This window comes from Cetorhinus maximus, unplaced genomic scaffold, assembly GCF_964194155.1.
Source record: "Cetorhinus maximus unplaced genomic scaffold, sCetMax3.hap1.1 HAP1_SCAFFOLD_1087, whole genome shotgun sequence".
Lineage (NCBI taxonomy): Eukaryota > Metazoa > Chordata > Chondrichthyes > Lamniformes > Cetorhinidae > Cetorhinus > Cetorhinus maximus.
Genome location: NW_027597029.1, coordinates 48,070 through 112,067, shown reverse-complemented (window position 1 = coordinate 112,067; position 63,998 = coordinate 48,070). Strand labels below are relative to the sequence as shown.

The following is a 63,998-nucleotide window of genomic DNA, read 5'->3' as shown; positions in this document are numbered from 1 at the left end:
GTGCTTTGGCCTGTCCTGTAGCTGTTAAGTGTACTTCCTTTCACTCCTCCCCTTCCCCATCTCCCCTTCTTGTCACCACACCTCCATCCCCTTGCCAGGACCCTCTTCCCCCCCTCTCTCCTCCCCCTCTTCCTCTCTCGAATAACCACCCCCCTCCCCAACAACCCCACACACCCGCCGCCCTCCAACCCCCAAACCTCCCCCTCTCTCTCCTTCGTCACCAGGCGATGAAGATTTCGCATCGTTGGCGAGTGTTCCACTGAGGGTCTGGACGAGCGGGAGTTTCTTTACACCGTGAGTCGCGGTGAGCGCGCGCGTGTGTGGGGCCTGGACGCGGGCTGAGTAGAATCGCGCAGGAACGGTCACCGCTTGGACAGGTCCACGCCAGACCTCGTGCTGCTGCCCACGAGCTCAATCCCCTCTTCATCTCACCCACCCCCCCCCACCCCCAACCCATCAACACATCCTCCCAGAACACCCTTCCTTCCTCCCCACCTTGCCCAGCTCCTCCCTCCCTCCCTCCCTCCATGCAACCCAGACTATGAACCTCCGATTGGGAGATACTCACCCTCTCCTGCCGTTTTTGTTTGTTTAGCAAGTAACTCTTTCAAGTTATCAACAGATCGCATGTAACTCTTTCGAGTTATCAACCGATCGCATGTAACTCTTTCGAGTACATGCACAGTTCTTGGTTTCCGGGAGTGGGACATGAACCCACAACCTTCTGATTCAAAGGCGAGGGTGCTATGAACACGAGCTGGCACAGGATGGGCCGAATGGTGGTCCTCCTGTCCCTTCTCCTCGTCAGATTGATCCCCCCGCCACATGGGGGAACGGCGCATGCTAATCTCAAGGCGCGGTGAGGGCCCTGGCGTCACGCCCCCACCCCCCCCACCCCCTCCCCGGGTTTGCCGATGCCCCCGTTCGGCCGCGCGCCCGCCCGGTGTGTGCGAGCGGCCATTCGAGAAGCCTGGCTGGAGGAATTCGGCCGGCCAGCGCCGCCCGCCCCAGCCTCACAGCCCTGCCGATCGGAGGTTCCCCCCCCCACCCCCTCCGAAGCTTTTATCGAACGGACGAAAGAGTTTTCTAGACCTATATATATATATAAAAACACACACACGGGTGTCCCCGGCTGGCGTGACTCAGTCGCAGGAGGAGGGGAGGTGTTTAAATACACGTCTCAACCTTCATTTCACCGCTCGAAGGTGGATTGAATCCCGCTCCGTGCCTCGGGGGGAGATTGAAGCTCCCTCTCGCGCACCCGAGCGAGAGAGAGAGAGAGAGCCGGTCCCAATTCTCCCTCATCCCCCCTCTCCTCCCCTCCTCTCCCCTCCCCTCCCCTCCACTCCCCTCCCCTCCCCTCCCCTCTCCTACCCTCCCCTCCCCTCTCCTCCTCTGTACTCCCCTCCCCTCCTCTACCCTCCCCTCCCCTCCTCTACCCTCCCCTCCCCTCCCCTCCACTACCCTCCCCTCCCATCCTCTACCCTCCCCTCCCCTCCCCTCCACTACCCTCCCCTCCCATCCTCTACCCTCCCCTCCCCTCCCCTCCACTACCCTCCCCTCCCCTCCTCTCCCCTCCCCTCCTCCCCCTCACCTCCCCTCCCCTCCTCTACCCTCCTCTCCCCTCCCCTCCCCTCCCCTCCTCTACCCCTCCCCTCCTCTACCCTCCCCTCCCCTCCTCTATCCTCCCCGCCCCTCCCCTCCTCTACCCTTCCCTCCCCTCCTCTGCCCTCCCCTCCCCTCCCCTCCTCTCCCCTCCCCTCCTCTCCTCTACCCTCCCCTCCCCTCCCCTCCTCTACCCTCCCCGCCCCTCCCCTCCCCTCCCCTGCCCTCCCCTCCCCCTTCCCTCCAATACCACCCCTCCCCTCCCTCCCCTCCCTCCCCCCCCTCCCCTCCCCTCCCCTCCCCTCCCCTCCCTCCCCTCCCCTCCCCTCCTCTCCTCCCCTCCCCTCCCTTCCCTCCCCTCCCTCCCCTCCCCTTCCCTCCCCTCCCCTCCACTACCCTCCCCTCCCTCCTCTACCCTCCCCTCCCCTCCCCTCCCCACCCCTCCCCTCCCCTCCCCCTCCCCTCCCCTCCTCCCTCACCTCCCCTCCCCTCCTCTCCCCTCCCCTCCCCTCCCCTCCTCTCCCCTCCCCTCCCCTCCCCTCCCCTCCTCTACCCTCCCCTCCCCTCCTCTACCCTCCCCTCCCCTCCTCTACCCTCCCCTCCCCTCCCCTCCTCTCCCCTCCCCTCCCCTCCCCTCCCCTCCTCTACCCTCCCCTCCCCTCCTCTGCCCTCCCCTCCCCTCCTCTCCCCTCCCCTCCCCTCCCCTCCTCTACCCTCCCCTCCCCTCCTCTGCCCTCCCCTCCCCTCCCCTCCTCTCCCCTCCCCTCCTCTACCCTCCCCTCCCCTCCCCTCCTCTATCCTCCCCTCCCCTCCCCTCCCCTCCCCTGCCCTCCCCTCCTCTCCCCTCCTATACCCTCCCCTCCCCTCCTCTACCCTCCCCTCCCCTCCTCTACCCTCCCCTCCCCTCCTCTACCCCTCCCCTCCCCTCCACTCCTCTACCCTCCCCTCCCCTCCCCTCCACTCCCCTCCCATCCCCTCCCCTGCCCTCCCCTCCCCTCCCCTCCTCTACCCTCCCCTCCCCTCCACTCCTCTACCCTCCCCTACCCTCCCCTCCCCTCCTCTCCCCTCCCCTCCTCTACCCTCCCCTCCCCTCCCCTCCCCTCCCGTCCCCTCCCCTCCACCCCCCCCTCCTCTACCCTCCCCTCCCCTCCTCTCCCCTCCCCTCCTCTACCCTCCCCTCCCCTCCCCTCCCCTCCCGTCCCCTCCCCTCCACCCCCCCCTCCTCTACCCTCCCCTCCCCTCCTCTCCCCTCCCCTCCCCTCCCCTCCCCCCGCCACCCGCACAGGTAGCGCTCAGAGCCATCGGCCTTCATTGGCCCGCCCGAGTCAAATGGCCGCTCGGGTGCCCACTCCCCCCTGCCCTCGGTCTTCACCCCTGGTTCTCTCTCTCTCTCTCTGTCTACCCCCCCCTCCCCTCTCTCTCTCCTTCTCCACTCTCTCTTCCCCCGCCACCTCTGTCTCTCTCTCTCCCTCTCTCTCCTTCTCTCTCTCTCTCTCTGCATGTAGGTATCTATCTTCCAATCTCTCTGTAAATTAGACCTAACCTGATAATGCGGCCGGGATGTCCCCACACCCTGTGAAAGGGGCACATCATTATCAGTCTGCATTGTGAACAGGGAGCAGAGGTCGGCGATTGCGGCGATTATAAAGGCAGGGAAGCGTTGCTTTTAGCCTCAGTGCCTCTCGCCGTGCGAGTGAACTCCAGGGTGGTGAGTATCCCGATGCTGCTTTTCCATTCCTCCTGGTTTGGGCGTTCGGCGCTGGTTCCGGGGTGGTAGTGGGGGGGAGAGAGAGAGAGAGGGAGGGAGGGAGAGGTGGGGGGCAAAAAAAAACACACGGCGGCGGGAGGCTCTGGATGACGCGAGGCCGGAGAGGCCGTGTAACGCACTCTGACCCCCCTCCCCATGCCCCCCGACAGGTTTAACGCACTTGCTGCCCGCGAGGGCCATGGGGTGGACGTCAGCAGCCCTGGGGCCGATGGGGGAGGGGGTTGGGGGAGGTGGGGAGGGGGTGCTGTCCGAAAGGAGGAGGAGGCGGATAACGAGGGGTAGCACGACGGAGAAGGGGTCGGAAGAAGGGTCAGGAGGGCTCAAAACGCTCACCCGGTTTCTCTCTCAGTCCTGCTGAGATTTCCCCTCCCTCCCCCCATTCCTCCCCCCGCCGCCGCCAGCATTTCCTGTTTTTATTTCAGGTTTAAGACCATAAGACCATAAGACATAGGAGCAGAAATTAGGCCATTCGGCCCATCAAGTCTGCTCCACCATTCAATCATGGCTGATAAGTTTCTCAACCCCCATTCTCCCCGCCTTCTCCCCGTAACCTTTGATCCCCTTACCAATCAAGAACCTATCTATCTCGGTCTTGAATACACTCAATGACCTGGCCTCCACAGCCTTCTGTGGCAATAAATTCCATAGATTCACCACTCTCTGGCTAAAGAAGTTTCTCCTCATCTCTGTTCTAAAAGGTCTTCCCTTTACTCTGAGGCTGTGCCCTCGGGTCCTAGTCTCTCCTACTAATGGAAATATCTTTCCCACATCGCACTCTATCCAGGCCTTTCAGTATTCTTTAAGTTTCAATCAGATCCCCCCCCTCTCATCCTTCTAAACTTCATTGAGTATAGACCCAGCGTCCTCAAACATTCCTCATATGTTAAGCCTTTCATTCCTGGGATCGTTCTCGTGAACCTCCTCTGGACCCTATCCAGGGCCAGCACATCCTTCCTGAGATACGGGGCCCAAAATTGCTCACAATATTCTAAATGTGGTCTGACCAGAGCCTTATAAAGCCTCAGCAGCACATCCCTGCTTTTATATTCTAGTCCTCTCGAAATAAATGCCAACATTGCATTTGCCTCCCTAACTACCGACTCAACCTGCAAGTTAACCTTAAGAGAATCCTGGACTAGGACTCACAAGTCCCTTTGCATTCCAGATTTCTGAATTCTCTCCCCATTTAGAAAATAGTCTATGCCTCTATTCTTCCTACCAAAGTGCATGGACCTCACACTTCCCCACGTTGTATTCCATCTGCCACTTCTTTGCCCATTCTCCTAACCTGTCCAAATCCTTCTGCAGCCTCCCCGCCTCCTCAATACTACCTGTTCCTCCACCTATCTTTGTATCATCTGCAAACTTAGCCAGGATGCCCTCAGTTCCTTCATCTAGATCATTAATGTATAAAGTGAAAAGTTGTGGTCCCAACACTGACCCCTGCGGAACTCCACTAGTCACCGGCCGCCATCCTGAGAAGGACCCCCTTATCCCCACTCTCTGCCTCCTGCCAGACAGCCAATCTTCTATCCATGCTAGTACCTTGCCTCTAACACCATGGGCTCTTATCTTACTGAGCAGCCTCCTTATCAAAGGCCTTCTGGAAGTCCAAGTAGATAACAACCATTGGCTCTCCTTTGTCTAACCTATTTGTTACCTCCTCAAAGAATTCTAACAGATTTGTCAGGCATGACCTCCCCTTGATGAAACCATGCGGACTTTGCCCTATTTTACCATGCACTTCCAAGTATTCTGAAATCTCATCCTTAATAACGGACTCTAAAATCTTACCAAAGACCGAGGTCAGGCTAATCAGCCTGTAATTTCCCGTCTTTTGCCTCACTCCCTTCTTAAACAGGGGAGTTACATTAGCGATTTTCCAGACCTCTGGGACCCTCCCTGACTCCAGTGATTCCTGAAAGATCACCACTAATGCCTCCACTATCTCTTCAGCTATCTCCTTCAGAACTCTGGGGTGTAATCCATCCGGTCCAAATGATTTATCCACCTTCAGACCTTTCAGTTTTCCTAGCACCTTCTCCTTGGTAATGGCCACCATACTCACCTCTGCCCCCTGACTCTCTTGAACTTTGGGGATGTTACTCGTGTCTTCCACCGTGAAGACTGACGCAAAGTACCTATTCAGTTCCTCCGCCATTTCTTTGTTCCCCACTACTACTTCTCCAGCGTCATTTTCCAGCGGCCCAATGTCCACTTTTGCCTCTCTCTTACCCTTTGTATATCTAAAAAAACTCTTGCAATTTTCTTTTATATTACTGGCTAGTTTACCTTCATATGTAATTTTCTCCCTCCTTATTTCTTTTTTAGTCGTCCTCTGTTGGTCTTTGCAGGCTTCCCAATCCCCTAGTTTCCCACTGCTCTTCGCCGCATTGTATGCTTTCAATTTAGCTTTTATGCTGTCCCTGACTTCCCTTGTCAGCCATGGTTGCCTCGTCCTCCCTTTAGTATGCTGCTGCTTCTTCCTAGGGATGAATTTTTACTGTGTCTCCCAAATTACTCCCAGAAACTCCTGCCATTGCTGTTCCACTGTCTTTCCTGCTAGGCTCATCTCCCAGTCAATTCTGGCCAGCTCCTCCCTCATGCCTCTGTAGTTGCCTTTATTCAACCGTAATACCGTTACATCTGATCCCAGCTTTTTCCTCTCAAATTGCAGGGTAAATTCTATCATATTATGGTCACTTCCTCCTAAGGTTTCCTTCACCTTAAGCTCCCTTATCAAATCTGCCTCATTACACATCACTAAATCTAGAATTGCCTGTTCCCTAGTGGGCTCCACCACAAGCTGCTCCAAAAAGCCATCTCGTAGACATTCCACAAATTCCTTTTCTTGGGATCCACAACCAACCTGATTTTCCCAGTCGACCTGCATATTGAAATCCCGCATGATCACTGTAACCTTGCCTTTCTTACACGCCTTTTCTATCTCCTGGTGTATCTTGTGCCCCACATCCTGACTACTGTTCGGAGGCCTGTACATAACTCCCGTTATGGTATTTTTTACCTTTGCGGTTCCTCAACTCTACCCACACAGATTCTACATCATCTGACCCTACGTCATTTCTTGCTATCGATTTAATTTCATTTCTTACTAACAAAGCAACCCCACCCCCTCTGCCAACCTGCCTATCTTTTCGATAGGATGTATATCCTTGGAGATTTAGCTCCCAGTCCTGATCCCCTTGCAGCCATGTCTCAGTGATGCCCACCACATCATACCTGCCGATTTCAATCTGCGCCACAAGCTCATTTACCTTATTTCGTATACTGCGTGCACTCAGATACAACACCTTCAGTCCCGTATTTCCCGTCCCATTTCTCATTGTCGTCCCTTTATCCGATGTGCTTGAAGTTAGATTCCTAGCCCTTTCCAAACACTCTGTCCTATTTTGTGTTCTGGAGACTTTAATAGCCTCTCCTGGGCTCTCCTTTCTTTTCAGTTTTTTCATAATTTTCCATGAAGTTGAATCCACCCCCAAACACACTAACCTGCTGCTTTGTTTCCCATTAGTCATACTTCTTGGAGTTTTACCCTTTCCCCCCACTTTCTAGTTTAAAGTCCTGTTGACCACCCTATTTACCCTTCTCGCTAGAACATCGGTCCCAGATCGGTTCAGGTGGAGACCGTCCCAACGGTACAGATCCCTCCTGTTCCAATACTGATGCCGGTGCCCCACGAAATGGAACCCCTCTTTCCCGCACCACTCCTTTAGCCACGTGTTTACTTCCCTTATTCTCGCCTCCCTATGCCAATTTGCACGTGGCTCGGGTAGTAATCCAGAGATTATAACCCTTGAGGACCTGTTCTTTAATTTAGTTCCTAGTTCCTGATAATCCCCAAACAGATCCTCTTTCCTAGTCTTACCTATGTTATTTGTCCCGACGTGGACCACAACAACTGGATCCTTCCCCCCGCCCCCTCTCTAATATCCTTTCAAGCCGGTCAGAGATGTCCCTCACCCTGGCACCGGGCAGGCAACAGACGATGCGGGACTCTCGATCCTGCTTACAAAGGATGCTATCAATTCCCCTAATTATAGAATCCCCTACAACTACCACTTGTCTTTTTGCTCCCCCCTCTTGAACGGTGCCGTGGTCAGCTGGCTCATCCTCCCTACAGCCCTCTTCCTCATCCACACAGGGAGCAAGTACCTTGTACCTGTTGGACAAGGTCAAGAGCTGAGGCTCCTCTGTTCCTGAACACTGGATCCCTCTACCTGCCTCACTTGCAGTCACACCCTGCTGACCAGATGTTTCTAGCATCTGCACAATTTTCTGTGTTTTATTTCAGGTTTCCAGCATCTGCAGCATTTTGCTTTTCCCTTAGGGAATTGTAATATGAGGCTCGTGGGTCGGGGAGAGGGGGGGTTCAATAATTAGTGGGTCAGAGAGCAGGATAAAGAGCCAGAAATGGCACATTTCTCAATGAGCGTCAAGGCGGAGGAGGCCTGAAATCGGCTTGAAAGGGCATTGGAGAGAGAGGGGGGTGTCATCCAGTCCTTGCGATCTGTTATGACACAGCTGATGGTCAATGCTGAGCTGTTCAAATCCCAGAGGGAAGCTTGAAACAACTGTCACAACTCATTTTTACTTTGTATAAATTTCAAGATGCGTGCCTTGAATTCAGTAGGAATAAGACCACCAAGTCTTATAGGTTTATATAAAACTAGATTAAACATTTATTAATAAGAGAACTGATTTTAAATATATACATAGATCTACAAATTAATACTGTGATAACTTCTAAATCCGCTAATCAATCTAACTCCCAGTTACACTTTCATTAAGGCAACAGTAAGACACACAGATTTTAATAGACCCAGGCAAAGAAACATGATACCTTGAGCACAAGTCGGATTCAAAGTGAGTTTCCTTAACTTCAGTCATTTGAAGACAGCAGCTTGAAGCATAGATGCTGAAGGCTTTTCATACACTTGTAAGACCTTAAAAATGCCTTCCCTCACACACAGCCCTTGTTCCTTCGTTGTACATAGCCTCCTCCTTGAATGCAAATACCCATTGTTTCACTATGTCTTTGGACTTTATCTCCCTGATAATAAAACCCTCTCATAGCACTAAGTTTTACCAGTAACCTTTGGGGAAAATCGACACACCGTTTCTAAACTTCACCCGGCTAGGTGACACATTTAACCCCCTCCTTTGAAAACAAGCTAGTCTGGTTAATTTCAAACTGCAAATGTTCCATTGACACCTATGTTTCTAAACTTCCCCAAGTTTACCTAGTTAACATTTCAAACCTACCCTCTCTCCTTACATCCAAGCGCCCAGGCTGGCTTCCTCTAATTCACACACACACACACACACACACACAGACACACACACAGACACACACACACACGCAGACACATATAGGCACATAGACACATCCCGCTATTACTCTATTTTACAATTAATTCCAACCACATTACGAGAATTATCACATCTTCTTGACAGATCCACGTGGGGCCAAAAAGGTAGGGAAAAGCCAGCGCGATGTCATGTTCGGGGAGTACCAGGGATTCGGAGCTAAGTCACAGAAGAGGACCTCAAGGGTCTTAATCTCTGGATTATCACTTGGGTCGTGTTCAAATTGGCTTTGGTGCAAAAAGATTAGGAAGCTGAACTCGGATGAAGTAACGGTGTGAGAAAGAGGGGTTCCATTTCCCAGGAACACATGTACCTGCTCTGGGATATGGGAGCGCTCTGCCGTTGGGACGGACCCTACCTGAGCTGGGCTTGGACCAAATTCCAAGCTGAAAGGATTAAGTAGGGCGGTCACACGTGCATTAACCTTGGCCGTACAGGACTTGAGTGTTGCGGAAAGAAAAGACATTGTTGAAGATTTTTGTCTTGCGCTCATCAGGACCGTCCACAAGAATGCCAAGCGTAAAGGAGCAACAATTTACACTGCATGGGAAGAGAGCGCAGATTGGTTAGCAAGTGGAAGGTCACCAATTGTCAGACATCACTTAACTGGCGCATTCTCCAATGGCGAAGCCTCTAGCAATCAGAGTCCGGTTGCCAACCAACCTCTCAGCGCTCTCTTCTCGTGCAGTATAAATTGTTGTCCTGTTTACACATGGAATTCTTGCAAATTGTCTTGACAAAAAAGCTTCAACAGCACATGTCCTTTCGCAGCAATACTTTAAGATTGTAAATGAGGGAGTAGGTGAGAAAGGCAGTATTCATTGCAGTTCAAGAGGCAGTCGAGGTGGAGGAGTGTAGAGTAAGTAACATTCAGAAACCGTGCTCCAGGCATTTCGGGCCAAGGCAAAGCGAAAAGAAATAAATTAGGTTAAACCGGGATAGAAAATAGGGAGCATAAAGGGTGAAGCATCAGCGGCAAAGGACAGTCCTGAATGGATGTCCTTTATGGAAACCTCCAAGGAACAAATTGGATAAATTACAGACGCAAATTCAACCGAGAGGACATGAGGAGGTTGCCGACATATGGATAGTTTGAGCGAGTGGGCAAAAATCTGGCAGATGGAGTAATAACGTAGAAAAATGTGAAGTGGTTCCCTTTGGCAGAAAGAATGAAGAAACAGAGCATCAGTAAAAAGGGAGAACAGCTACAGAATTCTGAGTTGCAGAGGGATCTGGGTGTTCTAGTGCATGAGTCGCAAAAGGTTAGTGTGCAGGCAAAGCAAGTGATTAAGAAGGATAATGGAATGCTATCCTTTATTATGAGAGGAATTGAACATAAAAGTAAAGATGTGATGCTCCAGTTATTCAGGGTATTGGTGAGACCACATCTCGAATACCGTGTGCAGTTTGGGTCTCCTTATGTAAGGAAGGATGTAAATGCGTTGGAGGTGGTTCAGAGGAGGTTCACTAGATCGATACCTGGAATGAGTGGGTTGTCTTATGAGGAAAGGGTTGGACAGACTGGGCTTGTTTCCACTGGAGTTTAGAAGAGCGAGAGGTGATTTGATTGAAACTCTTTCGAGTTATCAACAGTCACAGATTGCAACTCTTTCGAGTACAATCACAGTTCTTGGTTTCCGGGAGTGGGACATGAACCCACAACCCTCTGATTCAAAGGCGAGGGTGCTACGAACTGAGCCACAGCTGACACAAGATCCTGAACGGCCTGGACAAGGTGGACGTGGGAAGGATGTTTCCTCTTGTGGGTGAGTCCCGACCTAGGAGGGGGCACTGTTTTAAAACGAGGGGTCGCCCTTTTAGGTCAGAGATGAGGAGAAATTTTTTTCTCCCCGAGGGTTGTGCGACTTTGGAACTCTCTGCCTCAGGAGGAGGGGGGTCACTGAATATTTTTAAGGCGGAGGGAGATAGATTCTTGTCAGGCGAGGGGATCGAGGGTTAGCGGGGGTAGACGGGAATGCGAAACGCAAACAGACCAGCCGCGATTTTATTGAACGGCAGGGCAGTCTCGAGGGGCCGAATGGCCTACCCCCCTCGCCTTCAGATGACGTATAAGCCACGACTGAGACGTGACTGTCAACCAAACGCGCCGGGTTACAACATGGACAGGGCAGGCCGGGCAATAGGTGGAAGGGGGTAGAGTAGCCTCAGTGATCAAAGGCGACATTGGCTTCAATGATCATTGACGATACCTCGAGTGGTTAGCAGGCGGCGGGGAATTTAGAGATGAATTAGATATGAAAGCGATTAAGGCCGTGCTGAGGGTTGTATGTAGGCTCCCGGTTGGCAGCTGAGAAGTGATAGACCACATAAGCGAACAGGCTAGGCAAACATGCAACAAATTCAGACCGGTTTTAACAGGGGATGATAATTGACATCCGTATCGGGGATAAGCAGTCTAGAACATATCAGAAACCTAGCGACTGTGTCTGGGATAGTTTTCTGCAGCTATATCTCCCTGTAACGCTAGGCCGCTGCCTGGAATCGAAATTAGATAATATCCCCTTCAAGTTTTGGTGCTTATTACAGTGACCACCACCACCCCAACCTTGGAGCGGCCAAGTTGTTAATTCGGTTATGGGTTAGTTTAGCTCATCCGACTCTAGTCGAAAGAGTGTAACGAGAGTGAGAGGGAGAGAGGGAGAAGGAGAGAGAGAGAGAGAGAGAGGAAATGACAGAGAGTCAGAGAGGGAGAGAGGGAGAGAGGGAGGGAGGGAGAGAGAGAGAGGGAGGAAATGACAGAGAGTCAGAGAGGGAGACAGGAAGAGGGGCTGGTCGTTCATTTACTTTGTTTTAGTTTACTCAAACGGCGGGTGGTGGGGGTAAAGGTATTTTAAGGGTCAGATCGTTGGGCTGGTCGGTTTATGTTGTCCATTTGGTATCCTCCATCGGAGAACCGGGAATGGGACTGGTGCTCGGACTGGGGGTAGGCCGGGGGGTGGGGGGTGGGGGGTGGGAAACACGGAGTCGCTCCCGGGTCCCGTCATCAATCCCGAGGCCAGGAAGCCCCCTCGGAAGCCCCGGCCTGCTCCCTCTTCCCGTTACCTTCCCATCGCAGGGGGCCGTCCCCCGCCCCCTTTCCAACCGGGCGCTTGGCGCGGGGATGGCTTTCACAAGCGGCCTAGTATTGGGACGGGGTGAGAGGGCGCGTGTCGGCGCGGGGGTGAGTGGTTTGAACGCGCCACCCCCCCCCTCTCTCCCGTCGGTCGACGTGATGCCCGGGGGGAGCGGGGGTGGGGGGTGGTGTGGTGGAGCAGAGCGAAGGGGCTGGGCTGGCATGTCCCGGAGGCGCACGTCTGGGAAGATCATCCCTCCCAAACGAAAGCCTATAGGGGGCCAGGCGAAATGGGGGGCAGAAGCGCAAGCCATTCGGGCCAGCTCGGGCCGTCAGTAAGACCCACGGCTGACCCGCTCGCGTTTCGAGTTCCACGTGCCCATCTATCTACCCCACCGCCACCCCCCCCCTCTTCGATTTCCCCGGCCTAACGCGAATCTATCGACCCCCCTCTTTTTCCAGCTCTTGTGAAGAGTCACACGGACTCGAAACGTTAACTCTGCCTTTCTCTCCCCAGGTGCCATCAGACCCGTTGAGTTTTTCCGCGGTGTTTTGCCATTTACAAAGCTATCTACCCCCGCCTGGAAGATATTCAGTGACCCCCCTCCCCCCCACCTCCCCCCAATCTCCTTCCCTGCCCTCGGAGAGTTACGCGGTTAAAGATTGGACTCCAGTTCTGTCTGAGAGGGCTCCGAGGAGATTGTTTTTTCACATTCCCGGCTAGAGGGCGGGTGGCGGGGACCTGGAGCCCAGGATGGTAGTGACGGGAAACCCTCAGAACATTGAAGAAGCGTTTGGGATGTGCACTTGCGGTGCCGCGTGGCATACGAGGCTTTGGGCCTAGCGCTGGGAAATGGGATTGGAGTAGTTAGGCCCCTGTTTGACCGGCGCAGACGCGATGGGCCGAAGGGCCTTTTTCTGTGCCCTAGAGACCTCTATGACTCTATGACTCCTCTATAAAAAAAACCACACACTTGAAGAACAGTAAAATCCAGGGAGGAACGGAGAGCCAGAGAGCGTGTTTGGCACGATTGGCTCCTCATCAAGGCTGTGGTTTCGGTGCTGAGGGAGCGCTGCGCAGTCGGAGGTGCAGTACTGAGGGAGCGCTGCGCAGTCGGAGGTGCAGTACTGAGGGAGCGCTACGCTGTGGAGGTGAGGGGGGGTGGGGGTGGGTGGGTGGGGGGGAAAGCAGCGCTGAGGGAATGCAGCACTGCCGCAGGGTCAGCTCTGAGGGAGTGCTGTACCGACAGAGGCTCCACGTCTCGGGGTGAGGGGTTGAAACCCTCCGACCGCCCTATCGTGTGGGGCTATTGGAAGAAGATGAGGGGCCGCTTTCCCCCCCCCAGTACCCTAGGCCCAATATTAACCCCCTCCATCCCCACCCCGCCCAAAAAAATCTGTTTCTTTCAGGTTGATGAAGACGGGGGACATTGACGGGGGAGTTTTCCACAGGCCGGGAGAGATGCGAGTGGGGCCGCTGAGCGAGAGGGTGAAGCGGGCTTTGACCTTCACCAGCGGGCTGTTCGAGTGCGTGGGCTTCGCAGGCGTCATCTTCGGCTGGGCCTCGCTGGTCTTCGTGCTGAAGGAAGAGGGGTACTTCTCCGACCTCTGTCTCCCGCTGCGCAACGCCAGCGAGTCCGGAGAGAGGAACGGCACCGGTAAGTGTCGGGGTGACGTAATTATCTTTAGCAATGCTGAACCAAACCCTTTCCCCCCCCACCCCACCCCTGATATCCAATAGCATTACCATAGCCGAATCCCCCCCCATCGTCATCATCATAGGGGTTGCCATTGAGCGGCCACTTAACTGGACCAGCCATACAAACGCTGTAAACTCGAAGAGCAGGTCAGAGGCTAGGGCCTCTGCGGTGAGTAACTCAACCCCCCTGACTCCCCAAACCCTACCCGCCATCTACAAGGCACAAGTCAGGAGCGTGATGGAGTACTGTCCAATTGGCCGGATATTTGGAGCTTCATTGTTACTTAAGGAGCTCAGTGCTCTCAGGACCAAGGACCCCACTCGATCAGCTCCCCATCCCCCACCTTAAACATTCAGATTCTCGTCCCCCCCCAACCCCCACCAGTCACACATGGTGGCAGCGGTGTGTACCCACCCCCACCGAGAGGTACAGCAGCAACTTGACATCGCTCCCTCACCCGCGAACCCACGACCTCTACCACCAGAAGGGCAAATGCATGGGAAGATCCCACCTTCAAGGTTCCCCCCCACCCCCGACCCAACTCCCCCCAGGACACACACCAGGCTGACTTGAAACGGCATTGCTGTTTTTGCCAGTGTCGCCGGGTTCCAATCCTGAAATTAGTGGCTCTAGGGGCCTGTAGGCCTCAGGCCTCCGCTTAATATCGCTGCGTAAGTGCATTGTGGGGACTCCGGCGGTCCCAGCAGGTGGCTTGCCACCAGTAAGGGCAACAAGGGATTGGATTTGCGTTGTGTGCATGAGCAAAACAAAACAAAATAAGGAACAAGCATCTCTCGGGCACGGTGAGGTGGCCCGGCACAGAGGCATCACTGTCGTAACCTGCATTTAGCCATTGGTCTCATTCTCATCACCTCTGTCCTGTTCTTGGGCCCAAGCCCTACTCTACGTGCTACGCGAACGTTAGGATCCAGAGCTGGGGCGTTCCCAGGTACCACTCCTTCAGAGGGAGAGTGCTAAGGGAGAGCTGTGCTGCCCTGTCGGAGAGGCAGCGCTGAGGGGGGTGCTGCACTGTCGCTGGTACAGCCTTCCAAAGAATGGGCCAGCGTTTACTGCCCCTCGAGAGCTGAATGGCTCTGCTGTGGGTCTGGAGTCACGTGTAGGCCACACAAGGTCGGCAGATTTCTTTCCCTCAAAGGGACCAGGTTTTTGGGTTTTTACAACAATGGTTTCATGGTCGTCATTAGACTTTTGATTCCGGTTTTTTCGTTTATTGAATCCAAATTCCATCGCTCGCTGTGGTGGGATTTGAACCCAGTTTGTTATCAGAGCATTACTCTGGGTGCTTGGAGAGCTAGCCCAGTGACACTGCTACTCTGAATGAAACTGAGGCAACCCCCCCAAATCTTCCCTCTTAGGGGAATGTAAATAATCCCATGACCAGGACACTGGGGGAGACACATGGGGAACACCCACCACCTGGAAGTTCCCCTCCGAGCCACTCACCATCCCGACTTAGGAATATATCGGCCGTTCCTTCACCGCGGCTGGGTCAAAATCCTGGAACTCCCTCCCTAACAGCGCTGTGTGGGTGTACCTACACCACACACGGGGACTGCAGCGGCTCAAGAAGGCAGCTCACCCCCACCCACCACCTTCTCAAGGGGACAATGAGGGACGGGCAGTAAATGCTGGGCCAGTGAAGCCCCCATCCCGTGAATGAATACATCCCGGGCCCCAATATTAATCCCTCAAGGAACACCATTAAAGAGAGGCTCTCTGGCCATTTAGCCCATTAGATGGTTGTGCTATGCTATGCCCTGATTGGTCACCGCATCTTTGCATGTGACTGCTATTCGAAATGATCTTTCTTCACTCGCTGTGTAACTGCTGTGGGAGGTCTGGAGGGACTGGAAGATGCTGTAGAAATGGGTTTCCTTTCCCACGAACTCTCTTCACCTTTCACCCGCCCTCCTCCTCTCACCATCTTCTATCGCTCTCTTCCTCGCTCGCTCTCACTCTTCCTTTCTCACTGCCTTTCCCCTGTCCCTTACCTCTCCCTCCCACCCCCTCACCCTCTATCGCTCTGACTTTACTTATCCCTTTCCTTCACTCTCTTTTCCCCTCAGTCTCTCTCACTCCTGTTCCCTCTCACTCTAGGTCTTCTTTCTCTCGCGCCTTCGTCTTCTCTTCCTCTCTCTCCCTCTCTGACTCTCTGTCACTTCCTCCCTCCCTCCCTCTCTCTCTCCCTCTCTCTCTCTCTCTCTCCCCCTCTCACTCTCTTTCACTCGCCCTCACTGTCATTCTCCCTCTCTCTCTCTCTCTCCCCCAGTGCACTGCGATCTTCAGGATGACCGTTTCACCCTCATCTTCACCCTGGCTTCCTTTGCCCTCAGCTTCGTAACCCTTCCCTGCGGCTTCCTGTTTGACTACTTCGGTACCATGGTAACGCGTTTCCTGGCCATGTAAGTCCTCCACCTTTTCCGGGTTACCGGGGGTTTTCAGCTTGTTGATTGGGGTGAAGGGGGGTTGGGGGTTGTTGGGGGGAGGTGGGGGGCGGTGAGAAGAGAGTGGGGGTGGGAAGCGGGGTAGGTGGGAGCGGAGGGGGGTGGGGGAATGGGCAGGAGTGGTTGGAGTGGGCGCGTCAGGGAAGGGGTGAGAGGGGCTGTAGGGAATGGGATTGTATGGAAGTGCTTTACAGCCAATGAAGCTCTTTGTAGTGCACTCCAGTACAGCAGAGCACTGTAACGCTAGCCCTACCATCTAGATGGACAAGGGCAGCAGATACATGGGGAACACCCACCACCTGGAAGTTCCCCTCCCAGCCGCTCGCCATCCCGACTTGGAAATATATCGGCCGTTCCTTCACTGTCGCTAGAACTCCTACCCTAACAGCACTGTGGGTGTACCTACACCACATGGACTGCAGAGGTTCAAGAAGGCAGCTCACCCCCACCTTCTCAAGGGGGCAATTAGGGGCCAGGACACCGCAGATAATTCTCCTTCCGCATAGTCCCTTGGGATCCTTTTACGTCCGCTCAGGTAGGTAGGCGTGGCCTTAGTTTACAGTCTCACCCCAAAGACGGCACCTCTGACAGCGCAGGGCTCCCTCTGTGGTGGAGCGCCAGCCCCCGATATCTTTGTGCCGAAGCCCTGAACGTGGATCCTCAAGCGAGGCAAGTGCGATAACCAGCTGAGGGCGGGATAGGGCAGGAAAACGCTGGGAGGCGAGGGGAACGAGTGGGTGGGCAGGACGGAGAGGGGCGGGGCAGGAAGAGGCAGGAGGACGAGGGGGCAGGGAAGGCGGGGAAGGGGAGAAGGAGGAGGCGGGAAGGGAAGGGGGGTGGGAGCAGAAGGAGATTGGCAGTGATGGGATTTGGAAGGGGAGGAGGAGAGGCGAGCATTGGAGTGGCAGGAGGAGGGGAAGGAGGGGAAGCACACCCACACTGTTGCTCGATTTACCCCGGGGAAGAACGCAGCCCGATTTGCATCATGGTGACCAGACTGCGAAGCACACCTCCGCAACCTAGCCTGAGACCCCAGCTTAACAATCCCCATTTGGCTGGTCCGGTTTCCCTATCTGAATGCCTTAAAGATGGGCGTAGTGCAGGAGGGAACTGGGAGGGAGCTGGGTGCAGGGGTACAGAAGCAGAGATGTAAATGTTGATCAGAGCTGATATTATAGCTGTGGTAATCTGGTGTGTGGTATACCTTTAAGAAGAATGTCATAAAGGAAGATCACATGATCTTGCGTAACCAATAGTGGAGTAGCACGGGCTAACTCTGTCGTTAGTTGGAAGCCGTTAGTCTGCAGTTGAGCAGCAGAAGTATGTAGATGGAGTTTGGTGTAGAAACACACAAGTGTAACTGCTGAGCACCTCGTGAATAAACAGAATGCGTTCCACCTGAGAAGTGTCTGCGGAACTACTCTACCTAAAGTACCAACTCGGTCACCCCTCAACAAGCGTGTAGTTGGGACTCGCGAGTCACAACAAACCGGTGACGAGGATGAAACGAGGGCAAAGCGGAGACCCGGCAAACTGGCGACGAGGCCACAACAAACCGGCGGCAAGGAGAAAGAAGGAAAAAGCAAGGCGAGAAGAAAGATGCAATGAACCAGCGGCGACTGTGAAAATCACAGAGGGAATCAAAAGGATCAAAAGGGGGGCTGTAGCTCGTACAGCCGGGGTGAGTAGAAGCTCCCGCTCAAATTCCCTCAAAGCACGTCACAATTCGGGGGAATTGATCCATTCGATCCAGCCGCGGGCGACTGGCCTCGTTATATTGAACGTTCTAGCGTTCTATTTCCGAGCGACGGCATTATGGGGGAAGAGAAGAGGCGAGCGGTCCTCTTATTGGCATGTGGCAATAAAGCCTACAGCTTAATTCAAAGTTTGACGGCACCCAGTGCCCCAGATTCGAGAAATGTTAAAGACTTGGCGGATCTCGGTGAAAGGTCATGGTTAGCCAAAGCCCTCGGTAACGATCCAACGTTTCAAGTTTACTATTCAATATTTACTACAAGCCTACCAACTCCCACAGCTACCTCGACTACAGCTCCTCACACCCTGCTTCCTGTAAGGACCCCATCCCATTCTCTCAGTTCCTTCGCCTCCGTCGCATCTGTTCTGATGATGCCACTTTCAAAAACAGCTCCTCTGACATGTCCTCCTTCTTCCTTAACCGAGGTTTTCCACCCACGGTCGTTGACAGGGCCCTCAACCGTGTCCGGCCCATCGCCCGCGCATCCGCCCTCACACCTTCTCCTCCCTCCCAGAACCATGATAGGGTCCCCCTTGTCCTCACTTATCACCCCACCAGCCTCCGCATTCAAAGGATCATCCTTCACCATTTCCGCCAACTCCAGCATGATGCCACCACCAAACACATCTTCCCTTCACCCCCCTGGCAGCATTCCGCAGGGATCGTTCCCTCCGTGACACCCTGGTCCACTCCTCCATCACCCCCTACGCCTCAACCCCCTCCCACGGCACCTTCCCATGCAACCGCAGAAGGTGCAACACCTGCCCCTTTACTTCCCTCCGGGAAACAGCCGCCGCTGGCGGGAAAAATAAAAACAATTGACCCAGCGGCGAAAATCCAGCGGCCAAGGTAGAAATGAGCAGGTTCGCAGCGATTGGCGGTTTTAAAAAAACAAATCAAATGTTCTTATTGTCATCGAAATGGGCATATAAAGGGCAGGACTTTCTGCTCGTCGGGCGGGCGAACGTCCCGACATCACCGCCCGATCCCGCAATGTTTCACTCGGCTGCCGTACGTGGGGAGCCGGCAGCCGGCAATTCAAAGGCCCATTAAGGCCATTAAAGATCTAATTGAATGAAATCTTTTGCCGCCCGCCCAACCCCTTACGGCCTTCGGAGTTTTTTTCTGCAAAACCCTCATCCACGGGCGGGAGGAGGTTTTTGATGCGTTAGTTCCCCGCTCACCCGACGAGAGCAAAATTCCGGCCAATGAAACGGCGCAAGGAACGAATTCGGGCAGGCGTCCGAGCCAAGGAGAAAAACCCCCTGAGGTTTACAGTGGAGGAGAACCTGAAGCAACAAATTCAGGCTGTTTATCCATAATTTAATTGGAAGGCAGGGAAAATAGAGCCAATTTATGTAACAGTGAAGGTAAATGGCAGGCCTAGTAAAATGGAAGTGGACACAGGAGTTTCCAACGTAGTAACTGGTGAGCATGCCTTCAAGTACCCGAATTACGGTGAACATAAGTCAAGTTTGGAAGACACAGACGCCAGATTAAAAACTTGCAAGGGCGAAGACATCCAAGTCAAAGGCGTTAGCGGAGTTCCTGTCCATCGCGGGAGCCAATCGGTCAAGCCGCCAGTGTCGGTGTTGAGAGGCAGGGGGGCCCAAACCTCCTCGGGCGAAAGCGGCCGAGGGAAATCAACCTTGATTGGCCACAGAGACTCCGAAAGGAAGCTGGAAAGTGTTCCTGCCTTGCAAAAGGAGAGAGCGTCAAGACTCAACAACCTAGAGGAAGACAGGAAGTTTCGAGCACAGGCACCATGGGACCTCGAAAAGAAGCCAGGAGGGAGCATCCTGAGGGACGGAGTCTGAGCCGAGGTAGACAACCTCCAAAATAAAGTGAAAACCCGCCGATAGATCTTCACCCGCACCCCCCGCTCGCCCCACCACCAGTTTCCCTCCTGTCTCCGTACGTACCTCTGGAAAAGCATGAGGAGAAACCAAAAGGGCCGAATTTTCTCCCTGTCGGGTGGGCTGGTCGGGCGCGGGCGGGCGTGGAGCCTATCGCCTGCCCGCGATCGGCTGCGCGCTGCCATTTTACGCGGGCGGGCCAATTAAGGCCCACCCAGCGTGACGCGTGACCGGTAGCGGATGGGGTGGGTGGTGGGGTGGGGGGGGTGGAGGGGAGGAGGGAGAGTCAGGGGGCCCAGCGCTCTTTCACGCACGCCCAGGGAGGAGCCCAGAAATCTCCCCTGAGACACGGAGACACTTCCGAGAGATTAACCCCAGTTTCGAAAGTTGGGGGAAAAAAGAAAGATTGAAATTATTCGGACATGTCCCCTCATGTGACAGTGTCGGGTGAGCGGGGACCTGTTTTGCGAATGAATGAAACCTTCAGGAAACCTCATCCCGCCCGTGGATGAGGTTCTATGAGAAACACAGAGGCCGCCTGGGCTCTTCACCGCTCCCCCCACCCGCCACCCCCCCCTCCCCACCCCCGGTTGGACGGACAGCGGTGAGGATTACTTTAACTAGTCAATTAATGGCCTTAACAGGCCTTTGACAAGTTCGGCGGGCGCGCCGCCAACTCCGGCAAGGGCGCCCGCCGATCGGGAGATCGCGGTGACGTCAGGCTGCACGCCCAACGTCACCGCCCCGTCATTTCACGCTTCGGCATTCCCTGCTCGCCGACAAGGAGATTGTGCCCGAGGAGCCCTGCACTCCTCTGAGTGAAGTGAAGAATGGGTTTGGCGGAGAAGACACAGCAGTGCCTAATTTTCCACCCACCGATGGCAAAAAACAAAAAGGAAAGCGAGAGACAGGACGGCCGAAGAGACAGCCGCATGAAAGCCGAAGAGGCTCTGGAGGCAAAGGTTGCAGGCGTTCCCACGAAGCAGAAATTCTGGGAGGCGCCACTTAGTCTTTTGTCTTTACAGGAAAATGACGAAGTTGTCCCCAGTCCCTCGAGACCTCGCGTTGTTGTTAAATTTCTCGGATTTCCTCGCCGGTAGGTGCTCGACAGATCAGAGACTGGGCAGGTCGGGACCCAGTAGAGGAGAAGAGCTCCGTGGTTGGTCACCACAACCCGTATCGGACGAAATGGAAACCGTACGTCAACGGGAGACATGAAACAACCAGCCAGGTGGGCATCTTATTGTGGGGAGCATGAGCGATCGCTCCTCCCAAAGGGCAGAGAGCCACTGTTAATTGGACTGGACGGCGCACGCCCAGGAATATCCCGAATGAAGGCCATAGCGCGCGGCTATCCACGGTGACCCTGGGCTGGATGGTGAAATAGAGAGCTCAGTGAAGAATCGCGTCCAGCGTCGCCAAGCGCAAAAAAGTTCCCTTCAACAGCTCCCTTGGGAGTGGCCAGGTAAGACCGTGGGTACGATGAAAACATTGGCCATGTTGGCACCTTCCTTGGGAACAACGTTCCTGCTCATTGTTGGCGCCCCACTCGAAATGGACGGGCGCACATGGGGCGAAGTCACCATCGCCCTCAATCCGACTGGCCGTAAGAGCAGTTCCAACAAACAAAGTCAACTGGAGGTTCCTCAGCCACCAAGCTAGAGCGCTCCCTTTCCCACGATAGGACCAGCCCTCAACACCACGACAACCCCTGCCGAGTTATTAACGAAAGGCCGACTCCGGACGAGATTGAGATGAATGATGCCGGGCTTAGCGGGTGAAGGCGGGGAAGGGGGTCAGGCAAGTCAGAAAACTGGACACGACCGGCCTAGCCATGACAGGAAGTGTACCGCGGGAGAGACGCCCTATGTGAAGACCTTTGGAGAAGGACCAAAGTGGTTAGCGGGTGAAATAAGTGCGGTGACTGGACCTCTGTCTGACCACGTGGAGGTGGGAAGGCTGGGTCACGTGGAGGCATGTGGACCTTTTGAGGGAGGAAGAGACAGACCATCAAGAAATGATTCCTCCAGAGCTCACACGACTGAGTCAATGTTTCCTGTCGCGAGATCTCAACCCAGCACAGATATTTCTGAATTCCATGTTGTACCCACCGGAGCTGAGAAAACGGAGTTGCTCAGTTGATACGCTCCTAAGGAAATCCTCAGAAAGACGGAATTTGTAAATAACTTACCAGCGCAAGCAATTTGCTAATCCGAACAAAGGTTGTAAATATGTTTCTGAGTATAGGGGGAGGGATGTGGTAACTATGGTTTTATCTAACGCGTGGTCGTGTACCTTTAAGAAGAACGTGATAGTGGAAGACCACATGACCTTGTGTAACCTACAGCGCGGTAGCCCGGGCTAACCTAGTTAGTAGTCAGTGAGTTAATTAGCGGCTGGTTGGAAGTCGGCAGTCTGCGAGTGGGCAGCAGAAGTATGTAGATGGAGTTTGGTGTAGAAACACACAAGTGTAACTGCTGAGCACCTCGTGAATAAACAGAATGCGTTCCACCTGAGAAGTGTCTGCGGAACTACTCTACCTAAAGTACCCACTCAGTCACCCCTCAACAAGCGTGTAGTTGGGACTCACAAGTCACAACAATAGTGGTGATTGGGATCTTATTTTTATTCACTCGCTTATGAAATGTGGGTGTGGCGCACACCCTGACACTGCCCTTGTGAAGGTGGTGGTGAGCTGCCCTCAAGAACCTCTGCGATCATGAGCTGGCCATCAAAGGCGCTGGATAGTTGGGGACTCCTTCCTTCCCAGTGGAAACGGGCAAGGGGAACAAACTGTGGGCACAAGACAGGCCTGATTTTAAATAGGCTCTTTTTTGTTATCTCCTCAGATCCCTGTACATCGCCGCCACTCTGATGATCGCCTTCTCCACTGCTGGTGAGTCCAGCTCCTTCTAAGATCGCCGGTGACGTGAATGAGAGAGGGAGGGGGAAGCCCCATGTATTTAAGAGAAGGAGAAGGAGAAAGAGAGACTGAGACAGAAACAGAGAGAGAGAGAGAGACAGGGTCAGAGAAACAGAAACAGAGACAGAGACAGAGAGACAGAGAGACAGAGACAGAGACCGAGACCGAGACCGAGACCAAGAGAGAGACAGAGACAGACCGAGAGAGGGATACAGAGATACAGAGGCACAGAGAAACAGAGTGAGAGACAGAGAGATAGAGAGGCAGAGAGAGAAAGAGAGAGAGAGAGAGATAGAGGAGAGAGAGATAGAGAGAGAGTTAGAGAGAAAGGGACAGAGAGAGACAGAGAGACAAACAGATAGAGTGACAGAGAGAGAGAGATGGAGAGAGAGACAGAGAAACAGAGAGAAAGACAGACAGACAGAGAGAGACAGGAACAGAGAGAGACTGAGACAGAGACAGAGAGAGAGAGAGACAGAGCGAAAGAGAGAGTCAGAAAGAGAGAGAGAGACAGAGACAGAGTGAGAGAGGGACAGGGAGAGACAGAAAGAGAGACAGACAGAGAGAGACAGAGAGAGAGACAGTGAGAGATAGAGAGAGGGAGAGACAGACAGACAGGGAAATGGTGGAGACAGGCTGGAGATAGTGGTTTCTGAAAGAAAATTGGATACTCACCTGAACGGGAATAAAATGCAGGGGTCATGTGCAAAACACAGCAGAGTGGGACTAGCTAAAGCGCCCAAGCAGAGTGCACAAGTGGTACAATTCTTAAGGGGCTGCAGGAGCAGAGGGACCTGGGTGTATGTGTGCAAAGATCACTGAAGGTGGCAGGACAGGTGGAGAGAGCGGGTAATAAAGCAGACAGTATCCTGGGCTTTATTAATAGGGGCCCAGAGAACAAGAGTCAGGGAGGTTAGGCTGAGCTTATATAAGATAACTGGTTAGACCCTCAGCTGGAGTACTGTGTACAGTTCTGGGCGCCACACTATGGGAAGGGTGTGAACGCACTGGGGAGAGTGCAGAAGAGGTTTACCAGAATGGTTCCAGGGATGAGACGCTTCAGTTACGAAGACGGATTGGAGAGGCTGGGACTGTTCTCCCTGGGAGAGAAGGTGGCCGAGAGGAGATCTGGTAGAGGTGTTCATTCGTGAGGGGGGCCGGACAGAGTCGATCGGGAGAAGCTGTTCCCGCTTGGAAAAATGGGTGGAGAACGGGTTTAAAGCGTTTTGCGGAAGAAGCAAATGCGAGGTGAGGAGAAAAAACATTTTCCCACAGCGAGTGGTTGGGGTCCGGAATGCACTGTAAGAGAGGGTGGTGGAGGCAGGTTCAATCGAGGCACCCAAGAGGGCGTCGGATGGCGATTTAAATAGAAACAATGTGCAGTGGGGGGGAACGGGGAAGAGGCAGGGCAACGGCACTAGGCCAACGATGCTCGTTCGGAGAGTCGGTGCAGACACGATGGGCCGAACGTCCTCCTTCTGTGCCGTTAAAATTCAGTGATTCTGTGAAGACAAGCCTGAAATTGCTGAACCGATGATCCAGTGTACGTTTGTGTAATAGTAATGCTGTTGGACTAATAGAACGCAGTGCGGCAGTGTAAGGTAATGTTGCTGGGTTAACGTATATGGTAATGTAACGGTCGTATTACTGACCTAACAAGTCAGCGAGAAGCAGTGTGCCTATATGGCTGAAACGATCACAGGCTCTGACAGTGCAGGAATTGCATTCCTGGATTCATAACCCTAGACTGAGCAGTGTACTGGCCATACAACGGAATTTGTAATGCAGGGGCACAGTAGTAATGGAGCTGGATTCACTCCGGGGTGTGCTAATGGCTGGTGGGGTGGGTGGTGGGGGGAGAGTTATGCTCCTGGGCAAAAACACAGGGGCACAGTAGAGTAAGTTTGCTTTCCTTTAATTATGGGATGTGAGGCCTGGCGGGTGTCTGCCTGTCACTCACTGTGACCCTAACCTGCTCCTTTGCCCACAGTACATTTTTTTTAAAAAAGTGAGCTCGTGGGATGCGGGCGTCGCTGGCTAGGCCAGCATTTATTGCCCATCCCCTAAATGCCCCCGCTCGGAGGGAGAGTCAATCATTGCCGTGGCTCTAGAGTCACACGTAGGCCCAGACCGGACCAGGTAAGGACAGCAGATTTCCTAACGTCCCTAAAGGGAAATTAGTGAATCAAATGGTGGTTTTTTTTTACAACAATCGACCGATGGCCTCATGGTCGTCATTAGATTCTTAATTCTAGGTATTTATCGAATTCAAGTTCCACCATCTGCCTGTGTAGTGCTGGGATTTGAACTCAGGTCCGCAGAGCATTACCTGGGGATCTCTGGATTACCAGCCCAGTGATGATACCACCGCCTCCCCATATATGGCACATGTTATATGTCTAGTCTGATTAAACTTCTGGTCAATGGTCACCCCTGTATATTGATGGTGGGTGACGCGGCAACAGCAGTATAGCTGAATGCCAAGGGGCGATGGCTGTATTCTCTCTTGTTGGAGATGGTCATTGCCTGGCCTTGGCTTGGAGCGAAGCTCATTTTCCACTTGTCAGGCCAAGCCTGAATTGTGTCCAGGTCTTGCCACGGGCAGCTTCAGCATCGGAGGAGTTTCGAGAAGGTACAGAACGCTGCTCAACATGCTCGTGTCTAATTCAGTGAGGGAGGGAAGGACGTTGATGGGGCAGCCGAGGTAGAGGTTCACTGCTGGAGGGTCAGTACTGAGGGAGCACTACACAGTCAGAGGGACAGTACAGAGGAAATGCTGCACTGTCGGAGGGACAGTACTGAGGGAGCACTACACAGTCAGAGGGACAGTACAGAGGAAATGCTGCACTGTCAGAGGGACAGTACTGAGGGAGCACTGCACTGTCAGAGGGACAGTACAGAGGAAATGCTGCACTGTCGGAGGGACAGTACAGAGGGAGCACCACACAGCCAGAGGGACAGTACAGAGGAAACACTGCACTGTCGGAGGGAGGGAGCTGAGGGAACACCACACTGTCAGAGGGGCAGTGCGGATCGTGTACTGTCGGTGGGGACAGTACTGATGAATCACTGTACCCTTGGAGGGACTGAGAGGCAACTAGTCTGTCAAAGGGGCAGTGCTGAGGGATGGCTACGCAGTTGGCGGGACAAGTCTGAGGGAGCGTTGTAGGATTGGAGGGGCGGAACTGATAGCGCGCTGAACGTTGGGAGTGTGAGGTAGTGAGGGAGGGCTCCTGTTTCGGCTCCTGAGAGTGCGCTTTCATTGAAACCAGTGTTTATTGTTCAACTCATGTTAGAAAACCCATAATGCTGTTTATTATGACACTGTCTCTTTAGGTGAGATTGCTGTGTGGAAGTTGTCTCCTTTGTTTACCACTTAGTGAGTAGACTTCAAATAATACACTGCCTTGCTTGTAAAGTGATTTGCGATGACCTGAGCGGGTGACACCTTCTGCAGGATTACAAGGTCCTTCTTATATATTGATACACAGCACTCATTCTCTCCCTCTGCTCCAGATTCTGCAATACTGCTGTTCCCTGCAGCCTGCATGATCGCAGTGGGAGGAATCATCATCTACATGACCAACATACAGGTAATACAGCGTCATTCAGGATAGGAGAGGGAAAGGACAGGTGGAGTGGCACCGTCTGAGGGAGTGCTGCACTGTCGGAGGGTCAGTACTGAGGGAGCGCCGCACTGTCGGAGGGTCAGTACTGAGGGAGCGCCGCACTGTCGGAGGGTCAGTGCTGAGGGAGCGCCGCACTGTCGGAGGGTCAGTACTGAGGGAGTGCTGCACTGTCGGAGGGTCAGTACTGAGGGAGTGCTGCACTGTCAGAGGGTCATTACTGAGGGAGTGCCGCACTGTCGGAGGGTCAGTACTGAGGGAGTGGCACACTGTCGGAGGGTCAGTACTGAGGGAGTGCTGCACTGTCAGAGGGTCAGTACTGAGGGAGTGTCACACTGTCAGAGGGTCAGTACTGAGGGAGTGCTACACTGCCAGAGGGTCAGTACTGAGGGAGTGCCGCACTATCGGAGGGTCAGTACTGAGGGAGCGCTGCACTGTCGGAGAGTCAGTACTGAGGGAGTGCTGCACTGTCAGAAGGTCAGTACTGAGGGAGTGCTGCACTGTCAGAGGGTCAGTACTGAGGGAGTGTCACACTGTCAGAGGGTCAGTACTGAGGGAGTTCTGCACTGTCAGAGGGTCAGTAATGAGGGAGTGTCACACTGTCGGAGGGTCAGTACTGAGGGAGTGGCACACTGTCGGAGGGTCAGTACTGAGGGAGTGCCGCACTGTCAGAGGGTCAGTACTGAGGGAGTGCCGCACTGCCAGAGGGTCAGTACTGAGGGAGTGCCGCACTATCAGAGGGTCAGTACTGATGGAGTGCGGCACTCCCTCAGTACTGATCCTCCGACAATGCGGTGCTTCCTCGGTATTGAACATCTGACAGTGCGGCGCTCCCTCGGTACTGAACCTCCGACAATGCGGCGCTCCCTCGGTACTGACCCTCCGACAGTGCGGCGCTCCCTCGGTACTGACCCTCTGACAGTGCAGCATTCCCTCAGTACCCACCCCCTAACAGTGCAGCACTCCCTTAGTACTGACCCTCCAACAGTGCAACATTTCCTCAGTACTAACCCTCTGACAGTGCAGCACTCCCTCAGTACTAACCCTCTGACAGTGCGGCGCTCCCTCAGTACTAACCCTCTGACAGTGCAGCGCTCCCTCAGTACTGACCCTCCAACTGTGCAGCACCCCCCTCAATACAGCCGCTCCGACAAGTGCAGCACACCCTGCGTGCTAAACCTTCTGACAGCAGCAGTCCCTCTGCAGTGAGTCCTCTGACAGTCTAGCGCTCATTCCGTAGGGCTCCCTCGGTTGGTGAATGGGGCTGTAGAGATCGGAGCTCTCTCTCACTCAGATCATTGTGTCGTGAGACTCTACCCTGTGTGACTGACGTGGGACTTAGCCCCTCTCAAGAGGAATTCATGAGCGAATGCTCATCGGAAAGAGAATCGATCGAACAAAATAAGCAGCGGTGGTGACATAGTGGGACTGTCACTGCACTGGTAACTCAGGGACCCAGGGTAATGATCTGGGGACCTACCACGGCAGAGGGTGAAATCGGAATTCAATTAAAAATCAGGAATTAAACAGTCCGCTGATGACCACGAAACCATCGTTGTAAAAACCCCATCTGGTTCACTAATGCCTCTTTGGGGAGGGAAATCTGCCGTCCTTACCTGGTCTGGGCCTAGGTGTGTCTCCAAACCCACAGCAAGGTGGTTGACTCTCTAAAATGTCCCCTGATCGAGGGCATTTAGGGATGGGCAACAAAGGAATTTTACAAAACGCGGCAGTGTAGAATTCCAATGTGTTTAACCCCTGCCAGTCGGTGATATTCCGGTTTGATGTTTATGAGTGGGGGCATAAACTCAATCTTCGTCCTTATTCAAAACTCTTGCAACTTCTCTTGGGTTGTTTTCGTTGGAGCAGAGGAGACTGAGGGGGCGACCTGATCGAGGGTGAACAAGATGATGAGGGGGCCATGGACAGAGTGGATAGGGAGCAGCTGTTCCCCCTTTAGTTGAAGGGTCAGTCACGAGGGGGACATAAGTTCGAGGTGAGGGGCAGGAGGTTTAGGGTGGGGGGGTGGAGTGTGTGAGGAAAAACTTTTTTTTACCCAGAGGGTGGTGAGGGTCTGGAATGCGCTGCCTGGGAGGGTGGGGTGGAGGTGGGTTAGCCTCACATCCTTTAATAAAGGTACCTGGATGAGCACTTGGCACGTCATAACATTCAAGGCTATGGGGCCAAGTGCCGGTCAATGGGGTTAGGGTAGGTAGGTCAGGTGTTTCTCACCTGTCGGCGCAGACTCGATGGGCCGAAGGGCCTCTTCTGCATTCTGTGTGATTCTGTGGAGTCTGAGCCGTTCTTGCCCTGCCTGGGGGCTCAGTGACACCCACGCACACACACACACACACACACACACACACAGAGTGTGAGATTAGCCTCACTCAGCACTAGGCCAGCATCCTGGTCCTTGCTTGCGTTGTACTGCCCCGAGCGTGAGCCTCACGGAACCCCACTGACTGCTCCTGTCATCTTCTGGTTCCCAGGTCGGAAACCTCTTCGGGGACAAGCAGTCGACCATCATCACGCTGTACACGGGGGCTTTCGGGTCGTCGGCGGTGATATTTCTGCTCGTGAAGGTGAGAGATGCAGCCCACCCAGTGTCTCACAAAGGGAGCCAGGCCGAGGGTCAACGGCTGAAATCACGCGCGGCGCTGGCCTTAACCAAGGGGGCTGCGAGAGGCCGGGTTCACCACCACAATCGGTCAATCCAGGGTCACCCCCATCAGAGAGAGAGAGAGAGAGAGGAGCCCTTCACCCCATTGGCTGGGTGAGAGGGGAGAGGCTGAGGTTGAGTGTGGAGAGTGGGTGGGTGTGAGGAGAATAGTGATTGAGAGAGGACAGAGGGAGACAGACAGACAGACAGACAGGACAGAGACAAAGAGAGAGAGAGAGTGCCAGATAGGCAGAGAGAGTGAGACAGACAGGGAGAGAGAGGGAGAGAAAGAGAGAGACAGACAGAGACAGACAAACAGAGAGAGAGAGACACAGACAGATGTAGGCAGACCGACAGAGGGAGGGAGAGACAGAGACAGACAGAGAGAGGGAGACAGGCGGAGAGACAGAGAGATAGAGAGACAGACAGGGAGAAAGAGAGAGAGGCAGACAGAGAGTGGGAGACAGGCAGAGAGAGACAAAGAGAGAGACATACGGACAGAGAGAAAGAGAAGACAGACAAAGAGAGAGACAGACAGGGAGAAAGAGAGGCAGACAGAGAGAGGGAGACAGGCGGAGAGACAGAGAGAGAGAGACAGACAGGGAGAGACAAAGAGAGAGAGATATGGACAAAGAGAAAGGGAAGACAGACAAACAGAGAGACAGACAGAGAGAAAGAGAGAGAGGCAGACAGAGAGTGGGACACGCAGACAGGGAGAGATAGAGAGAGACGGAGAGAGAGACAGACAGAGACAGAGAGAAAGAGAGAGAAAGACAGACATACATAGGAAGAGAAAGAGAGAGAGAGAGAGGCAGATGAGGAAGAGAGAGAGAGAGACTAGAGTGGGAGATGGTGGCAGGTGAGAATGAGGTAGCAATTGAGGACATGATGTGTGAGAAGGATTAGAGAGGGAGACGATTGAGAGAGAGAGAGAGAGAGGGAGGGGCAGGAAGAGCGAGAGAGCGAGAGAGAGAGGTTGGAGCGTGAGGTGGCATCAGGCGAGAGCTACTATTAACGTCCATCTGTTGTTGCGTTCTGTTTCCCTCCTCCTGTCCCGTCTCCCTGCAGGTTTTGTACGAGGCGGGTTTGTCCCTGAGATCCATGTTCCTGTTCATCAGCTGCTTAAGCTTCATCCACATTGTGAGCACGTTCTTCCTGCTCCCACGGACACGCTTCCCCCACCCTATACCCGAGGGGTACACCTACGGGTAAGAAGAGGAAGGGGTTAAAAGTTGGATTCAATTGAGGGGTTCGGGGTGGTTTATATATAGAATAACAGATACCCGGGAGTGAGTTACAGACTGGAATCTAATCGAGGGGTTCGGGGTGGTTTATATATAGAATAACAGATACCCGGGAGTGAGTTACAGACTGGAATCTAATCGAGGGGTTTGGGGTGGTTTATATATAGAATAACAGATACCCGGGAGTGAGTTACAGACTGGAATCTAATCGAGGGGGTACGGGGTGGTTTATATATAGAATAACAGATACCCGGGAGTGAGTTACAGACTGGAATCTAATCGAGGGGTTCGGGGTGGTTTATATATAGAATAACAGATACCTGGGAGTGAGTTACAGACTGGAATCTAATCGAGAGTTTTGGGTATTTTTATATGGAATAACAGATACTAGGAATATGTTACAGGCTGGAATCTAATTGAATGGTTTGTGTTTCACATATTAAAGAACTTATTTGACATTCATGTCAAGACTGCAATCCAATCGAGCAGTTTTCTTTCATGAGATGTGGGCTTCGCTGTCCGGGCCCAGCATTTATTGCCCGTCCCTAGTTGCCCCTTGAGAAGGAGGTGGTGAGCCGCCTTCTTGAGCCACTGCAGTCCCTGTGGTGTAGGTACACCCACAGCGCTGTTAGGGAGGGAGTTCCAGGATTTTGACCCAGCGACAGTGAAGGAACAGCCGATATATTTTCAAGTCAGGAGGGTGTGTAGCTTTGGAGGGAACTCCAGGTGGTGGTGTACCAGGATTCCAGCTACCCGTGTTCTCCTTGGCGCTAGAGATTGCGGGTTTGGAAGGTGCTGTCAAAGGAGGCTTGGCAAGTTGCTTCAATACATTTGGTGGATGGTACAGATTTCATCAACTGTGCACCCATGGTGAAAGGAGTGAATTTTTAACATGATTGATAGGGGGATGATCACAGAGGTTACTTCCTCTTGGATGTTGTAAGACTCTTGAGTGTTTTTGGTGTGGCATTCATCCAACCAGTGTCTTGTAGATAGTGGGAAGACTTTGGGGGAGCCAGGAGGTGAGTTACTCGCCACAGAATTCCAAGCCTGCTCTCCACAGTATTTATACGGCTGGTCCAATTTGGTTTCAGGTCAATGGTAAGCCCCCAGGATGTTGTTAGTGGGGGATTCAGCAATGGTAGTGCCTTTGAATGTCAAGGGGGTGATGGTTGGATTCTCTCTTGTTGGAGATGGTCATTGCCTGGCACTTGTGTGGCATCAATGTTACTTGCCACTTGCCAGCCCAAGCCTGGATATTGTCCAGGTCTTGTTGCATTTGGACATGGACTGCTTCAGTATCTGAGGAATTGTGAATGGTGGTGAACATTGTGCAATCATCAGCGAACATCCCCACTTCTGACCTTATGATGGAAGGAAGGTCATTGATGAAGCAGCTGAAGATGGTTGGGCCGAGGACACTATCCTGAGGGACTCCTGCAGTGATGTCCTGGAGCTGAGATGACTGACCTCCAACAACCACAACCATCTTCCTTTGTGCTCAGTATGACTCCAACCAGTGGAGAGTTTATGCCCTGATTCCCATCGACTCCAGTTTTGCCAGGGCTCCTTGATGCCACACTCGGTCCAATGCTGCCTCGATGTCAAGGGCAGTCACTCTCACCTCACCTCTTGAGTTCAGCTCTTCCGCCCGTGAGGTCAGGAGCTGAGTGACCTTGGTGGACCTCAAACACACCATCGGTGAGCAGGCCATTGTTGTGGATATACAGCAACTGTTAATGGCTTTTCCGGCGATAGAGTATTCTGATGTGGGGCAGGGTTAGGTTTGCCCTGCTTTTTGTGGACAGGATACACCCAGGGAATATTCTACATTGTCATACCAGTGCCAGTTTGTAGCTGTACCACCACAGTTTGGCCTGGGGCTAGTTGTGCACACATGCCTTCATGTATAGGATATTGTCAGGGCCCATAGCCTTTGCAGTATCTAGTGCCTTCGTCCGTTTCTTGATATCACGCGGAGTGAACCAAACTGGTTGAAGCCTGGCACCTGTGATGCTGGGGACCTCCGGAGGAGGCCGAGATGGACCATCCACTCAGCACTTCTGGCTGAAGATTGTTGCAAATGATGGTCGCAAATCTCACCCTGAAGTGCTGGGCATCCTTTGATGAAGATGAGGGTGGGGATATTCGGAGAGACACCATCTCTGCTTGTTTAATTGTCCACCACATTCACCAACTGCACGAGACAGGACTGTGGGACTTTGAGTTGGTGCATTGAGTGTGGGATCGCTCATCTCTATCTATCGCTTGCTGTTTGGCACGCAAGTAGTCCTCTGTTATAGCTTCACCAGGTTGACACCTCATTTTTAGGTATGCCTGGTGTTGCTCCTGGCATGCCCTCCTGCACTCTTCATTGAGCCAGGGTTGATCCCCTGGTTTGATGGTAATGGTAGAGTGAGGGATATGCCCGGCCATGAAGTTACAGATTGTGTTCGAGTACAATTCTGCTGCTGCTGATGGCCCACAGCGCCTCATGGATGCCCAGTCTTGAGTTGCTAGATCTGTTTGAAATCTATCCCACTTAGCACGGTGGTAGTGCCACACAACACGATGCAGGGTATCCTCAATGTGAAGGTGGGACTTTGTCTCCACAATGACTGTGCGGTGGTCACTCCTACCGATACTGCCATGGGCAGATGCATCTGCGGCAGGCAGGTTGGTGAGGATGAGGTCAAGTATGTTTTTTCCCTCTTGTTGGTTCCCTCACCACCTGCCGCAGACCCAGTCTGGCAGCTATGCCCTTTAGGGCTCGGTCAGTAGTGGTGCTACCGAGCCACTCTTGGTGATGGACATTGAAGTCCCCCCCCTCCACTCAGAGTACATTCTGTGCCCTTGCCACCCTCAGTGCTTCCTCCAAATTGGTGTTCAACATGGAGGGGCACTGATGGCGAGAGGCTGGTGGTAATCAGCAGGAGGTTGCCTTGCCCACGTATCACCTGATGCCACGCGGGTCTGGAGTCGATGTTTGGAACTGCTAGGACCAGTCCCTCCCGACTGTACACCACTGTGCTGACACCTCTGGTGGGTCTGTCCTGTTGGTGGGACAGGACAATGTCAGTCATGCTGATGATGATGTCCTTGACATTGGCTGTCAGGTACAATTCGGTGAGTGTGACTATTTCTTGTCTAGTCTGGGGGACAGCTCCCACTGTTAGGAAGGATAAGAGTGGGTTTCATAGGCTACATTACAAGAAAAGTACAAGATCCTGAGGGGGCTTGACAGGGTAGGCATTGAGAAGATGTTTCCGCTAGTGGGGGAATCTCCAACTAGGGAACTCAGTTACAGAATTAAGGGGACAATCGTTTGTAATTGAAATGGGAAGGAATTTCTTCTCTCAGAGGGTCGTGAATGTCTGGAATTCTCTACCTCAGAGAGTTGTGGAGGCTAGACCACTGAAAGTATTTAAAGAGGAGGTAGATAGATTTTTGAAATATCGGGGGAGTTGACGGCTATGAGGGGCTGGCACGAGAGAGGAGTTGAGGCCTGGGGCAGATCAGCCATGATCTTATTGAATGGCGGGGCAGGCTTGAGGGGCCGAATGGCCCACTCCTGCTCCTATTTTTTGTGTTCTTATGTTCACTGGGATATAGATGCCTGGGGAGTCAGTCACGAGGTGGAATCCAGTTGAGGGGTTGGGTGGGGTTTATATATAGGATAAGAAGCAGCTAGGAGTGCATTACACTCTGGGATCAAGGCGTTTGTGTTGGGTTTATATATAAAATGACAGCTATATGGAGTTGAGTTCCCCAGTCTAAGCTGTGGAGTCTTTATGCATGAAATAACAGGCGCTCGGTAGTGACTTGAAGGCTAGAATCTAATGGAAGGGTTTGATGGCAGGGGTGCTACATGTTGGACAGCGGATAACTGGAATTGAGTTAGAGACTGGAAGAGGGTACGAAGGTCGATATAGTGAGCGGGTGGGTTATACATTGTCCAAACCTTGGAGCGGGTTACACGTTGGGATCTAGTGGGTGGGCGCGGTGGGTTTACACCGGGGAAAACAGATACCCGGGAGCGAGAACCAGGGAGTCCCTGGCCCTTACATATGGAACGAGAGATGCACGGGAGTGAGTATCTGGTTGGATTTGGGAGGCTCGAAATGGGAATATCCACAGCCGCTGTGTGAGACGGGCCGGAAATATAGGAGGGTTGTTTGGATATAGAGTAAGAGATACCAGGGAGTAATCAACAGGCTGGAATCTAATCGAGGGGACTGGAGGGGCTTTACGTGTAGGATAAGGGATACCCGGCAGTGAGTTTACAGGCTGGAGTCTAATCTAGGGGTCCGGGTGATTGACGGACACCCTGGTGTGAGTTATAGGGCAGGTAGACACCCCCCTGCCTCCCCAAGCGGGGTGGAGGGATTTATACATTGAGTGTGAGAATCATCCACTTTTGGGTGCTTTATACATAGAATAATAGACGCCTGGGAGTGAGTTACATGTGAGATCTCATGAACAAAATTGTACGATGGAGCACAGCAGGGAGCAGGAGTGAGTTACAGGCCGGGGAAATATTCACGACGTCCCAGTGTGGTTTCTATCTATCGAATGGATAGATACGAGGCTGTTCACTGCAACCTGACACCAGATAGAGGGCTTCGGGGCATTCCGACGTGGGATAAATAAGAAGTGCCCCTTCTACACAAAGAGGAAACCCTTGGCTTGTTTGGACAGGGTCGCTTGGAAGAGCTTCAGGTTGAAACCGCTCTCCCACGAGCAGGAGGCTGTGAGCCAGAGGGGCCCCCGGCAAGTGGGGGAAGGGACGGCGAGGGTGGCCGACCAGACCCTGGAGGAGAGGGAAGAGAACAGGGGAGAGAGACGGGAAAACCCGGAAGGAGACGGGGAAGAAGGATTGGAAAAAGCGGAGATGATTGATGGTGTGAATCCCCAGGCCAATGGGCCAGCAGGTTAGAAAGCGTTGCCCCTCTCTGCCTCCCCTTTATGCCACTCGTCCACCACCCCCACCCTTCCCTCTCCCCTCTCCTCCCTCTCCGATTTCCCCTCCCCCCCGTCTTTCCTCTCTCCCCTCACTCTCACCGTTCCCCCTCCCCTTCCTCTAACCTGCCCCCCCAACTCTCACTTTTCTCCCCCCTTCCCTCCACCCTCCCCCCTTCTCTCCCTTTCATGCCTCCCTCCCTCCTGCGCGTCCGTCTCCTCTCCCCCTGTGCCTCCCTACCCCCTTTGACTCCCCCTCAAACCCCCTACCTCCTTACCCTGGCCTAATTCCCTTCTCCACCCTTTACTTCCGCCTTTCTCTTTCCCAATAGCCCTGGTGCCCTTCCATTCCCTCCCTCCTCGTCCTTTCCTCTGCTCCCTCCATTTCAGTATGGGAAGAAGAGGAGACACAATTTAAGACCATAAGACCATAAGACATAGGAGTAGAAATTAGGCCATTCGGCCCATCGAGTCTGCTCCGCCATTCAATCATGGCTGATAAGTTTCTCAACCCCATTCTCCCGCCTTCTCCCCGTAACCTTTGATCCCCTTACCGATCAAGAACCTATCTATCTCGGTCTTGAATACACTCAATGACCTGGCCTCCACAGCCCTCTGTGGCAATGAATTCCATAGATTCACCACTCTCTGGCTAAAGAAGTTTCTCCTCATCTCTGTTCTAAAAGGTCTTCCCTTTACTCTGAGGCTGTGCCCCTCGGGTCCTAGTCTCTCCTACTAATGGAAACATCTTCCCCACGTCCACTCTATCCAGGCCTTTCAGTATTCTGTAAGTTTCAATCATATCCCCCCCCTCATCCTTCTAAACTCCATCGAGTATAGACCCAGCGTCCTCAAACATTCCTCATAGGTTAAGCCTTTCATTCCTGGGATCGTTCTCGTGAACCTCCTCTGGACCCCTCTCCAGGGGCCAGCACATCTTTCCTGAGATACGGGGCCCAAAATTGCTCACAATATTCTAAATGTGGTCTGACCAGAGCCTTATAAAGCCTCAGCAGCACATCCCTGCTTTTATATTCTAGTCCCTCTCGAAATAAATGCCAACGTTGCATTTGCCTTCCTAACTACCGACTCAACCTGCAAGTTCAGTAAGATTTGCCACTGGATCCAGTTCCGTTGCTCAATGAGACCATGGGATCTAACTCCATGGGCGGGAATATTCTCCTCGCGGGCCCGACCTGGACGAGAGTGAGACAGTGCGCGCTGAGGTTGGGCGAGCGTCCCGAAGTCATCGCGCACCCTGGCGATCTCTCAGTCGGCGGGTGGGTGCGAGAGGCAGCCCTGCGCCCGCCGACAATGAAGATGCCCGTGAAGGCCCTTACGCAATGAATTCATTTGCGTTTCTCGCCGCCCGCTCAACCACGGGTGGGATGAGGTTTTCCGACGGCGAGTGAGAAAAATAAAAGACAATAAAAAATGTTAACGTCGTTTTTAACACGTCCCTCCTCACCTGACTGAGTCACACAGAATCACACAGAGCAGGAGAGGCCCTTCGGCCCATCGAGTCTGCACCGACACGTGAGAAACACCTGACCTACCTACCCTAACCCCATTGACCAGCACTTGGCCCCATAGCCTTGAATGTTATGAGGTGCCAAGTGCTCATCCAGGTACTTTTTAAAGGATGTGAGGCTAACCCGCCTCCACCACCCTCCCAGGCAGCGCCTTCCAGACCCTCACCACCCTCTGGGTAAAAAAGCTTCTCCTCACATCCCCCCTCCCTAAACCTCCTGCCCCTCACCTTGAACTTAGGTCCCCTCGTGACTGACCCTTCAACTAAAGGGGGAACAGCTGCTCCCTATCCACCCTGTCCATGCCCCTCATAATCTTGTACACCTCGATCAGGTCACCCCCTCAGTCTTCTCTGCTCCAACGAAAACAACCCAAGTCTATCCAACCCTCTCTTCAATAACTGAAATGTTTCATCCCAGGCAACATCCTGGTGAATCTCCTCTGCACCCCCTCCAGTGCAATCACATCCTTCCTATAACGTGGCGACCAGAACTGCACACAGTACTCCAGCTGTGGCCTCACCGAGGTTCTACACAACTCCAACATGACCTCCCTAAATTTGTAATCCATGCCACGTGTGGGGAGACGTTTATATCACTTGTAAGATGTTTATTTTTGTATTTAAAATTCTTCGGGATCCCCGAGGCCGCTCTTGGCCTATAGGGAGCTTTCGTTGTGCTCTCTCCCCCACCACCCCCAGCGCATGCACAGACTACAGCGCTCGCGCCCCTCCCGCCCAACAGCGCTGAGCGTTTCGCCACGTCTTTCACGCTGGCTGCCCGCTAATTGACCCACCCGATGAGGGGATAGTCCAGCCCCACGTACCCGCCATTGCCTGATATCCTTAACGTCCTTAGACGACATAAAACTTTACAAAGTCAGACTTAACATTGTTCAAGAATAAATTCCCAACCTCTGGAACAGTGTCCCAAAGCACTTGCACACGTAACTCCTGAAGGGTTCGAGTCTCTCCCTCGGGATAGAGCCCACTGTCGATGGTCGTAAAAACCCCATCTGGTTCACGAACGCCCTTCAAGGAAGAAATTCTGCCCTCCTCACCTGGGCCGGCCCTACATCTTTATTTTATTCATTCACGGGGATGTGGGCTTCGCTGTCCGGGCCCAGCGTTTATTGCCCGTCCCTAGTTGCCCCTTGAGAAGGTGCTGCCTCCTTGACCCGCTGCAGTCCCCGTGTGGTGTAGGTGCACCCACCGTGCGGTTAGTGGTGGGGGGAGTACCTCCCTAACAGGTTATTTTCCTTTATGGGCTGAATTCTGCCCTCTTGGCGGTGGGGGTGCTCGGCGAGGGAAGCCGCCCGCGATTGGCACCGTGCCGCGATTTCGCGCTGGACGGGTCGATTAAGGCCCGCCCGGCGTGGGACGTGAGCGGAAGCTGCCTGAGCGGGAGGAGGGGCGGGGGGTGTGTGTGGGGGGGGAGGGTGGGAAATGGCCGAGTGTGAACATTGCGCGTGCGATCGATCGAGCGAGCGCCCGCCCGATCTCCCTGAGGCACGGAGCCGCCTCGCGGTGAGGGGGGGGTGAGGAGATGCGTCAAGAAAATAAAAAAGGTAACGAAACACGTCCCCTCGTGTGACTCTGTCATTAAAGATTTTATTTTACATTTATTCGATTTGGGAAACCTCATCCTGCCCGCGGATGAGGTTTCCAAAAAAAAAAAAAACGAGCAAAGGCCGCTTGGCCTTTCCGCCTGCCGTTAATCGATAACTCGATGGCCTTCACTGGCTCCAGCACGCATCCCGCCCACCGAACTATCGGGCGGCGTTTTCACGCCCGAGCGTGTCGGGCGCGCGATCGCCCGCTGAGGTGAAAATCCCTGCCCTGTGCGTTAAAGAGGAACTGCCTCCCATGGCAGGAGAGGCGGTAGCCAGAGGGCGCTTGTTTAAGATAATGGGCAAAATGGAGGTGTGGACATTACACAGGCAGCTCTCACGGTGCGGGAAACGTTGCTTGACTGGGCAACGGAGGGCGGATCAACGTTTACTCCGAAAGGGGAGTCGGAAACATGCTTGAAGGAGGAAACTATTGGCGCGATTCTTGAGGGAGAGAGTCGGGCGTTATTTGACAGAGCCTTTCTAACAGCCAGCATGGACGCGATGAGCCTATCGATCCCCTGCGTTGTGAAGTTAAGATTAGGAAAGGCCTGTTGACTGCTGTGGTAGAAATGGTTCTGTCATCTGTCTGGGTATAGTCTTGTTTCTTTATTAATCAATTCCCTGTGCTTATTAACTCTACGTTTCTCTTTCCTCCCCCCCACCAAAAATGCTGCCCACCTCTCCTGCTTCAACCTGGTAAGGAAATGAGGAGCAGGTTCTCTCATTCAGGAGTTGCATCTTCTCATCGGTCTTCTTCACCCACCTGCTGTGGCTGTCCATCATCCAGCTCCGACACTTCCTGTTCATCGGCACCTTTAACCCCATGCTCGCCCTGCTAGCCGACGGTGACTCCAAACAAGGTAACGTGTCCGAGGGTAAATCACGGAATACAGCGGTTGGGGGTGGGGGTAGTGGAGAGGAATGGACAGGTAGAGAGAGAGAGAGAGACACAGGGCAGCGAGATGGGTAAGAGAGAGAGGAAATGCCCAGCCATTCACTGCCTGGGACAGCGATGGAAAGGAAAGAGGAAAAGAAAATGAGCTGGGAATTTGAGGGAAATAAACTGATAGCCGTGAGGATAAAGCGGGTCAAGAGGACTAATTGGATTCGTCCTAAAGAGAGCCAGAATTGAATCGATGGGCGGAATGGCCTCCTGCTTTGATGCATGACTCTCAGACTCCGTGTGTTCATACAAGGATGTACAGATCAGCCCCAGCTCGGTGTTTCACTGACTGGCTCTCTGGAGTGTAAGATGCCTTGTGAGGAGAAAATTGAGTTCGGACGCTCTGTACTCCATGTCCTCTGAACTCCGTGTGTGGGACACGTATCCCACTCCGCCCCGTACATCAATGTGCACTGAGCATTATATCCCAATGCTCAGGGAGATTAAATCCCAATGTGTGGCAAGGCCCCTATCCCAAATAAACCAAAACCTGTGTCCCAATCCACTCTGAGATGCACATTACACTTCATACTGAGGCTTGCAACCCAACCCTCACTAAAACTCAATCCCAGGGGATCCTGAGACTGGTACGCTGGCCGAAACTCGGACTCTTACTCCAATGTGAACCATGAAGCAAATCTGCCCCGGGATTCACATCCAAATCTGTACCAAAGCCCATAACACAGGCCGCATCAGGAACCGATTCCCAGTCTCAGGACCCGATTCCCAGTCACATCAGGACCCGATTCCCAGTCACATCAAGACCCGATTCCCAGTCACATCAAGACCCAATTCCCAGTCCGCATCAGGACCCGATTCCCAGTCACAAGACCCGATTCCCAGTCACATCAACACACGGTTCCCAGTCACAACAAGACCCGATTCCCAGTCACATCAGGACCTGATTCCCAGTCACAACAAGACCCAATTCCCAGTCCGCATCAGGACCCGATTCCCAGTCACAAGACCCGATTCCCAGTCACATCAACACACGATTCCCAGTCACAACAAGACCCGATTCCCAGTCACATCAGGACCCGATTCCCAGTCACATCAGGACCCGATTCCCAGTCACATGACCCGATTCCCAGTCACATCAACACACAATTCCCAGTCACAACAAGACCCGATTCCCAGTCCGCATCTGGACCCGATTCCCAGTCACATCAAGACCTGATTCCCAGTCCGCATCAGGACCTGATTCCCAGTCACATTAAGACCCGATTCCCAGTCACATCAAGACCCGATTCCCAGTCACATCAAGACCCGATTCCCAGTCACAACAAGACCCGATTCCCAGTCCGCATCAGGACCCAATTCCCAGTCACATCAGGACCCGATTCCCAATCACATCAACACCCCATTCCCAGTCTACATCAGGACCCGATTCCCAGTCACATCAAGACCCAATTCCCAGTCACATCAAGACCCAATTCCCTTTCCGCATCAGGACCCGATTCCCAGTCACATCAGGACCCAATTCCCAGTCCGCATCAGGACCCGATTCCCAGTCACAAGAAGGCCCAATTCCCAGTCACAACAAGACACAATTCCCAGTCACATCAAGACCCAATTCCCAGTCCACATCAGGACCCGATTCCCAGTCACATCAAGACCCGATTCCCAGTCACATCAGGACCCGATTCCCAGTCACATCAGGACCCGATTCCCAGTCACAAGACCCGATTCCCAGTCACATCAACACACGATTCCCAGTCCGCATCAGGACCCGATTCCCAGTCCGCATCAGGACCCGATTCCCAGTCACATCAAGACCTGATTCCCAGTCCGCATCAGGACCTGATTCCCAGTCACATTAAGACCCGATTCCCAGTCACATCAAGACCCGACTCCCAGTCACATCAAGACCCGATTCCCGGTCACATCAAGACCCGATTCCCAGTCCGCATCAGGACCCGATTCCCAGTCACATCTGGACCCGATTCCCAGTCACATCAAGGCCCGATTCCCAGTCACAACAAGACCCGATTCCCAGTCCGCATCAGGACCCGATTCCCAGTCACATCAGGACCCGATTCCCAGTCACATCAAGACCCGATTCCCAGTCACATCAAGACCCAATTCCCAGTCCGCATCAGGACCCGATTCCCAGTCACATCAGGACCCGATTCCCAGTCACATCAAGACCCAATTCCCAGTCCGCATCAGGACCCGATTCCCAGTCACATCAGGACCCGATTCCCAGTCCGCATCAGGACCCGATTCCCAGTCACAAGAAGGCCCAATTCCCAGTCACAACAAGACACAATTCCCAGTCACATCAAGACCCAATTCCCAGTCCGCATCAGGACCCGATTCCCAGTCACATCAGGACCCGATTCCCAGTCACATCAAGACCCAATTCCCAGTCCGCATCAGGACCCGATTCTCGGTCACATCAGGACCCGATTCCCAGTCACAAGACCCGATTCCCAGTCACATCAACACATGATTCCCAGTCACAACAAGACCCGATTCCCAGTCACATCAGGACCTGATTCCCAGTCACAACAAGACCCGATTCCCAGTCACATCAGGACCCGATTCCCAGTCATATCAGGACCCGATTCCCAGTCACATGACCCGATTCCCAGTCACATCAACACACAATTCCCAGTCACAACAAGACCCGATTCCCAGTCCGCATCTGGACCCGATTCCCAGTCACATCAAGACCTGATTCCCAGTCCGCATCAGGACCTGATTCCCAGTCACATTAAGACCCGATTCCCAGTCACATCAAGACCCGATTCCCAGTCACATCAAGACCCGATTCCCAGTCACAACAAGACCCGATTCCCAGTCCGCATCAGGACCCAATTCCCAGTCACATCAGGACCCGATTCCCAGTCACATCAAGACCCCATTCCCAGTCTACATCAGGACCCGATTCCCAGTCACATCAAGACCCAATTCCCAGTCACATCAAGACCCAATTCCCTTTCCGCATCAGGACCCGATTCCCAGTCACATCAGGACCCAATTCCCAGTCCGCATCAGGACCCGATTCCCAGTCACAAGAAGGCCCAATTCCCAGTCACAACAAGACACAATTCCCAGTCACATCAAGACCCAATTCCCAGTCCACATCAGGACCCAATTCCCAGTCACATCAAGACCCGATTCCCAGTCACATCAAGACCCGATTCCCAGTCACATCAGGACCCGATTCCCAGTCACTTCAGGACCCGATTCCCAGTCACAAGACCCGATTCCCAGTCACATCAACACACGATTCCCAGTCCGCATCAGGACCCGATTCCCAGTCCGCATCAGGACCCGATTCCCAGTCACATCAAGACCTGATTCCCAGTCCGCATCAGGACCTGATTCCCAGTCACATTAAGACCCGATTCCCAGTCACATCAAGACCCGACTCCCAGTCACATCAAGACCCGATTCCCGGTCACATCAAGACCCGATTCCCAGTCCGCATCAGGACCCGATTCCCAGTCACATCTGGACCCGATTCCCAGTCACATCAAGGCCCGATTCCCAGTCACAACAAGACCCGATTCCCAGTCCGCATCAGGACCCGATTCCCAGTCACATCAGGACCCGATTCCCAGTCACATCAAGACCCGATTCCCAGTCACATCAAGACCCAATTCCCAGTCCGCATCAGGACCCGATTCCCAGTCACATCAGGACCCGATTCCCAGTCACATCAAGACCCGATTCCCAGTCCGCATCAGGACCCGATTCCCAGTCACATCAGGACCCGATTCCCAGTCCGCATCAGGACCCGATTCCCAGTCACATCAGGACCCGATTCCCAGTCTACATCAAGACCCGATTCCCAGTCACAACAAGACCCGATTCCCAGTCCGCATCAGGACCCGATTCCCAGTCACATCAGGACCCGATTCCCAGTCACATCAAGACCCAATTCCCAGTCTACATCAGGACCCGATTCCCAGTCACATCAAGACCCGATTCCCAGTCACATCAGGACCCGATTCCCAGTCACAAGACCCGATTCCCAGTCACATCAACACACGATTCCCAGTCACAACAAGACCCGATTCCCAGTCCGCATCAGGACCCGATTCCCAGTCACATCAAGACCCGATTCCCAATCACAACAAGACCCGATTCCCAGTCTGCATCAGGACCCGATTCCCAGTCACAAGACCCGATTCCCAGTCACATCAGGACCTGATTCCCAGTCACAACAAGACCCGATTCCCAGTCCGCATCAGGACCCGATTCCCAGTCACATCAAGACCCGATTCCCAATCACAACAAGACCCGATTCCCAGTCCGCATCAGGACCCGATTCCCAGTCACATCAGGACCCGATTCCCAGTCACATCAGGACCCGATTCCCAGTCACATCAGGACCCGATTCCCAGTCACAACAAGACCCGATTCCCGGTCACATCAAGATCCGATTCCCGGTCACATCAAGACCCGATTCCCAGTCCGCATCAGGACCCGATTCCCAGTCACATCAGGACCCGATTCCCAGTCACATCAGGACCCGATTCCCAGTCACAAGAAGACCCAATTCCCAGTCACAACAAGACACAATTCCCAGTCACATCAAGACCCGATTCCCAGTCACAACAAGACCCGATTCCCAGTCACATCAGGACCCGATTCCCAGTCACATCAGGACCCGATTCCCAGTCACAACAAGACCCGATTCCCAGTCACATCAAGACCCGATTCCCAGTCACATCAAGACCCGATTCCCAGTCACATCAGGACCCGATTCCCAGTCACAAGACCCGATTCCCAGTCACATCAGGACCCGATTCCCAGTCACATCAGGACCCGATTCCCAGTCACATCAGGACCCGATTCCCAGTCACAAGACCCGATTCCCAGTCACATCAACACACGATTCCCAGTCACAACAAGACCCGATTCCCAGTCACATCAAGACCTGATTCCCAGTCCGCATCAGGACCCGATTCCCAGTCCGCATCAGGACCCGATTCCCAGTCCGCACGGGGACTCATCCCATTCCCACCAAGCCTTTTATTTCAGTCCGTACTGAGATTTTCATTCTAGTCTGCACTGAGTCCGTATCCCAATCTGTATTGAACTCTTGACCCAATTCTCCCTGACACCCGTCTTCCAATCCACATCAAGCCTTTTTTTCCCGATTCCACACCAAGACCGGTGTCCGGGTGCTTGCCGAGACTCCTACACTATTTCACACCTAACCTCGTATTGCATTGTTGACCAAGCCCTCACCCCTATCCACACGGAGACACATGGACTGAACCTGGATTTAGATGTGTCATTCCATTGATGCCATGACCCAGGGCTCATTGCACTGAGACGTGTATTGTAACCGACACTGAGACCCACATCCTCATCCACACTGACAGTCATATTTTCATCAGCATCTACTCTTGTTGGCAAGTTGACACTGAGACCTATAATCCCAATCCACATGATACCATCCATCCCAATCCACATGATACCATTTATCCCAATTCACATGATACCACCCATCCCAATCCACATGATACCATTTATCCCAATTCACATGATACCATTTATCCCAATCCACATGATACCACCCATCCCAATCCACATGATACCATTTATCCCATTCCACATGATACCATTTATCCCATTCCACATGATACCATTTATCCCAATCCACATGATACCACCCATCCCAATCCACATGATACCATTTATCCCAATTCACATGATACCATTTATCCCATTCCACATGATACCATTTATCCCAATCCACATGATACCACCCATCCCAATCCACGATACCATTTATCCCATTCCACATGATACCATTTATCCCATTCCACATGATACCACCCATCCCAATCCACATGATACCATTTATCCCATTCCACATGATACCATTTATCCCATTCCACATGATACTACCCATCCCAATCCACATGATACCATTTATCCCAATTCACATGATACCATGTATCCCAATCCACATGATACCATTTATCCCAATCCACATGATACCATTTATCCCAATCCACATGATACCACACATCCCATTCCTCATGATACCATTTATCCCAATCCACATGATACCATTTATCCCAATCCACATTATACCACACATCCCATTCCCCATGATACCATTTATCCCAATCCACATGGTACCACCCATCCCAATCCACATGATACCATTTATCCCAATCCACATGATACCATTTATCCCAATCCACATGATACCATTTATCCCAATCTACATGATACCATTTATCCCAATCCACATGATACCATTTATCCCATTCCACCTGATACCATTTATCCCAATCCACATGATACCATTTATCCCAATCCACAGCCAGAAGTTTATCCCTGTCTGCACCATCACTCATAATCCAATCCGCAAGGAAACTTGCATCTCAAACCACACTAAGGCTTCTATCCTAATCCCAGGTAAATTATATTCATGTGTGTGTAAATCAAGCAAGTGAATACCTGAACAAATGGTAGCAATAAAATGTAATTCTAATCGACTGTCTCTGTGTTTGCTTCTATGTCTCTCTCCCTCTCCCTCTCTCTGCCTCCCTCTGACTTTCTCTTTATCCCTCTAAACTCTCCGTCTCTCTCTTATCCCTCATACTCGCTGTTTTCCTAACACTCTCGCCCTCCATCTATCCCCTCTCCCCCTCTCTTCTCACCCTCAGTCAGCAGGTTTACAAACGCATTTGCCCTCACACAGATGTGCGGCGTTTTCTGTGCTCCCTGGAACGGGCTAATCATGGACCGGCACAAACTCAAAGCCAAATTGCCAGACGTCGTCGCAGGTAATCCAGGTATGAACTCTCCTCTCCCTCCCAGTCTCGGGTAATCCAGGTGTGAACACTCCTCTCCCTCCCAGTCTCGGGTAATCCAGATGTGAACACTCAGCTCCCTCCCAGTCTCAGGTAATCCAGGTGTGAACACTCCTCTCCCTCCCAGTCTCGGGTAATCCAGGTGTGAACACTCCTCTCCCTCCCAGTCTCGGGTAATCCAGGTGTGAACACTCAGCTCCCTCCCAGTCTCGGGTAATCCAGGTGTGAACACTCCTCTCCCACTGGGACAGTAGAAATTCTGAGCTCTGGGGTCAGGGGTCTCCCCCTAGGTGCACAGAGGAAGATGAATGTCTCTCTGTTCCTCGTTCTCTCCGGGATAGCAGCGTGAGACCCCCCTTCTCTCTCTCTCTCTCTCTGTCTCTCTCACTGTGGGGTGTCTTTTGGGATATTTGGAGTATGGTGAATTATGGCAACTGCTCTCTTTTGCTTTCTCATTGCATCTGTGCCTGTCTCTCTCTGTCTTTCTGCCTCTTTCTCTTTCTCTCTGTCTCTCTCTCGCTCTCGCTCTCTCTCACTCTCTCCTTCTCTCTCTCTTTCCTTGTCTCTCTCTCTTTCTCTCTCTCTCCCTTTCTCTCTCTCACTCTTTTCCTCTGTCTCCCTTTCCACCTATCTCTCTCTATCTGTCTGTCTCTCCCTTGCTCTCTCTCTCTTTCATTCTCTCTCTTTCCTTGTCTCTCTCTTTCTTTCTCTCTATCCCACTCTCTCTCTATGTTTCTCTCTATAAAAATATATATTTATTTATGTGTTTCTCTCTCTCTCTGTCTCTCTCTCTCTCTCTCTGTCTCTCATTCTCTCTCTGTCTATCTCTCTCTTTCTCTGTCTCTCTGTCTATCTCTCTCTGTCTCTCTCTCTCTCTCTTTCTCTGTCTCTCTCTCTCTGTCTCTCTCTCTCTCTTTCTCTGTCTCCCATTCTGTCTCTCTCTCTCTGTCTCTGTTTCATTCTCTGTCTCTCTCTCTCTCTGTCTCTCTTTCTTTCTCTCTATCTCTCTGCCTCTGTCTCTGTTTCTCTCTCTCTCTCTCTGGGATGGTTTACGGTGGGGATCTGGGAAGCCCCTCTCTGCCTGGGGTGGGTCAAGCGAGGACCTGTGGGCTCCCTGCTGACCGGGTGTGTGAGGATTTGGGGAGACCCTCTCTCTCTCTCTCTCTCTCTCGTTCTCTGGAATGGATTAGAGGAAGATGTGTGGGTATCTCTCCCACCTTCTGTCCACCTCTATCTTTCTCTTGCTTTCTGTTCTGAGGTATTGGGTGATTTTTTGAGCCCTCTCTCTCTCTCTCTCTCTGTCACTGTCGGAGCGTGCGGGGGGGCGCTTGGTTTGGGGATGTCTCCCTCGATGGCGGACGGGGTTGGGCCCCGAGGCTCTGAGGTGGGACATCCAAGGGCTGATGGCGAGTGGTCTTTTGTTTTTTTTTTGGCTCATCCCTCCTTTCTCTTGTCCTCCCTCAGGTTGCGCTGCCTCGCCGAGGCTGGCTGGCATGAGATCGGCCATCCTCTCTCTCGCCATCACCGTCACCCAGGCCGTCCTGTTCGCCATCAGTGCCGCCATCCCTGTCCTGGAGGCCCAGTACCTGACCTTTGCCCTGCAGGTCATCAACCGCTCGTTCCTGTACGGGGGGGACGCCGCATTCGTCGCCGTGGCGTAAGTCAGCGCGCGACCTCTTGAGGGCGGGGAGGGTCTCCGTTCGGTCACGCCAACCCTGCCGCCTGTTATCCCCGCGACTCTGAGACCAAGGGCTCTGGCCAGGCTCCAGTTTACCTTGTTAGGCCCAGGGATCCTGAGGAGGGGGGTGGGTGGGGGTCCGCTCTGACTGCTGTCCTGTCACGATGGGCGGGATCCTGAGGCTTGCTGGGTCAACCACCTTGGCGCGAGTCGCACCCAGGCCAGACCTGGTAAGGATGGTGGATTTCCAGCCCGAAGGGGCATTAGCGCGCCCGATGGGCCTTGACCACCATGGCCTGGTAGACTTTGCAATGCAGGTTTCTTTTTTTGGAGAATCGGCCGTGGTGGGATTATGAACCCCGGTCCACAGGGCTTTACCCCGATTACTGATCTAGTGATGATACCTCTGCCTTCCCCCCCAGTCTTTGCAGTCCTCTTCAATGGAGAGGGGGTGGGTCATTGAATAGTTTCAAGGCAGAGGGAGACGGATCCTTGACTAACAAAGGTTAGCGGGGATTAGGCAGGAATGTGGAGTGGAGCCCACGATCAGTTTGGCTGTGTTCTGATTGAAAGGCGGAGCAGTTTCGAGGGGCCCCGCAGCCCACACTTGCTTCTCAATCGTATACGCTCGTGCGCTGAGACCAGGGGTACACCCAGACTCTCGCTGCTCGATTAGATCCGGGATTTGAGGGCAGGGCTCCATTCAGACCTCCCTCCCTAACAATCTTACATCTGGGATTCTGATACCAGGAGTCCACTCAGACCCCGAGTTACGTTGTAAGACCTGGGAGTTGCCTGGATGAGTGCAGCTCCCACAACACTCAAGAAGCTCGACACCGTCCAGGACAAAGCAGCCCCGCTTGATCGGCACCACATCCACAAACATTCACTCCCTCCACCACCGACACACAGTAGCAGCAGTGTGTGTACCATCTACAAGATGCACTGCAGCAACTCACCAAGGCTCCTTCGATAGCACCTTCCAAACCCACGACCACTACCATCTAGAAGGACAAGGGCAGCAGACACATGGGGAACACCCACCACCCGGAAGTTCCCCTCCGAGCCCCACTCACCATCCCGACTTGGAAATATATCGGCCGTTCCTTCACTGTGGCTGGGTCAAAATCCTGGAACTCCCTCCCTAACAGCGCTGTGGGTGTACCTACACCACATGGGGACTGCAGCGGCTCAAGAAGGCAGCTCACCACCACCTTCTCAAGGGGGTAATTAGGGATGGGGCAATAAATGCTGGGCCCAGCCAGCGAAACCCACATCCCCGTGAATGAATTTTTATAAAAATGGGGGAGGGGGGGATTCAGTCAGACTCTTATTCCGCTGTTAAATATGGGATTTCAGTTCAGCCAGAATCTCAATGCTCTGTTAAGTGGGGGTGAGGCGGGAGGGGTTGGGGATGTGTGTGTGGGGTGGGGGTCAGCGAGGAGTTGGGCTGTTGGAAACAAGAGGTTAGTCAGCCTCCCCCATCTTACCACGAGACCTGGGAGTTCAGAGCCAGCAGCCTGTTAGGCCTGAAAATTGGGAAGCAGGAATCCAGCCTCGCTCATCGCGCTGTTAAATCTCGGATTTTGGGACGCTGGACTGCGCTGCCTGGGAGGGTGGTGGAGGCGGGTTAGCCTCACATCCTTTAAAAAAAGTCCCTGGATGAGCACTTGGCACGTCACAACGTTCAAGGCTATGGGGCCAAGTGCTGGTCCATGGGGGTTAGGGTAGGTAGGTCAGGTGTTTCTCACGGGTCGGTGCAGACTCGATGGGCCGAAGGGCCTCTTCTGCACCGTGAGAGTCTGTGCCCTCCACTGCCAGAATCACACTTTGATTGGATTTAAATTCCACCCGCTGCTCGAGTGAGGATCGAGCCCACACCTCCCGTTGAATGGTTAAGCCTTGGCCGCTTTATCACCAGGCTCCGGTCGCTCGAGAATCCCCCAGCAGGGTAGATGTGGGCGAGATTCAGAGGGGGCTGACGGGCTGTGGAAACACCGGTGTGTGTGCACTCGAACGGCGCTGGGCACTGTCATTCTCTAAACCTTCTTCCGTCCCATCCTCTCCCGTCTCCTGTAGGTTCCCCCATTGCCACTTTGGGAAGGTCTATGGCCTATCGCAGGCTGTCGCCGCCATTGTCTCCCTGCTCCAGTATCCTTGTTTTACTTTCATCCAGGGACCCTTGCAAGACAACCCATTTTATGTGAGTATGAGGTTGGGGGGGATATGGGGTAACCTGGGCATCTGAGGTTTCCCCCTGGCCTAAGCCGCAGATCCAGTCGGTCCAGGAAGAGGTGTGACATGTGTCACTCATACGATGTAGAGAATGTGCGTGTATATGTGAGAAGGAGAGAGGGAGAAAGATAGAGGGAGAGAGGGAGAGAGGGAGAGAGGGAGAGAGGGAGAGAGGGAGAGAGGGAGAGAGGGAGAGAGAGGGGGGGAAGGAGGGAGAAAGGTAGAGGGAGGGAGAGGGAGCGAGGGAGACAGAGGGAAGGAGAGAGACAGAGAGATGGGAGAGGGAGGGAGGGATGGAGAGCGGTGGGGGGGAAGAGTGGTAGCCAAAGGTTGCCTCCAAGTCACCTCCAAGTCAGTAAGAGTGAAAGGTCAGTGTGAGGGAGGATGGGAGGGATAGATATAGCCAAAGGTCACCTGATAGGTCAGAGGGAGGAGGAGGGGGAGATAGAGATAGCCAAAGGTCACCTCACAGGTCAGAGGGAGGGGGAGGAGGGAGGGGGAGATAGAGATAGCCAAAGGTCACCTGACAGGTCAGAGGGCAGGGGGAGGGGGAGATAGAGATAGCCAAAGGTCACCTCACAGGTCAGAGGGAGGGGGTGGGGGAGATAGAGATAGTCAAAGGTCACCTGACAGGTCAGAGGGAGGGGGTGGGGGAGATAGAGATAGCCAAAGGTCACCTGACAGGTCAGAGGGCGGGGGAGGGGGGAGATAGAGATAGTCAAAGGTCACCTGACAGGTCAGAGGGAGGGGGTGGGGGAGATAGAGATAGTCAAAGGTCACCTGACAGGTCAGAGGGAGGGGGAGGGGGGAGATAGAGATAGTCAAAGGTCACCTGACTGGTCAGAGAGAGGGGGAGGGGGGAGATAGAGACAGTCAAAGGTCAAAGCAAAAAACTGCGGATGCTGGAAATCTAGAACAAAAACAAAAATACCTGGAAAAACTCAGCAGGTCTGACAGCATCTGCAGAGAGGAACACAGTTAACGTTTCGAGTCCGTGTGACCCTTCACCAGAACTCATTCAGACTCGAAAGGTTAACTCTGTGTTCCTCTCCGCAGATGCTGTCAGACCTGCTGAGTTTTTCCAGATAGCCCAAGGTCACCTGACAGGTCAGAGGGAGGGAGAGATAGAGATAGAGATATACCCGGAGGTCACCTCCAAGCCACCAAGAGTAAAATGGTCAGTGTGAGGCATTGGGCTTTGCCTCTGACACTACAGGTCTGAACCCTGAGCGTTATCAATAGAGGCACAGAGTACTAAATCATAAAATTACTGCTAAACCTTTACAAAAGTTCCTTCCTCCCGACCGTGTGCGAGTACCGTCTCCAGTCATTGGCCCTTGAGAAAGGGGGTGAAGGATTCGGCAAACGTACAGGAGGCATTTACTGGGATGGATCGGGGGTGCGAGGGGGGTGGTGTTGTGCTGGGGGGTGGGAGGGGGGGTGGTGAGGGAGCACAGTGGTGTGAGGACTCTGGCTGGAGTTGTTCCGCTCGGAGTAAGGCAGGGTTACGAGGAGATTCCGTGCAGCTTTTCAGGATACAGGAGTGTTCAGGCGGGAAAAGATAAGGAGATACTGCCTCCTCTGGCAAGAATATCAAAAACAGGGGTGGGGGGAGGGTGGGGGTGTGCAAATATGGAGAACGTGGTGGGGTAGAGAACCAGGGGGTGACATGAAGAGGAAGCTGCTGGTGCGATGAGTGATTTGGATGAGGCTGCACGATAGGGAGGGAGGGGTAGAGATTAGACTGCAACCTTTTTTTTCATTCGTTCATGAGGTTGGGGATGGGGATGGGGTTGGGGATGGGGTTGGGGTTGGGGATGGGGATGGGGATGGGGATGGGAATGGGGATGGGGATGGGGATGGGGATGGGGATGGGAATGGGGTTGGGGTTGGGGATGGGGATGGGGTTGGGGATGGGGTTGGGGTTGGGGATGGGGATGGGGATGGGGTTGGGGATGGGGTTGGGGATGGGGATGGGGTTGGGGATGGGGTTGGGGTTGGGGATGGGGATGGGGATGGGGTTGGGGATGGGGTTGGGGATGGGGATGGGGATGGGGATGGGAATGGGGATGGGGATGGGGATGGGGATGGGGATGGGAATGGGGTTGGGGTTGGGGATGGAGATGAGGTTGGGGTTGGGGATGGGGTTGGGGATGGGGTTGGGGATGGGGATGGGGATGGGGATGGGGATGGGGATGGGGATGGGGTTGGGGATGGGGATGGGGATGGGGTTGGGGATGGGGATGGGGATGGGGATGGGGATGGGGATGGGGATGGGGTTGGGTTTGGGGATGGGGTTGTGGATGGGGTTGTGGATGGGGTTGTGGATGGGGTTGGGGATGGGGATGGGGATGGGGATGGGGTTGGGGTTGGGGATGGGGATGGGGTTGGGGATGGGGATGGGGATGGGGTTGGGGATGGGGTTGGGGATGGGGATGGGGTTGGGGTTGGGGATGGGTTGGGGATGGGGTTGGGGATGGGGTTGGGGATGGGGATGGGGATGGGGATGGGGATGGGGATGAGGTTGGGGATGGGGATGGGGTTGGGGTTGGGGATGGGGTTGGGGATGGGGATGGAGATGGGGTTGGGGATGGGGATGAGGTTGGGGTTGGGGTTGGGGATGGGGTTGGGGTTGAGGATGGGGATGGGGTTGGGAGTGGGGATGGGCGTGGGGATGGGGTTGGGGATGGGGATGGGGATGGGGTTGGGGTCGGGGATCGGGACGGGGATGGGGATGGGGTCGCGGATGGGGATGGGGTCGGGGATGGGGATGGGAATGGGAATGGGGATGGGGTCGGGGTCAGGGATGGGATTGTGGATGGGGTTGGGGATGGGGTTGGGGATGGGGATGGGGATGGGGTTGGGGATGGGGTTGGGGATGGGGTTGGGGTTGGGGTTGGGGATGGGGTTGGGGGTGGGGATGGGGTTGGGGATGGGGATGGGGATGGGGTTGGGGATGGGGATGGGGTTGGGGATGGGGTTGGGGTTGGGGATGGGGATGGGGATGGGGATGGGGTTGGGGATGGGTTGGGGTTGGGTTGGGGATGGGGTTGGGGATGGGGATGGGGATGGGGTTGGGGTTGGGGATGGGGATGGGGTTGGGGTTGGGGATGGGGATGGGGATGGGGTTGGGGATGGGGATGGGGTTGGGGTTGGGGATGGGGATGAGGTTGGGGTTGGGGATGGTGATGGGGATGGGGATGAGGTTGGGGATGGGGATGAGGTTGGGGTTGGGGATGGGGTTGGGGTTGGGGATGGGGATGAGGTTGGGGTTGGGGATGGTGATGGGGATGGGGATGAGGTTGGGGATGGGGATGAGGTTGGGGATGGGGATGGGGTTGGGGTTGGGGATGGGGATGAGGTTGGGGATGGGGATGGGGTTGGGGTTGGGGATGAGGTTGGGGATGGGGATGGGGGTGGGGATGGGTATGGGGTTGGGGATGGGTATGGGGTTGGGGATGGGGATGGGGATGGGGATGGGGTTGGGAATCGGGATGGGGTTGGGATGGGGATGGGGATGGGGATGGGGTTGGGGATGGGGTTGGGGATGGGGATGGGGATGGGGTTGGGGATGGGGTTGGGGTTGGGGTTGGGGTTGGGGATGGGGATGGGGATGGGGATGGGGTTGGGGATGGGGATGGGGATGGGGATGGGGTTGGGGATGAGGTTGGGGATGGGGTTGGGGATGAGGTTGGGGATGGGGTTGGGGATGAGGTTGGGGATGGGGATGGGGATGGGGTTGGGGTTGGGGATGGGGATGGGGTTGGGGATGGGGATGGGGTTGGGGATGGGGATGGGGATGGGGATGGGGTTGGGGATGGGGATGGGGATGGGGTTGGGGATGGGGATGGGGATGGGGTTGGGGATGGGGATGGGGATGGGGATGGGGTTGGGGATGAGGTTGGGGATGGGGATGGGGATGGGGATGGGGTTGGGGATGGGGATGGGGTTGGGGATGGGGATGGGGTTGGGGATGGGGTTGGGGATGGGGATGGGGTTGGGGATGGGGATGGGGATGGGGTTGGGGATGGGGTTGGGGATGGGGTTGGGGATGGGGTTGGGGATGGGGATGGGGTTGGGGATGATGATGGGGATGGGGTTGGGGATGGGTTGGGGTTGGGGATGGGGTTGGGGATGGGGATTGGGATGGGATGGGGACGGGGACGGGGACGGGACGGGGTCGGGGACGGGGACGGGGTCGGGGTCGGGGTCGGGGACGGGGACGGGGACGGGGTCGGGGACGGGGACGGGGACGGGGTTGGGGTCGGGGATGTGGTCGGGGATGGGGATGGGATTGTGGATGGGGATGGTGATGGGGTGGACATCACTAGCTGGACCAGCATTTATTGCCCACCCCTCGTTGCCCTGGGAACCGAGTGGCTATCTGGGCGGTTGGAGAGGGGCATTTAAGAGTGAACCACCTTGCCGTGGGTCTGGAGTCACGTGTAGGCTGGGATCGGGTAAGGGGTGGCAGATTCCTCTCCCTAAAGGGACGTGGGTGAGCCGGGTGGAGTTTTTAACTAAACCACAATCGTTTTGTGGTCATCAACAGGCGTTTAATCCCAGACTTTTTTGTACCAAATTCAAGTTTCACCATCGGCCACGGTGGAGGTTGGAACTCGGGTCCCCAGAGCACTACCCTGGGCCCCTAGCCCAGTGACTATCGGGGTATTCCAGAGACTCACGGTAATGCCCTGGGGACCAGGGGTTCCAATCCCACCACGGCCGACGGGGGAATTTGAATTCGATAAACATCTGGAATTAAATGTCCGACGATGACCACGGAACCATTGTCGATTGTTGTAAAGCCCCATCTGGCTCACTAATGCCCTCCCTTTAAGGGGAGGGAAATCTGCCGCCCCTTACCCAATCTGGGCCTACATGTGACTCCAGACCCCACATCAAGGTGGTTGACTCTTAAAATGCCCCCTACTGAACAAGGGCAATTAGGGATGGGCAATAAATGCTGTGGCCTGGCCCACATCCCATGAAGCAATGTCATTAAAGACATCTTCCCATCTCCCTCGAGGGAGACACGCGGGGGGGGAAAGAGCGGGACAATGGCACCAAGTGGATTGTCCTTCCAGAGAGAGGCAGGAAGCGGCGCGATGGGCCGAATGGCCTCTTTTGCGCTGTGCTTGTTTCGTGGTTCTAACTCTCGCTAACTCTCGCCGCCCTTTTTCTTCCTTCCTCTTTGACCTCCCCGCTGCAGTTGAATGTCGCGTTCATCGCCCTGGTGGCCCTGGCCTATGCCCACCCCGTGAACGTCTACCTGCACTGCCGCCGGGCGGCCCAGCGGGGCGGCGCGGTGAAGCACCCCCCAGAGGAAGTGCCGCGTCAGGACGACTGAGCGGCGCGGGGAACAGCCGGGGTTGGCGGTCGGCCGGGGTGAGAGGGCGCGGGGTGAGATGGGGGGGAGGGGTGTGGGGGCGTGAAAAGACGGGGAGCTCGTGCGCAGGGGAGGGCGCGAAGAATTCGGGATGGGCGGGAATATCGGTGGGAGGGTGGGGTGGGGGGGGCAGGCGTTGGGCTTGAAGCTGAAGTCTTGAGGTGGCCCAAAGCAACTCGCTTTCTTTTCCCGATCGGAGACGGTTCCACTCTGGGGCTGGAGATCCTTGAGAGGTCAGCAAACAGTCTCAATTCTACTGATTTAACTCAGGGGGGTCACCCCAGGCAGATAGAACCACAGAAGGAGGCCATTCGGCCCATCTTGTCCCTGCCAGCCCGAGGACACCCAGGCGCCCTTTCTAATCCCACCCTCCCTGCACCCGGCCAACAGCCCCACAGTTTACAGCGCTTAAAGGTGCAAGATCCAGGTGCTTTTCAAAAGAGTTTAGAGTTTCTGCCTCTACCACCAACTTGGGCAGCGAATTCCAAACACCCGCTACCCTCTGGGTAAGAAAGTTCTTCCTCATGTCCCCCCTACACCTTCTGCCACCTATCTTGAATCTATGTCCCCTGGTCCTAGAATTCTCCACCAAGGGAAACCATTGTACCCTGCCCGCTCTATCGATTCCCCTCATCGTTTTGTCCACCTCAGTCAAGTCCCCTCTCAGCCTCCTTCGTGCTAAGGAGAATAACCCCAACCTATCCAACCTCTCCTCGGAGCTACACTTCTCTAAGCCTGGCAAATAGTTCTCTCATTCTCTCTCTCTGCAAACCTCCCTTTCCCTTCTCCTCCGTCCCTCTCTCACCCCTCCATTTCCCTCTCGTTTCTGTTCCCTTCCCCCCCCACTCACTACCCTCCCCCACATGCTTTCCTTACCTCCCTCCACTTGCCGCTCTTCATCTGTCCTCCTCTCTCTCTCGTTCTCTCCCTCTCTCTCGCTCTCTCTCTCTCCCCTCTTCCGTCTTCTCTCCCAAAGTCGTTTTGCCTCCTCCCACCTCCCCTCCCCCTCGTGCCCACCGCCGTCCCACTCTTGCCAACACATGGTCCCCGTTCCCTCTCTCCCCCCCCACTTCGTCCTACACCCTCCAGTTGGCCCATTTCCCACCGCCCCCCCCACCCCCAACCTCCTCTGTCTACCATTTCTCTCCCCTTCCCTCTCCCCTCTCCCTTCCCTCTCTCTTCTTTTCCCAATCCCTCTCTCTTCCCCCAAACTCCGGGCCTGACCCGGGGCCTCGCGGTGGACAAGGATTTTTCTACGCTCCCCGTGCGAGGCCTTCCCCTTTAAGAGCGGCCCCGGCCCCGCCTCCGACTGCCCCGCGGCCGATTGGCTGCGGGGTCCGCGCGCCCCTCCCCTTACCCGGGAGGAAGCCCCGCCTCAGAGAGCTGCCGGCCAATCTGATTGGTCGGCAGCTCTCTAGCGCCCCCTCCACCTGCAGGCGACGGCGCTGCTGCGGTGGGCGGGAGAGGAAGCACAGGAAGAGGCCGGAGACGAAGTCCAAGGGGGTCCCGGGGCAGGGAGGGTGGGGGGGGGGGTGGGGTTGGTGCGAGGGATGGTTGGGATTGGGGTGGTGGGGGAGGCAGGAGCAGGGACCCGCATCCCCTCCCCCGACACCTAAAGAAGGCGGAAGGGGGCGTGACCCTCTGGACATGGCGATCTTCATGAAGAATCTCCTGCAGCCAACGCTCCGAGGGTTTGGGCCTTTGGGATGGGCAGGGTCAGGAGTAACGCAGGAAGCAGGACACCGCCCTGTCCAACACTGGGTTCGATCCCGCCGAGGGTCCCAGACTCACTGTCCGGACACTGGGAGCTCCGCACCCACACGGACACCCCGGACCCTGACTCACTGTCCCGGACACTGGGAGCTCCGCACCCACACGGACACCCCGGACCCTGACTCACTGTCCCGGACACTGGGAGCTCCGCACCCACACGGACACCCCGGACCCTGACTCACTGACCCGGACACTGGGAGCTCCGCACCCACACGGACACCCCGGACCCTGACTCACTGTCCCGGACACTGGGAGCTCCGCACTCGCACGGACACCCCGGACCCTGACTCACTGTCCCGACACTGGGAGCTCCGCACTCGCACGGACACCCCGGACCCTGACTCACTGTCCCGGACACTGGGAGCTCCGCACTCGCACGGACACCCCGGACCCTGACTCACTGTCCCGGACACTGGGAGCTCCGCACCCACACGGACGCCCCATTAAGCTCACCAATGCCTCCCGTCTTTTTGTTTTTATTCATTCGCGGGATGTGGGCTTCGATGGTTGGGCCCAGCATTTATTGCCCCATCCCTAATTGCCCCTTGAGAAGGTGGTGGGGGTGAGCTGCTTTCTTGAGCTGCTGCAGTCCCCATGTGGTGTAGGTACACCCACAGCGCTGTTAGGGAGGGAGTTCCAGGATTTTGACCCAGCGACAGTGAAGGAACGGCCGATATATTTCCAAGTCGGGATGGTGAGTGGCTTGGAGGGGAACTTCCAGGTGGTGGTGTGACCCATGTGTCTGCTGCCCTTGTCCTTCTAGATGGTAGTGGTCGTGGGTTTGGAAGGTGCTGTCTAAGGAGCCTTGGTGAGTTGCTGCAGTGCATCTTGTAGATGGTACACACACACTGCTGCTACTGTGCGTCGGTGGTGGAGGGAGTGAATGTTTGTGGATGGGGTGCCGATCAAGCTTTGTCCTGATCTTCTTGAATGATGTTGGAGCTGCACTCATCCAGGCAAGGATCAAATACCAACATACGAATTAGGAGCAGGAAGTAGGCCACTCGGCCCCTCGAGCTCTGCTCCCCCATTCAATAAGATCGTGGCTGATCTGATTGTAACCTCAACCCCACATTCCCGCCGAACCCCGATAACCTTTCACCCCCCTTGTTAATCAAGAATCTATCTCCCTCGGCCTTAAAAATATTCCCAGTCTCTGCTCCCAGCTCCTGTTGAGGAAGAGAGTTCCAAAGATTCGCCCCACCCCCTCTGAGAGAAAACGTTTCTCCTCATCTCTGTCCTAAATGGGCGACCCCCTTATTATTAAACAGTGACCCCCCTCGTTCTAGATTCTCCCACAAGGGGAAACATCCTCTCCACATCCACCCTGTCAAGACCCCTCAGGATCTTAAAGGTTTCAATCAAGTCGCCCTCTCACTCTTCTAAACTCCAGCGGATACAAGCCTAACCTGTCCAACCTTCCCTCATAAGACAACCCGCCCATTCCTGGGATTAGTCTGGTAAACCTTCCCTGAACTGCTTCCAACGCATTTTGCATCCTTCCTTGACCATCTAATATGATCAATTGGTGTTCATGGTGAAGTGTCCATCGCTTCACATATCTTGATAGGCCTCTACCCCAAAAGATGTTGCCATGACTGAAGAGGGACATCACCAAGACCAACATGTCGCTCTTAAGTTACGCGCTGCAGTTTTGTAGAATTGTGCGACCTGACCTGAACTCGAGACGTGGGGGGGGTGAATTTTCTCCCCGTCGGAAGGGCTGGACGGGCGTGCAGTTGATCGCCGTCCGCGATCGGCCGCCATTTTGCGTGAGTCGGGCCGATTAAGGCCCACCCTGCGTGACGGGCACCTGAAAGCGTTGAGCGCTACCTGTGCAGGGCGGGCGGGCGGGCGGGTGGGTGGGTGGGGTGGAGGAGGGAGACTCGGGACCTGCGCTTTTTCACGCACACGAGCGAGAGGGCGCAGAAATCCCCCCCCCCACCAGCCCCCGAGGCACAGAGCCGCCTCAGGGAGATCAGGTTTGATTATGAAGATTTGAAATGAAGAGAAAAAGAATTCGGACATGTCCCCTTAAGTACCCGACTCTCCCAATCCCACTTTCCAGCACTAGGCCCATAGCCACGGCATCGCAAGTGCACACCCAAACGCTCCTGGTCCTCAAAGACACCGATAGGTCAACAACAGAGGCCATGATAGCCCCGCATCAGCTGCGATGGATGGGACATGGTGTCAGAACGCCCCCCACCCAACCCTTTCCCCTCCACCCACCCACCCCCCCAAACCCCCTTGCTCAAGGCTGCTCAACAAAGGAGAGCTTCACTCTGAGCTCTGCCGGGGGGGTCCCTCTCCCACTAGGAGCCCAAAAGGAGCACTTCAGCGGCAATCTCAAAAGCCTCCCTGGGCTGCGTCCTGTTCTGCCAACGCCAACGCAGGCGCCCAGCCGTGCCACGGCGACCAGGAGCGGCGCCCTCACGGTTGGCGGGCCCGCCAAGGGGGTGGAATCACCTTCCGCCAGTCCAAAGCCACCGCTGATACCTGATGTTCCAGCCAGGCATCCCAAAGGAGGAAGCATTCTCTGTGTGAGGGGGAAGGAAGGGAGGAAGGCGCGATGTAGGATCGGGCAAGGCGGTTAACTTACTGCCCGATTCGGTCAGGCGCTTAAGATTAATGTTTCATGGGTTGGGGCGATTAAGATTGCAATTGGGTTAGCAATCGATTCAAGGGGTTTGCGGGGGTGGGGGTGATGGTGGGCTTAGCGCTAATGTCACTGGGTCTAGTGTTTCCCCCCCCACCCCCCAAGGCCCAGGTGAATGTTCTGAGGGAGAGGGTAAAAGACTGCGGACGCTGGAAATCTGAAACAAACGCAAAAATTGCTGGAAAACCTCAGCAGGCCTGACAGCGACTGTGGGGAGAATGACAGGGTCAACGTCTCGAGTCCAGACGACTCTTTGAAGAGGCAGTTGACGAACCGGGACTCAGGCGCTGATTGATTGTTGTCGAAAGCCCATCTGCCCATCACGACTGCCCCGAAATCTGCCGTCCCTTAGCCGGGTCCGGCCTACCTCAGGCTCGGGGGCCCTGCCCGAACCGTGGATCTCGAGACCGAAGTTCCTTTTCGCAAAATGGAAGGACTTGGCATGATCTGGTCATCTGGACGCTAACCAGATTATTCAAAGGTCCTAAGTTCACCTTGGACTTGTCAACGATCAGGCATCTTCCAAGAAATCTCCTGACCCTTTTATGGGCACTTGAGAAGGAGTTTGTTTTGTTTGTTTGTTTGTTTTGAACTGCAACGCCCCTTTAATTCATGAAAAGCTGGGAGACAAAGAGGCAATGGCATGGGAGAGGGGGAAAGAATAAAACATCTTCGGTTGCGAACCTGCTTGTTTTGAGGGCAGTCGAGAAAGGAAGTCTACCCTAACTGGCTCCCTCTCTCTCTCTCTCTCTACCTTCCCGAACATTGCGTGTGGCTATCCACCGGCAGCCGAGGGACCCTCACCTGAGTGTAACTGGTCTGCATTTGGTCCTGCAGAGCTGAGACCAGTTGGCGAGGACGTCCAGGCATCTACCGGGACCGGCGGCACGTCTGCGCGCAAGGGAACTCCAGGTCGACAGCGTCGAGATCCTGTGGATTTTATCCTTTATTTTTTTATAACGCCCATCCTCCAAAGCCCAGCTCTGCAGAGAGAGACTCCACCTGTTTCTCCTTTGTTTGTCTGTGTGTGTGTGTGTGTGTGTGTGTACGTTTGTGTGTGTGTGTGTACGTCTGTGTGTGTGTGTGTACGTCTGTGTGTGTGTGTGTACGTCTGTGTGTGTGTGTGTGTGTACATCTGTGTGTGTGTGTACGTCTGTGTGTGTGTGTGTGTGTGTGTACGTCTGTGTGTGTGTGTGTACATCTGTGTACGTCTGTGTGTGTGTGTGTGTACGTCTGTGTGTGTGTGTGTACGTCTGTGTGTGTGTGTGTACGTCTGTGTGTGTGTGTGTACGTCTGTGTGTGTGTGTGTGTACGTCTGTGTGTGTGTGTGTGTGTACGTCTGTGTCTGTGTGTGTGTGTGTGTACGTCTGTGTCTGTGTGTGTGTGTGTGTACGTCTGTGTGTGTGTGTGTGTACGTCTGTGTGCGTGTGTGTGTACGTCTGTGTGTGTGTGCATGTGTACGTCTGTGTGTGTGTGTGTGTGTGTACGTCTGTGTGTGTGTGTGTACGTCTGTGTGTGTGTGTGTGTGTGTACGTCTGTGTGTGTGTGTGTGTATGTCTGTGTGTGTGTGTACGTCTGTGTGTGTGTGTGTGTGTGTACGTCTGTGTGTGTGTGTACGTCTGTCTGTGTGTGTGTGTGTGTGTGTGTGTGTGTGTGTGTGCGTGTGTACGTCTATGTGTGTGTGTGTGTGTGTACGTCTGTGTGTGTGTACGTCTGTGTGTGTGTGTGTGTGTGTTCGTCTGTGTGTGTGTGTGTGTACGACTGTGTGTGTGTGTACGTCTGTGTGTGTGTGTACATTGTGTGTGTGTGTGTACATTGTGTGTGTGTGTGTACGTCTGTGTGTGTGTGTGTGCGTCTGTGTGTGTGTGTGTGTGTGCGTCTGTGTGTGTGTGTGTATGTGTACGTCTGTGTGTGTATGTCTGTGTGTGTGTGTGTATGTCTGTGTGTGTGTGTGTACGTCTGTGTGTGTGTGTGTGTGCGTGCACTGGGGGAAGGGATAGATAGTTATACGTCCTGACTACAATTGTGTGTTGACCAGTACTTGAAACTTGTTAAAGAAGCCTTGTTTTGAAATAAATGAATCACTCCGAGTGTTTGAAACAAGCCTGGTCCGAGTCCCTTTTCTCCTGGGTGCTGGAGGTTCGAGGTGCACAATTGGCCATTTCGGTGAGAAAATTAAACCGCTCAAATTAACGGTACGGCCTGTGGGAGCAGTGGGGTCGCGAGCATTCGCGCGCTCCTCCCATCCTGGCCGTAACAGCCCCCAATCGTGTGGCTGGCCATAACTGCCCTCTGAAAGGGTCAAACATTAGGGGATGGGCAACAAATGCTGGCCTTGCCTCCCAAGAAAGAATTAAAAAAAAAAAACGAGAGTTATCCAGTATATATTTCTTTGAATCTGTTTAACGTACAAGAGGGAGGAGGGGGTGGAATTATCCAACACTGAAACACAACAGCCACATGCAGAAAATGACAATACAATCGGCGATCAGAACAATGTTTCTCTCTCTCTGTCTCTCTCTGTCTGTCTCTCTCTCTCTCTGTCTCTGTCTCTCTCTCTCTCTGTCCCTCTCTCTCTGTCTCTCTCTCTGCCTCTCTCTCTCTGTCTCTCCCTCTCTCTCTGTCTCTCTCTGTCTCTCCCTCTCTCTCTCTGTCTCTCTCTCTCTCTCTCTTTCTGTCTCTCTCTCTCTCTCTGTCTCTCTCTCTGTCTTTGTCTCTCTCTCTCTCTCTGTCTCTCTCTCTGTCTCTCTCTCTGTCTCTCTCTCTCTCTGTCTCTGTCTCTCTCTCTCTATCTGTCTCTCTGTCTCTCTGTCTCTCTCTCTGTCTCTCTCTCTCTGTCTCTGTCTCTCTCTCTCTCTCTGTCTCTCTCTCTCTCTGTCTCTCTCTCTCTCTGTCTGTTGGAGGGATGAATTGGTCTTTTGGCCCAGACAGTCACACTCTACCTCTGAGCCCGGTTGACCATGGTGGTGGGGGGGTCTCGAGTCCCGGAGTCCCGCTCCGGGATTTTCAGTCGAGGAGATTCCCAGCTGCTGGTGTATCCCAGTCCGGGATAACTGGGGAGGTTCAGCAGCGCCAAAGGCGCCCGGATGCGTATTTTTAAAAAATGCCCACTGAACCGGAATACGACAAATGGGGAAAGGGAGATGGGTGACCACCCAGCATTGTGGCGACCCCCCTGTGACACTGCGGCGGTGGTGGGGGGTGGAAAATAAACCCAAAAGCGGAGGAAGAATTTGAGCGATACATATTGGGCCACGAGGAAAGGTGGGCCAGCCCCCTGCTCCCTCCTGCCATAATTGCCCTAGTGGGGTCTGTAAGGTCCATCTGAGAAGGGGACCTGGTATCAGTGTCTTACCCTGGGGTATAATGAGATGCGCAGAGTGAACCAATCATCTCTTCCAGGTCCTTGACCAAACCTGCTCACTGAATAAACACCAGTGGTTTCAAACCCTGTCGAGGGGTTTCTATTTTTTATTGACTTCTTTCCGTTCTTTGCTGTAACCCTGGCTTTAAGTGGGGGGGTGGGGGGGGTGGTCAGGGATTCTCGAAACAGATGGTAGCAGGTAGCTTGAGGAGTGTTGCTGAGGAAGACAGACATGTCAGGACGCTGCACAAGAATAAGCGGGGGAAAACAACAATTCGTACCGCATGTGAAGAGAGCCCTGATCGGCTGGCAAGTGGCGTCACCGTGGGGGGAGCGCACGCCAGTGACGGCGACTGACAGTTAACTGGCAAAGCATTGTTTGAACTTTAAAACCAGGCAGCTTGCCCCCTGATTGGTCAAGGCGTTGCCCCCGAGGAATGAGCCAGCGAATGGCTGTCGCTTATTTTCTTTTAGGGCGAAACAGGCGCAATGTGTGTGCGTGTACTTTCTGTCCGCAAAAGAGCAGGGCCCCGTGTACCAATATATGTAGCTTCCAGCACACGCGCGCAAATGCGTAACACCAAGAGCCCGACTGACAATCTTATATTGAGATTTATTCTTCAATTGGAGTTGATGCCCAGTGCCAGACGAACAAAGCTGGTTATTTGTCACCTTGTCATTGGCAGCGATTAAACTTGCGAATGAAGCTGAATTTTACTGTTAAGTTGGGCACAGTGGCCAATGCACACAGCAATAAAAGCACGGCAATCTGTTCAATTAGCCATGCCCAATATCCGCCAATGTTTAAAGTAGCTGGCAATTGGTACATAATGTTTGATAACTAGACCCTATTTTACGTAGTTACGGTTCATTGTTAAATCGGCCTTAATGACCCGATGCAGGTAGTAAAGTCACAGTAAATTGCTAATGTTGACACAGTTAATAAAGCATATGGGTATAAAGTTAAAGTTAATTGTTCAATTGGACCTGATAAGCAGCATAAAAA

General features: G+C 54.0%; 1 pseudogene; it reads left to right on the top strand.

The window, feature by feature from the left end:
• Nucleotides 1-13,296: 13,296 nt before the first annotated feature.
• Nucleotides 13,297-55,157, top strand: LOC144675665 (equilibrative nucleobase transporter 1-like; annotated as a pseudogene).
• Nucleotides 55,158-63,998: the final 8,841 nt, after the last annotated feature.